Source organism: Mustela nivalis (assembly GCF_964662115.1).
Source record: "Mustela nivalis genome assembly, chromosome: 18".
NCBI classification, from domain to species: Eukaryota; Metazoa; Chordata; class Mammalia; order Carnivora; family Mustelidae; genus Mustela; species Mustela nivalis.
This window is the reverse complement of record NC_139037.1, coordinates 35,540,445-35,610,713: the sequence shown is the minus strand read 5'-3', so window position 1 is coordinate 35,610,713 and position 70,269 is coordinate 35,540,445. Positions and strand designations below refer to the sequence as shown.

The following is a 70,269-nucleotide window of genomic DNA, read 5'->3' as shown; positions in this document are numbered from 1 at the left end:
AACCCCATGAGTATGAATTTGAAATAATTCTGCCTTCATGTTCTAAGGAAATTAGCCTTAGAGACTCTTAAGCAAAAGTGCTGGATAGACATGAGATATTCAAACATTTCCACAATCTCTTAAATCTTCAAAAGTTGCATGTGAAAAGAGAACAATCTCTTTCCTCAAGTGACTAGGTGCCCTAACACATACTACAGAAAACTACCTGTAAACCAACACTTCTATCTTGGGGGAAATTATTTAGTTTTACTATTGTCAATATTTGCTTTAATATTCTCAGTTCTTTCCATAGGACATTATGCAGTTAATTTCATAGTGTAAGCACATGTCTTGCGTTACCAGTTCCTCCCTTCCAGAAAAACTTTCCTGTATAGTGTCCTACAGAGCAGAATTCCACCCTTCCCCCACCATAGAATAACACCATCAGCAAATTAGTCATTACATTCCACAGAGCCAGGAAGAACCCTCCCCTGTCAATTGCTGAATCGTCAATTACAGTCTGGACATACACACTTTACACTGATTAAAAAAAGAATTACAGCCGTTGATTCTGCTTTTGAAATTAAGGGACAACATCTATGTAATATGGAATTACAGAGACTTAGCTTAACAAAATGGTTATTTAAAAGAACAGAAAATTGGATTTAGAGGAAAACTCTGTGACCAAGACAATATGACTTTCCAAAAACAGAGAGTATCAAATCTGTTAGCCTTTCTAAACCCATAAGATTGAAAGACCCTAGGGAACCATAAACTCTAACCCAATATCAATACTATGTTGAAAGGCCAAAATGTTAATTTCCTCCAGCACCAGAGAGGATTTGTCTCACTAGCAAATTTTAGATATAAACACCGAGTCAAAATAATTCTCCAATGACTCTGAGCATTTTACCACAACAGATTTGAAATGCATTTTAGAAGCAATGACAGGGAATTAAATAGATTTCTAGTGCTATAAAGCTTAATATTACTTTAGAAAGTGTTAAACTGTCTGCTCATCTTCCTTGCAGCTCATTTGGTATCTTGTAAGCACTGAAGAAAAGCTAAGTGCTGGAGCACTTTATTAATGTACCAAAAGCCACATCACTATTAGTATGCCTAACACCTTCAGAAAGTTTTTTAGAGATCTAAAATAAAACAGTATGTGAGTTCCTAAAAGCCTTGCTGAAAAATATCACCAGCTATCATCTAGATAGCTGCCTTTAGCTCAAGGGCCAACTATAAATTAAGGATACTTGATTTTGCAGGAATATTCACAAGTAACTGCAAAGTATTATGCTTCCCATGAAAATAATGCATAGGATTTAATTAGTTTTTAATTGCTTGTTAAATTGGTCCTTTTATTCAAAATGTCCTTTAAAGAGCTACACATGATTATTTATAATATTTCAGTAAGAAAGTTGTCGGCCCACTTGGCCTGAAAGTAGTAAAAGCTAAACTCCAGAAGTATGTACACCTGGTGAGCTCACACAGGCTTCTTAGTAAGGTAAGAGTTTGTTTGCCAACCATCCATGACCTCATCTACATAAATAAGCCTGAATGCAGAAAACTCTTAATTTTGGCAGGAAGCCCACCAAATTAGGGTTAGCTGAGATTCTGGAACATGTATGTGCTCAGCTGAAAGACTTAATGCCGTGTTATACCACCCTACCCACATTCCGCATTTATTAAACATTCCAAAAATGTTATTTTGGTCAAATACTAATTAGTCTAATAAATATTTAAACAGAAATAAGCTAGAGAAACTCAGAAATTTGAGCTGGTTAACAACTGGTTTTTAATAGAGTCCCTCACTCCCTTTGGCAATGGTTCCAACCAGGAAGATTCAAAAAGACTTCCAGCTTTAGTCAAGATTGAGTAACAAATATCAGATTTACCCCCCTGCCTTAGATAACTAGAAAACTGGACAAAATAAGTGAGACAATGGTTTTCCAGACATCAACCAACATAGGACAGTGTGTGATACCTGAGAAGGGAAAAAAAGGGAAGTTCTATAATTACTCTACTTTTGTGCCTAGCGGCAGTTTCCAGGCCTCAATACAGGGAAGGGAAACAGACCCCAGTTGATTCATGAAGGTAAGGAAACAGAAATCAGAGTGTAGGAGACAAACAAAATTTTCCAGGGTGGAATACTGGAAGAGGGAGAGGCACAGAGAGCTCTGGAAACCTGCAGTGGGTCCCCTTGAGTATTGGTTGAGTACCAATCCGTATACATGTGAGAACCACCCAAAGCTGGGGAAAGATCACCAGAAAGGAATAAATGAAAAAAAAAATTGATTCATACCAGCTAGAGTGAAAGAGTGAAAAGATCTTACAATACATGGGGCACCAGATAGAATTCTGAAAGGGATAGGGGATGGAGCCACTAGAATAAAAGTTGCTTTGGTCCTGTCAAAACAAACTTTAAAAACAAGCACTAAAAAGATCCAACTGATTCTAAATAATGACATTCCAGAAAAATATCCCACACTACTTAGAGGAATAAAACGAATCACAGCAATAGCATAAAATTCATAATGTCCAGCACCCAATTAGAAATAATGAGACAGCAAAGAAACCGGAAAATATGATCCATAACCAAGAGAAAAATCAATCAATAGAAACAGACCCAGAAGCAGTAGAGATGATAAAGCTAATAAAAAAGGATATTAAAATAGCTTATAAATATGCTCTACATATTCAATAAAGTAAAATATGATTGTGATGAAAAGAGAAAGGGAATACATTAAAAAGAGTCCCCCCAGGGGCACCTGGGTGGCTCATTCAGTTAAGCATTTGCCTTTGGTTTGGATCATGATCTCAAGGCTCTGGGATCAAGCCCCACGTGGGGTTCAACACTCAGTGGGGAGTCTATTTCCCCTTCTCCCTTTGTCCCTCCCCCAACTTGTCCACGTGCCCTCTGTCTCTCAAATAAATAAATAAAATCTTTAAAAAATGTCCTCCTAAAATACCATCTTGGTATAAAAGATATAATACCCAGGGTTCTTAGGTGGCTCAGTCTAAGTGACTGACTGTTGATATCAGCTCAGGTCATGATTTCAAGGTAGATGAAGTCCCACATGGGGCTCAGCACTCAGCAAGGAGTCTGCTTTAGATTCTCTCTCCCCCTCCCCTCTGCCCCTCCCACCCACTCAAATAAATAAATAATTTTTTAATTGCATAAAATTAGTAAACTTGAAGACACAGCAATAAAAAATTAAACACCAAAAAAGGATTGAAAAATAAATAAAGCATGGGACAAAATAAAACATGGGTGACCCATGGGACAAAATAAAACAGAGTAGCATACATGTATTAAGAGTCAAGGAAAGAAATGAGAGACAGAAACCAAAGAACAACAACAACAACAAAACAAAAAACCTCACACAATGAAGTACAATGAACTCCACACCGAATAAACATAAAGAAATACACACAAAATACAGGATAATGAATTGCTGACAACCACTGATAAAAACTAAAACAGCCAGAAGAAAAAATACAGGACAGTAATCTACTTGTCAGAAACTATGTAAGCCAAATGGCAATGGAACAACATCTTCAAATACTGAAATAAACTATCAATTTTAAATTCTCTAAGCTGCAAAATTTATCTTTCAAAACTGAAGAGAAAATAATGACATTTTCACAAATGCTAGAAGAATTCACTGTCAGCAGACCTGTACTGAAAGAAATGACAAGTATTGAAGTATAATATGATACCAAATGAAAATTTGGATCTACAAATACCAGAAAAAATACCAGAAATGGCATATAACTTAACAAATATGAGACATTTTAAAAATCTTTTTGAAGAATAATATTTTAAAGCAAAAATAACAGCAAAATATTGAGGAGCTTGTAACATACATAAAATATTTGACAGCAATAACACAAAAGATGGAAGGGGGAATGGACCTTACATATAAGGTGACAAAATATTATTTGAAGGGGGCTGTGAGAGATGAGTGATGGACATTAAGGTGGGCAAATGATATAACAAGCACTGGGTATTATATAAGACTGATGAATCACTGAACTCTACCTCTGAAAATAATGATACACTATATATTAATTAATTGAATTTAAACTTTTTAAAAAGAAAAAAATAAAAATAAATATGTTTTAAATATTATTTGAAAGTAGTACATGTATATTTTAAAAACTAGGGCAGGGGTCAGCAAACTGAAGCCACAGGCCAAATCCAGGCTGCTACCTATTTTTGTACAGTTCACAACTAAGAATGGCTTTCACAATTCAGAGGGAGTAGAGGGTGGAAAAGAGATGCAAGACCATATATGTCATACAGAGCCTAAAATATTTACTATCTGTTTCTTTAGAGAGAAAGTTGCTGAGCCCAGTCCTGAAGCAGGATTTCTCAGCCTTGACACATTTGACATTGGGCCAAAATGCCATTCCACGATGTGAAGACAGTCTTGTGCATTGTAAGATGTTTAGTAGCATCCCTGGCCTTACCTAATAAATGACATTAACACCACTCCCAGCTGTGACAATAAAAATGTCTTCAGACAATGTTCTTCTGAGACTGGGGTAGGAGCCCAAACTTGTCTGTGGTTGATAACCATTGCCCTAGGGCACAACTTAAAAAAAAAAAAAAAAGTATAGCTAATAAGCCAATGGTAAAGATAAAAAGGATCCGTTTAAAAAATATCAATCCAAAAGAAGGCAGGAAAAAAGAAAATAGATTTTTCAGAGAAAACATAAAAAACTGGGGTGCCCGGGTGGCTCAGTGGTTAAGCATGCCTTCTACTCAAGTCATGAGCCCAGGGTCCTGGGATGAAGTTCCGCATTGCACTCCTCTGCTCAGCAGGGAGTCTGCTTCTCCTTCTCCCTCATCCCCCGCCCTTGCCCATGCTTGCTCTCTCTCACACTCTGTCAAATAAATAAATATTTAAAAATATAATATATATAATATAAATATTTTTTTTAAAAGACATGAAAACTGAAGAGAGAGTCTCTCATGTCAAGCAGGAGCCCATGTCAAGCAATGACACAAGCAGTTAAGGTAGTGTAGCTAAGAGATACCTCTGGGACCAATGTCAGCTGACACCCCAGAACTCATAATGAACAGAACCAGAGGACTTCTGCAGAGAACCAAAACCAATTAAATCCCTTTAAAAAGCAGAGGGTTTTGGCAGCAAACTCAGACTCTTCAGACCTGACCCCACTATGTCTGACCACTTATAAAAGGCAACTGCCAGATGGGTCTCTGAACAGAACCGAAGCCTTCCCTGCTTGAACATCAGAAGCAGTAAGTGCCAAGAGCTGACCCAGACCAGACCAAGGCCTCATCTTAGCAGCAGGCCCGCAGACCAACTTTGCGTTTGATTCGTTCACTTCCTGCGCCATTCTGTTTTCTTGTTTGTTGTGTGGCTTGTTTTCTGTACTGCTTGGTGTGCCATGTAAGAAGCCAAGTTTATCACATGGTGAATTATCATAGAGATTGGAATCCTGAACCTGCTTTATAGTTGTGAGCTAACTTTGCTTTAGTATTGAAGAAAACTGATGTAGTGGAAAGACACAATTCATGTGTCGTCATCATAGTGTGCTCATAACAAAAACACAAACCATAAAAGAAAATCTGAATAAACTGGACTTGATCAAAATTTAAATTTCTGCTACTCAAGTTTTACTGTTAAGAAAATGAAAATCCAAGCCAAGATAGAAAGAAAATATTTGCAAAACATATATTTGATTAAAAACTTGTATCCAGAATTAAAAACAAACAAAACTTACTACTCAATAGGACAAATAATCTGATTGGGGTGGGGGAGGGAATAGGCAAAAGAGTTGAATACACACTTCACCACAGATAAAGAAGTGGCCAATAAGCACGTTAAAAAGATGCTGAACATCATTAAAGTAAATGCAAATTGAAAACACGATGAGCTATCACAGCATACTCATTAGAATACTTAAATTTTTTTGTTTGTTTTGTTTTGTTTTGTTTTTTAGAATACTTAAAATGTTAAAGGTTATATCAAATATCAAATATTGGAAAGGATGTAAAACAACTAGAACTCTCATATACTGGTGGTAGAGAAACAAATGAGATAGCCACTTTAGAAATCAATTCGGGATTTTCTAACAAAGTAAAATGTGCACTTACTATACAATCTAGCAATCCCACTTGTAGGTGTTTACCCCTAGAAAAACCTTTGTTCAGACAAAAACTCTTACTCTGATAGTCTTAGCAACTCATCCATAATAACCAAATACTACAAACACTCATCAACTGGTGAATAAACAGACAATATCCACACAATGGAAAACTACTCAACAGTAAAAAGAAACAAACTAGTGACACATTAAAGAATACAGATGTATTTAAAGCACATTATGCTAAACTTGAGAAGATGGACACAAAAGATTACATATGAGTCATTCTTTTTATTATGTGACTCTATAAAAGGCAACAATGGGAACAAGAACAGAAAGCAGGTCAGTAATTTCTAAGGTGTAAGCACTGGGTGGGGATTGACTGCAAAGGAAAATGAGGGAAATTTTAGAAATAATAGAAACATTAACATCGTGGTTTTGGTAGTGATTACACAAATACATACATTTGTCAAGACCCAGAGAATTATTCACTTAAAATTGATGATTTTTTGGCATCCAAAAAACTAATAAGAGCAGATTTAAAAACAAAAGAAAACAAACAAACAAACAAACAAAAAACTCAATAGCCAAGGTTTTGAAAAAATAAGAACGGAGTGGGAGTAAGACTACATTATCCCCAAGTCACCTTAGTAGGAAACACCTTGCTATATAGAGGGTAACCAGGAAAGAGTTTTTCCAGCCACATTTGATTGAGTACACTTGAATCTAGGTAAGAGAATCTACATTTAGCTGGAGATAATTAGTCAGTAGTACTGAAGCCAGAGAGTCAGAAGTAGACAACAGGGGAACCTGGCAAGATTCTAGTAAGTGGGAAAAGGATGAACTATTCAATAGATAGTATGGAGAGAACTCATTAACCATTTAGCAAAAAAGAGTTCTGTATCATACCATACACAAAACCATATTATAGATACAGAAATGTAAATTTAAACAAGATTATAAAGTACTAAAATATGAAATATTTTTATAATCTGGCGATAGGTAAGCTTTATGTAAACAAGTCACAAGACCCAGGTACCCCTGGGTGGCTCAGTCGTTAAGCGTCTAACCTCAGCTCAGGTCACAGTCCCACGTCGGCCTCCCTGCTCAGTGGGAAGCCTGCTTCTCCCTCTCCCAACCTCCATCTTGTGTTCCCTTTCTTGCTGTCTCTCTCCATGATTTGTTTCAATTCTTCTTTAATTTCCCAGTTGACCCATTCATTCTTTAGAAGGATGCTGTTTAGTCTCCATGTATTTGGGTTCTTGTCAAACTTCCTTTTGTGGTTGGGTTCTAGCTTTAGAGCATTGTGGTCTGAAAATATGCAGGGAATGATGCCAATCTTTTGATATCGGTTGAGTCCTGATTTAGGACCGAGGATGTGATCTATTCTGGAAATGTTCCATGTGCACTAGAGAAGAATGTGTATTCTGTTGCTTTGGGATGAAATGTTCTGAATATATCTGTGATGTCCATCTGGTCCAGTGTGTCGTTTAAGGCCTTTATTTCCTTGCTGATCTTTTGCTTGGATGATCTGTCCATTTCAGTGAGGGGAGTGTTAAAGTCCCCTACTATTGTTGTATTATTGTTTATGTGTTTCTTTGATTTTGTTATTAATTGGTTTATATAGTTGGCTGCTCCCACGTTGGGGGCATAGATATTTAAAATTGTTAAATCTTCTTGTTGGACAGACCCTTTGAGTATGATATAGTGTCCTTCCTCATCTCTTATTATAGTCTTTGGCTTAAAATCTAATTGATCTGATATAAGGGTTGCCACTCCTGCTTTCTTCTGATGTCCATTAGCATGGTAAATTCTTTTCCACCCCCTCACTTTAAATCTGGAGGTGTCTTCGGGCTTAAAATGAGTTTCTTGGAGGCAACATATAGATGGGTTTTGTTTTTTTATCCATTCTGATACCCTGCGTCTTTTGACAGGGGCATTTAGCCCATTCACATTCAGGGTAACTATTGAGAGATATGAATTTAGTGCCATTGTATTGCCTGTAAGGTGACTGTTACTGTATATGGTCTCTGTTCCTTTCTGATCTACCACTTGCAGGCTCTCTCTTTGCTTAGAGGACCCCTTTCAATATTTCCTGTAGAGCTGGTTTGGTGTTTGCAAATTCTTTCAGTTGTTGTTTGTCCTGGAAGCTTTTAATCTCTCCTTCTATTTTCAATGATAGCCTAGCTGGATATAGTATTCTTGGCTGCATGTTTTTCTCGTTTAGTGCTCTGAAAATATCATGCCAGCTCTTTCTGGCCTGCCAGGTCTCTGTGGATAAGTCAGCTGCCAATCTAATATTTTTACCATTGTATGTTACAGACTTCTTTTCCCGGGCTGCTTTCAGGATTTTCTCTTTGTCACTGAGACTTGTAAATTTTACTATTAGGTGACGGGGTGTGCGCCTATTCTTATCGATTTTGAGGGGCGTTCTCTGAACCTCCTGAATTTTGATGCTTGTTCCCTTTGCCATATTGGGGAAATTCTCCCCAATAATTCTCTCCAGTATACCTTCTGCCCCCCTCTCTCTTTCTTCTTCTTCTGGAATTCCAATTATTCTAATGTTGTTTCGTCTTATGGTGTCACTTATCTCTCAAATTCTCCCCTCGTGGTCCAGTAGCTGTTTGTCCCTCTTTTGCTCAGCTTCTTTATTCTCTGTCATTTGGTCTTCTATATCACTAATTCTTTCTTCTGCCTCATTTATCCTAGCAGTGAGAGCCTCCATTTTTGATTGCACCTCATTAATAGCTTTTTTTGATTTCAACTTGGTTAGATTTTAGGGCTTTTATATATCCCAAGAGGGTTTCTCTAATATCTTTCATGCCTTTTTCGAGCCCAGCTAGAACCTTGAGAATTGTCATTCTAAACTCTAGATCTGACATATTACCAATGTCTGTATTGATTAGGTCCCTAGCCTTCGGTACTGCCTCTTGTTCTTTTTTTTTTGTGTTGAATTTTTCCGTCTTGTCATTTTGTCCAGATAAGATTATATGAAGGAGCAAGTAAAATACTAAAAGGGTGGCAACAACCCCAGGAAAATATGCTTTAACCAAATTAAAAGAGATCCCAAATCATGAGGGGAGAGAAAGGGGATAAAAAGAGGTTCAAAAAGGAAGAAAGAAAAAAAAAGAAAAAAGAAAAGAAAAGAATTTTAAAAAAAGAAAACAAATAAAGAAAAATATAAAAAAGAAAATATATATATATTAGATAAACTAGTTAAAAAACGTTAAAAAAAGAAAAAGGTAAAAGTTAAAAAAAAATTTTACCAGAAGGCAAGAAAAAAAACAAAAAATGAAAAAGAAAAAATTAAATTAACTGCAAGACTAAAAAAAATCACAGGAAAAAAGCCATGAGTTCCGTGCTTGGCTTTCTCCTCCTCTGGAATTCTGCTGCTCTCCTTGGTATTGAAACCGCACTCCTTGGTAGGTGAACTTGGTCTCGGCTGGATTTCTTGTTGATCTTCTGGGGGAGGGGCCTGTTGTAGTGATTCTCAAGTGTCTTTGCCCCAGGCGGAATTACACCTCCCTTACCCGGGGCCGGGGTGAGTAATCCGCTCGGGTTTGCTTTCAGAAGCTTTTGTTCCCTGAGTGCTTTCCGTAGAGTTCCGGAGGACGGGAATACAAATGGCGGCCTCCTGGTCTCCAGCCCGGAGGAGCCGAGAGCCCAGGGCCCCACTCCTCAGTGCGCCCTCAGAGAACAGCGCCCAGTTACTCCCGTCTGCCTGACCTCCGGCCGCGCTCCGAGCTCACCGAGCCTGCGACTGGTGCAAGGTCACCCTGAGCTGCAAGCTTACTGTCGGCTCTGTCTCTGTAGCCGGCTTTCCCGTTCCAATACCCGCAAGCTCTGCAACACTCAGACACCCCCTATCCTTCTGTGACCCTGCGGGACCTGAGGCCATGCTGACCCCGCGTGGGCTTCACCCTGGTTTAGCCTCTGGAACGATGTCCCTCAGCGGAACAGACTTTTAAAAGTCCTGATTTTGTGCTCTGTTGCTCCGCTGCTTGCCGGGAGCCGGCCCCTCCCCCCGGGGTCTATCTTCCCGTCGCTTTGGATTTACTTCTCCGCCAGTCCTACCTTTCAGAAAGTGGTTGTCTTTCTGTTTCCAGAATTGCTGTTCTTCTTCTCTTCGATCTGCCGATGGATTTTCAGGTGTTTGCAATCTTTAGATAAGCTATCTAGCTGATCTCCGGCTAGCTGATGTAGTCTCAGCCTGCTACTTCTCCGCCATCTTGACTCCTCCACCTATAAAACTCCTTTTAATCAATAACAAAGTCAAGCCACCCAATAGGACAACAGACAAAAGATAACAATAGGCAACTTTCTGAAAAACAGATATATGAAAATATAGTTAACGATAAAATAGTCATCAAATAAACACAAGTCTAAATGACTTTTTCAATCATGAGATAAGCAATATTTTTTAAGATTTTTTTAAAAGATTTTATTTATTTATTTGACAGAGAGAGATCACAAGTAGGCAGAGAGGCAGGCAGAGAGAGAGGGGAGGAAGCAGGCTCCTTGCTGAGCAGAGAGCCCAATGCAGGGCTCTATCCCAGGACCCTGGAATCATGACCCAAGCTGAAGGCAGAGGCTTTAACCCACTGAGCCACCCAGGTGCCCCAAGATTTTTGTTTTTAAGTAATCTCTACACCCAAATGGGGCTTGAATTTACAGCCCCAAGATCAAGAGTTAAATACTCTACTAACTGAGCCAGCCCAGTGTCCCAAGCTATTTTTTTAATTGACAATATTAGCAGAATATGGCAAACTGTCACTCCCATATACTGTGGACCAGAGTATAAGACAGTGCTCGTTTTCTTAGAGAACAGTCTGGCAATACCTACCAAAATTTAAATCCACAACCCACGACCCAAAAAGTCTTCATCCAATAATTTTTTTTTTAAGTTTCTATTCATTTGTCAGAGAGAGAGAGCACAAGCAGAGGGAGAAGCAGGCTTTCCGCTGAGCAAGGAGCCTTATGTGGGACTTAATCCCAGGACCCTGGGATCATGACCCAAGCTGAAGGCAGATGTTCCACTGACTGAGCCACCCAGGCCTTCCTTCATCCAATAATTTAACCACAGAAAATCTTAGAGATGTCACATGTTTTTGTGGAACAAGAACTAAGTTTATAAATAAAATAAATAAACTAAGTTTATAAAATAAAAATAAACTAAGTTTATTTTTTCATTTCTTGCATTTTTAGTATTCCTCAATGACATCCTTTGCCTAGGTGTGTCTTTTTGTAATAAAGAAAAACTAAAAACCTGAAAGCCCACAGGGGACAACATTAAATTATGCCTCATTCATCTCTGGTGAAACATCTGTTTTTGCCTCCAAAGCAGCCCTTCCATCTGCTTCTAGAAACAGAACCCTTTCCCTCTAGAAACTGCTCTTTCACCACCTAGAGAATGCATCAATCACAAAGCTCCACCCCTCTTAGAATGTGACTCGTTGAGAGCAGATGGCACCATCCATCAGGTTTCTAGTGTCTGGTCAAAGGACAAGCAATAATGGTAGAACCAACCATACCCTAGAAGGTCTCTCTCCCTTCTGGGACCATAAAAACGGGCTATAGGGCACCATTTTTCCACCATATGAAAAAAGCCAACCTGAGAATGAAGCCAACACCAGGAATGGCAGAATTAAAGATGTAACCCCCCAACCATGCCCAAAATCAGACCTCTTACTTCCAGCAAGCAACCATCATCAGCCTGTCTGAATTGGATTTCTATCACTTATAAATGAAAGAATTCTGACAATGGAGTTTAACATAGTCAACAGAAAGACTGAGATGGATCTGTACATACATAGATTTCTATAATATGTTGAGAGAAAAACAGCAGAAGTTTTTCAAAGCATTGTATACTATGCCTTTTTTTATTGTTTTTAGAGGATATATATTTTTCTATTAATAGTGAGAACTGGGAAAAGAGAATGTTCACTTTAACACATATAAGACTTTAAAAATAGGGGCACCTAGGTGGCTTAGTAGGTTAAACATCTGCTTGTTTATAACACTTTAAAAAAAAAAATTCCTGCTCAGCTGGGAGCCTGCCTCTCCCTCTCCCACTGCAGCTACCGCTTCTTGGCTCTCTTGCCCTCTCTCTCTGTGAAATAAGTAAATAAAATCATTTTTTTAAAAAAGACTTTAAAAATTTTGTACATTGGGGTGCCTGGGTGGCTCAGTAGGTTAAAGCCTCTCTTCCACTCAGGTCATAATCCCAGGATCCTGGGATGGAGCCCCACATCAGGCTCTCTGCTCAGCAGGGAGCCTGCTTCCTCCTCTCTCTCTCTGCCTGCCTCTCTGCCTACTTGTGATCGCTGTCTGTCAAATAAAATCTTTAAAAAAAAAAATTTGCATTAAGGCCTTATCATCAATTTCCATAAAGCCTATGGAATTTTTTCCCCAGAAAGTAATAGAAATAAAAACATCAAATTACAAAGCAACATAAGTGGGATTACTTCTAGGTCCTCGTGAAAGTTCTATTACATTTCTTCAACCTCCCTTTGAAGAGCCAAGTCTGATAACTGGGTATTTCTCCAATCTCCTGCAACTAAAATTTGCAGAAGTTCTAAAAAATTGGGATGGACACACTGGAGAATAAATGATCTTAGGCTGAATGAATGAAAACCTATTCATGGACATATCTGTGGCATAATAACAGAATAAGAAACCAAAGGAGATACTTCTAGAAAATTCCAAATACTCAAATCAAGGTACAGAACTTTGCTACCTGCCATAAATCCAAGGTTACACTAAGAGCAGACCACAAGGAGAGGACATATGGTAATTTAATCAACATTGAAGACAGTTCTTCCATGTCAGTATTTTCACCTCAAAAGTCAAATCCACATCCCTTCAGAGCTTGAGGGAAAAGGTACTCTATATAACTTAAATAAGAATGCATTAGGCCTACTCACTAATAACTTATCATGTGAATAAAAATGTAAGTTTAGGGACGCCTGGGTAGCTCAGTTGGTTAAGCAGCTGCCTTCGGCTCAGGTCATGATCCCAGGGTCCTGGGATCGAGTCCCACATCGGGCTCCTTGCTCGGCAGGGAGCCTGCTTCTCCCTCTGCCTCTGCCTGCCTCTTTGTCTGCCTGTGCTAGCTCGCTCTCTCTCCCTCTGTCTCTGGCAAATAAATAAATAAAATCTTAAAAAAAAATAAATGTAAGTTTAGGTTTAACTAAAATAGAAATGAAATCTAAAAACTATCATGTTATAAAAAGGAATAAAGAAAGTATTAACTTCCCTTATCTTGCTACTTGTCATTCTCTTGACATTCCAGCAAGTTACAATATATGAAATCTAAACTCCAAGATAACGTGGAAATTTGAATGGAAAACCAATCTGATTCTTTTTTAAAGTTGAATAAGTGGTTTTTAAATCAGTATTTGACTCAAGTTGATGCAGAAATAATTAGCATTACCTCTGCAACAGGATTTAAAAAGAGTAAAAGAAAAATGCCTTTCAATGATCAAACAAAATACCCAACATAAATTCTTCCACATTTAGTAGCATCTGAAAAATAAAAATAATGTATATAAATATAAGAAATAACCATACTGAAGAAAAATTTAATACTCCTGAAACACTAAAAAGATTAAAAAAAAAATTTGTGTGCATTCCAAAGGACCACATATGCTACATAGCACTATGGACCAAAAAGCTTCTGAAAAAATACAACAACATTCAACTTATTATTTCATCATTTTAATTTTAATAAGTAATCATATTAATGTCCCATATACTTTTTAAAAATATAAATATTTTTCGAAAGCTGTGTTTTACAATACAACATTCAAGAACACAGAGCTGATATAGATTGTAAAAGTAATCACTGTGTGTAAGACATTAGAAATTTGATCAGAATACTGTTATGGCAAAAGAAAAACACCTTCTTTTTAATCATTCATATTCAGCAACAGTGAAAATGCTCTACATACGCATTGGCTCTGAATAACACATCTCCTATGTTTCAGACCTGCCATGCTATCTATTACTGTTTTGATGATTACACAGTTCAACATAAAAATGCATCCCACTCAGATTCTCAATAATAAGTCTGATTATGCAGATAACATCCCAATCATAAAAGCTTTTATTTTAAGACAAGTATTATGCAAATGCGGCATGGAAATCAGACTTGCTATAATTTGGAAAAAAAGACAAGTGTAAGAACACTGCACATTTGACACTTACTGCATTTCTGGGCACTCATCTTGCATCCCCTGACTTTCTTCCTCATCTTTGAAGTGCTAGGTTAAAAAGTATATTTACACTAGAAAGTTACTGATAGGCTTAATAATATGACAGAATGATGTGTTTGAAAGCAAGACTTTCTAGATAATAAATCTTTAAGTATTTTCTATATTATATGTTTTCATGACCCTCCTTATATAGAGGGAATATTTCATGTGCAACACCTGCAGATAGAAATAGATGTACATTTCATTCAAACCCAATCAAATTTATCAAATATAAAATATAGACATGAAGCAAACTATGATAGCAGCAGTGATTTTCGGGGCAGCATGTACAAAATCCAATATTTTGCTATCTATTTACATCATGGTGGTCAGAAAAGAAATGTGCCAAAACTCCCTTTCCCATTCCACTTGAACTGGTTCCCCACAATTGAAACAAACATCTCCTGTGACATTAAGTTGTCATCAGCTTGCGTGATCCCCAGTTCACTCAACCTCTTCTTCTTCATCTGGCCCTTCTGTGTGGAGGCAGCAACTAGTTCATTTACAATTTCACAGTTGCCTTCGACTTGCTCAGAAAGGCTGGATCTTGCATAAAGCTCCATTTTGCCAGTTGCACACTGAATCAGCTCTTCTAGATCCACCCTTTCCGCTGTGCCTGCCTCCTCACTTGTCGGAATTTTAAGTGCTCTATCTTCTGAAGAAACAAACAGATTGTAACAAATAAAGTTAAATGTACAAAAGAACACAATAAAAAAAATATATATATATATATATATATATATATATATTTCTGCATTCTATTAGAACTTTCAAGTTTTTTTCTGCCAAGGATTCCTGCTATCATCCAACTGGATTCTATAAGCTCTTTGCCATAAGTATCTCAATGAACAGCTGTCTTACCCTTTGTACCAAGGCTTTCTGACTCTCATATAGGACTACCAATTTTGAATTCTTTTCTCTTTATATCCTAGACTCTCATTCACTCAACAGACCTTGTCTGGGTATTTACCACCCACAATGCATGGTGTTAGGAGCCAAATGCAAAGATTAGTAAGACAGTGCCACTCTTCCTAAAGGAACTCCCACTCCAGCAGCTAACGCCAGCATCTTCAGCGTTTATTGAGAAGCAGAATTCTAGATGTCCTGATGTCCAAACCCCAGTGTTACTCTCATGATTGTTAAATGGCAAAATGGTTTTGCAAATGTAATTAAGGTTACTAATCAGCTGATTTTAAGACGGTAATTCAGGTGTCCCTAACCTAACCATATGGACTCTAAAAGGAGGGTTTTCTCCGGCTAGATGAAGAAGAGGAAAGCAGGAAGAAATTCAAAACCTGAGGGAGATTTGAAGCACGAGCAAAATTTGCTTTGAGGGAGGGTCTCTTTAGGAAGGTTGCTGAGACAGAGAGTTTATTGGGCAACCATCTGAGAGCAGCCTCCATAGAAGCTGAGAACAATCCCCGGCCAGTAGAAAAAAATGGAGACCTCACTCCTACAACCTCGAGGAAATGGATTCTGCCAACGATATGAATGAGCTCAGAAGCAGATCTTCCCCCCAGAGCTCTCAAATAAAAGCCCATTCACCTCAATTTCACCCTTGTGAGACCCTAAGTACCTAATGCACCCAAGCCCACCTGGACTTCTGACCCGCAGAACTGTGGGAAGAAAAAGAACTCACAGAGAACTGGAGTGGGTCCTAAAGGCTGACAAGGACTACTTTCCTCCCCCCATGCCAGTGCTTAATCCCTCTGACTGAGATTTCATAGTAATCTGGGTCATGGCTTGAAAGTCATGAATTTCCTACTGAATTAGCTCAGCTTTGTTGCCAAGAAAAACAGTTGACAGGGAGGCATTATTCTGCCAATAAAAAAATAGAGATAAACTCCATGATCCCCTCCAGGAAATGCAGGCTTCAAGCTGGCACACGCGCCTCTCTACCTCCATCATTAACAAATGCCGGCGGGAGCTACTGCTGCTGTCATGTGCCCAGCTTTATTCTAGAAATGTACAGAAAGCCAAGCATGATAAGGGACCTGGGCAACCAAAGAAACCACACACCAGGGTTTTGAATGAATAGGTGAACTAGTTGACCTTGAAAGTTTCTTCACCCTGAAAGTCTATAATGTAACGGCTCCCCTAAGCTTCTCTATCTCCATGTCCAAGCATATGCAAGTTATCTTTGTTAAGGAGGAGAAGAAGACTAAGATCCTCAATCAAAGTTTAGTGCTGAAATAAAATAAACTAGATCTGGTTTTATTTTAAAAAATCACTAAGTATAGCATACCTTCAGTTTCATCTTGGATATTTTCCTGCAGGTCAGAGAAGATTGTAGGTTTCACCAAGACAACACCATAACCTTCATTATTATGTATGACATTATTCACCATGGATATTTTGGGAATGTCATAATGCTCATCTAAGAAGTCCTGTGATATTGAAAACAAATGTTTTAAGGAACTGTCATATTCAACACACCTGATTTTAAAAATCTTCTCACTTTTTTTGGGCTATTCTAAAAATAAAGGCGAAAGCTACACTTATTAATAAGTGGTAACACAGCCTGTGAGGTCTGAGTGACACAGCATTCTTCTGTCATTTCTACAGATCTATAGACATCAAAGTATTCTCACAAAAGACTCTCAGTCACCACCTAGCCACATCAAGATAATTATTAAGATATATATACTGTTTGTGCTTTTCAAAAACGGAAAACAATAGAACTCAACATGGGAATTTAATGAAACTTAATTATTTCTTAAATGAAACCATTCCAGCTCTTTAGAAAGAGGGTGTTTTAGCAGGTACACTCACCTTAATGAGTATCCCTTCCTTGCAGTGATGGATTTCATTGTCACTCAAGGTGCACTTACTTCCAGGATATATTTCTATACCAGCACCCTACAAGTTACATTTTAAGGTATCACAATCAGTTTTTTAAAGGCAGGACTACAAGAGAAGGTTTATCACAATCACTTCTTAAAACTGAACATGGTGTAAATATAAAGTGTTTTACAGAAAGCTTATTAGATATTTCTAATCAACATTTCCATTTGTTCCATTTCCAGAAAGTTGTCTATCATTTATCACTTTCAAAAACCATACACAGAAACACACACAAAACACTGGCTAAGATTATCAACACCTGATTACTGTCCCACTCCCTTTCATTCTGGACAAGTCAGTTTTCTGATTCTGCCAAAGAAAAAGAACAAATTATTTAACAATTTTGCACTTATTTAACGTGAACATCCTCTCTGAGATAGTCAATTAGTTGGAGAACAGTATGAGTCTAGTAAAATATTGTAATGTAAGGTTAGAAAAAAGACCCGATATTTTTAAAAACACATCAGTTTTAAAATATCCCAATGTAACTTAAAAATCACTTCTATGAGCTAAACAATTAATGGACTCCACTACTACACACATTAAAATTAGCAGCTAATTCAAGAGTCTCATTTATACAAAGTAACCAGAAAGATCCATGCATGGCCCAGTTCTTTCACACTGTCCCTTGGGACCACATGGTACCAATTAAGAAGTTAATAGTAACAGGAAGAATTTATTTCCTGAAGTTATACTAAGCACTTTGGGAAGTAAAAATCATTTATTCAAACCTCTTCTATAGTTATTTAAGAAATAATTTTTTGGAATAATTTCATACACAATATCAGACATGAAGAAGTGTTGCTATTAACCATTTATAATGCTTCTATTGCATGTATATTGAGTTATTTTTCTAAGAGTAATATATGCCAAGAGAAAACATTTATTATTAATTCCTCCTTTGGAGATACAAGAACATATATGCCCACATGGCCCACTTCACACCAGTCTAATTCTCTAGTAGGTAAAAGATCTGCAAATTGGGCTTTCTTCCCCAAACTTGAGGATGAAGAAGTTGGCAATCCATTAACACCAGACTCAGACCAGAAAAGCCCCCTGAAAAGCTTGCTCTCTCCAGCCAAAGGACCAGGCAGCCTAGACAGACAGAAAACTTTCAGACAGTTAAAGCAATATGCCAGCCAAACAGCACAGGTAAAAACAGTGGCCCAGCCTCATGCATGCTGGCAAATGCCAAGAGGAGAGAATAGACTTCCACCTTCTCAAAGCTGGTGCCTGCTGGCATCCCAACTCTCCCAATGTTTGGTGTCAGAGAAGGCCAAGCAAGAAGCCAGGATTTGCATCCCACCAGCCAGTAACAAGGCCCTACCAGCATCAGTGGAGACTACACACTGCCATCCAACAGTAACAAAGTGCCGCTCCCCCTCCCCACTAGAGTGATATCAGAGCACACCATGTAGAAAGTCTGGACTTCCACCATTGCCCAGTGATAACAAGGTTACTGCTGTGGGGCACAGTGTCAGCGGACACCATGTGAGAAACCAGAATTTCCACCCCCTCCCAGCAGTATCAGCTCCCGCATTCAAACTGGGTATCAGTGAGGCTAAATGGAGAACCTGAACTTACACGTTCCTCCACCTGGCAGTAACAAGGCACTAACCTCCACTCCACCCCTTCCTATAGTGTCCAAAGCTAAAACAGAAGATCCAGGTTCTCATAATACAGTATAAGATGTCCAGGTTTCAACTAAAAATCACTCGCCAGGGGCGCCTGGGTGGCTCAGTGGGTTAAGCCACTGCCTTTGGCTCAGGTCATGATCTCAGGGTCCTGGGATCGAGTCCCGCATCGGGCTCTCTGCTCAGCAGGGTCCTGCTTCCTTCCCTTCCCCTCTCTCTGCCTGCTTCTCTGCCTGCTGTGATCTCTCTCTGTCAAATAAATAAATAAAATCTTTAAAAAAAATAAAAATAAATAAAAATAAAAATCACTCGCCATACCAAAAGTTAAGAAGATGTCAAACTGAGTAAGATGGTCAATAGATGCCAAAACCAAGATGTCCAGAGATGTTAGAATCAGCTGACAATGATTTTAAAGCAGCCATGCTAAAAAATGCTTAATGAGCAATTATGAACATACTTAAAACAAATGAAAAATGAAAGGCACATACAGAAATAGAAAGCCTCAGGGATGCCTGGGTGGCTCAGTTGGTTAAGCAGCTGCCTTCGGCTCAGGTCATGATCCCAGCATCTTGGGATCGAGTCCCACATCGGGCTCCTTGCTCGGCAGGGAGCCTACTTCTCCCTCTACCTCTTCCTGCCATTCTGTCTGCCTGTGCTTGCTCTCTCCCCGCCTCTCTCTCTGATAAATAAATAAAATCTTAAAAAAAAACAAACAAACAAACAAAAAAATACTAACCTTTAAAAAAAAAAAAAAGAAAAGAAATAGAAAGCCTCAGCAAATAAACAGAAGATATAAAGGACCAAATGGAAATTTCCAGAACTCAAAAATAACTGAAATTAAAAGCTCCACGGATGGGAGCTTCACTGGCAGAAAGGAAAAGACAGAGCAAAGAATCAGTGAACTGGGAAGATAGAACAACAGAAATTACCCAATCTGAACAACAGAGAGAAAATGCACTGAAAAGGAAAAGTGAATAGAGCCTTAGGGACCTGTGGGACCATAACAAACTACCAATATCAAGAATGAATTGAGATAGCAGCACTGACCCTGCAGAAATCAAAAGATTAAAGGAATACTACAAACAACTCGAAATATGTTAATTTGACAACTTAACGGAAGAGCTGTCACCTGCCTCCCCAGGCTGGTGTGAGGCCTAATGGGCTGGGTGGGAGGTGGTACATATAATACCTGTTACACCAGCAGCCACTGCCGCCACTGCCACCAAACAGGAAAGCCCTTCACCCACTGACCTGATGCCCACTCATAGGAGCCCTGTAACCCATGAACATATCTGTTACTTTGCCTCATACAAAATAGGTCATTTTAACAGCCCTCTAACTACTAAGGAAACTGAATTCATAATTTTAAAACTGCAATAAAGAAATCTTCAGGTTCAGATGGTTTCACTGGAAAAATCTACCAAACATTTAAAGAATTAATGCAAGCTAGTGCCAAATTTGTTTTATGAAGCTAATATCCTGATACCAAAACTTGACAAAGTGCAAATAAAGAAAACTTCAATATCCCTCATGAATACAGATGTAAAAACTCCTCACAAAATATTAGCAAATATAATACACCAATATATAAAAAAAATACACACTATGACTAAGTTGTGTTTATCCTAGGGATGCAAAACTGGCTCAAAATTTGAAAAATCAATGTAATCCACCGTTTTCTTTCATCCAAAAAGAAATATCATGTAATCATATGAAATAATGCAGAAAAAGCATCTGACAAATGTCAATATACATTCATTATATAAATTCTTACAAAACAGAAACAGAGAACTTCTTCAACTTAATAAAGAATATCTACAGAGCACCTGGGTGGCTCAGTCAGTTAAGCGTCTGCCTTTGGCTTGGGTCAGTATCTCAGGGTTCTGTGATCAAGTCCCATGTTGGCTCCCAGCTCAGCAAGGAGTCTGCTTCTCCCTCTCCTTCTACCTCTCCCAGTGCTTGTGTTGTCTATCTCTCTCTCTAATGAAAAAAATCTTAAAAAAAAAAAAAAAAAAAAAAGAATATCTACAAAAAGCCTACTGTTACCCTTATACTTATTGGTGTAATATTGAATACATTCTCCCTAATATCAAGAACAAGGTAAGGATATCCACCCTGACCACTCTTATTCAACATAGTGCTAGAAGTTCTAGTCAGTGCCATAAAGCAAAAAAAGGAAACAAAACCATACATATCAGAAAGGAAGAAATAAAACTGTCTCTATTTGCAGATGTCTACGTTGAAAATCCCAAGGAATCTACAAAAACAAACCTAGGACTAAGAAAAGTCAGGAAGGTCACAGGATATAAGACAAGTCAATTATATTTCTATATAGAAATGAACACGTGGAATTGAAACTAAAAACATGAGATGATTCACAATCACCAAAAAACATATAACTATTTACATATAAATCTAACAGAACACATACAAGACTTGTATACTGAAAATTATGGAAATGCTGGTGGAAATTTTAAACATAAAAAAAGATGTCCATCCTACCCAAATTGATACAGAGGTTTATTAGAATTCATATCACAATCGCAGCTAGATTTTTTTTTAAAGATTTTATTTATTTATTTGACAGAGAGAGATCACAAGAAGGCAGAGAGGCAGAGAGAGAGAGGAGGAAGCAGGCTCCCTGCTGAGCAGAGAGCCTGATGCGGGACTCGATCCCAGGATCCTGAGATCATGACCTGAGCCGAAGGCAGCGGCTTAACCCACTGAGCCACCCAGGCGCCCTAGATTTTTTTTTTAGATAGAGACAATATTTTTCTAAAACTTTCAGGGCACCTGGCTGGCTCAGTGAGTTAAAGGTTAAAGCCTCTGCCTTCAGCTCAGGTCATGATTCCAGGATCCTGGGATTGAGCCCTGCGTTGGGATCTCTGCTCAGTGGGGAGCCTGCTTCCTCCTCTCTCTCTGCCTACTTGTGACCTCTGTCTGTCAAATAAATAAATAAAGTCTTTTTTAAAAAAATCTTTTTTTCTAAAACTTTCACTGAAATACAAAGCAACTAAAATACCTGAAACAATTTTGGAAAAGACAAATAAAGTGGGAGGAATGACTCAATCAGATTTTAAGACTTTACAATAGCAGGTATTGGTGGAGGGACAACTACACAGATTAGCAGAACAGAACAGGGACCACAAAAATGAGCCCACACAAATTTCCCAGATGATTTTTGACAAAGGTGCAAACCGATTTATTGGAGGAAGGACAACCTTTTCAAGAAATGATGTGGTTACAATTGGACATCTATGGGCAAATAAATAAATCTTAACCTAAAACTCACATTTATACCAAAATTTACTCAAAAATGGATCATGACCTTAAGTGTAAAATATAAACTATAAAATTTTTAGGAAAAAAAATAAGAGAAAATCTTTGAGATCTAAGGCTGGGCAAAGAGTTCTTACACTTAACACCAAAAGCACTAGCCATAAATGGAAAAAGTGATATCTTATACTTCATCAAAATTTAAGACTTTGCTCTATAAAAGCCCATGTGAAGAAAATGAAAAGACAAGCTATAGACTAGCATAAACATCTGCAGGGATATCTACCTGGGTGGCTTAGTTGGATAAGCATTCAACCCTTGATTTTGGCTTAGGTCATGATCTGAGGGCCATGGCATCAAGCCCCAAGTAGGGTTCTGAGCTGGACATGGTGCCATGGCTGGACTTGAGATTCTCTCCCTCTCCCTCTGCCCCTCCCGCCCTGCCTATTCACAGATGTGTGTGCATGTTCTTTCTCTCTCTCTCAAAAAAAAAAAATCTGCAATCCAAATACCCATTAGAGTACTAGTATCTAATATAAAAAGAACTCTCTGGGCACCTGGGTGGCTCAGTGGGTTAAAGCCTCTGCTTTTGGCTCAGGTTGTGATCCCAGGGTCCAGGGATCGAGCCCTGCGTTGGCCTCTCTACTCATCGGGGAGCCTGCTTCCCCCTCTCCTCTCTGCCTGCCTCTTTGCCTACTTGTGATTTCTCTCTGTCAAATAAATAACTAAAATCTTTAAAATAAAAAAAAAAAAAAGACCTCTCAAAACTCCAGTTAAAAAGAACAAACAATCCAGTTAGAAAGTGGGAAGAAGTCACAAACAGACATTTCACTGAAGAGAAGGATGGCAAGTAAGCATATGAAAAAATGTTTCACATAACTAACCACTAGGTAAATGCAAATTAAAACCGTACACCTATAAGGGCGCCTGGGTGGCTCAGTAGGTTAAGCAGCTGCCTTCAGCTCAGGTCACAATCCCAAGGTGCTGGGATTGAGCCCCACATTGGGCTCCCTGCTCAGCAGAGAGCCTGCTTCTCCTTCTCCCTCTGCCTGCTGCTCTGCCCACTTGTGCTCATTCATTCTCTCTGTCAACTAAATTAAATCTTTAAAAAATAAATAAAATTAAATAAAATTTAAAAACCATACACTTATCAGAATGGCTAAAAATACCAAATGATGGTGAGGATATGGAGCAACTGTATCACCCAAACATCACTGATGGGAATGTAAAATGATATAAGTACTCAGGAAAAGTCTGGCCATGTCTTTAAAAAAAAAAAAGTAAACATGCAGCTACCATGTGTCCTACAACTGCCCTCCTGGGCATTTACTCCAGAGAAATAAAGTATTCACATAGTAACCTGTATGCAAATGTTTACTGCAGCTTTATTTACAATAGCCAAAACCTGGAAACAACCCAGATACCCTTCAACAGGTAAACAGTTAAATAAACTGCAAGAACCATATGCTGGGGAGTCCCTGGGTGGCTCAGTGGGTTAAGCCTCTGCCTTCAGCTCAGGTCATGATCTCGAGGTCCTGGGATCGAGCCCCGCATCAGGCTCTCTGCTCAGCGGGGAGCCTGCTTCCCCTTCTCTCTCTCTCTGCCTGTCTCTCTGCCTAGTTGTGATCTTTGTCGTCAAGGGATAAAATCTTTAAAAAAAAAAAAAAAAAGAACCATATGCTGGAATACTACTCAGCAATAAAAAAAAAAGAATAAACAATTGGTACCTACAACTTGGATCAAGTTCCAGAGAATTGTACTGAGTGAAAAAAGCCAATCCCAGAAGGTCATGATTTACAGTTACATAACATTCTTGAAATGGTGAAATAATAGAAATGGAGAAGAGAATGATTAAAGAAGTCTAAAGGAGAAGCAAGTGGATGCCAGTCCCAAAAGGTAATATGCAGGATCCTTAGAGTGATGGGAATACTCCACTTGACTGAATAGACGTTATCCTGCTGTGCGATTGTACTACAGTTTTGCAAGATGTTAAAATAACAGAATATACCTGATCATAGTCAAAAGGCCAAGAAGCAATAGTAGTAACAGAATACAATGCAGGGATTTCTCTGTATTACTTCTTACAACATTTTATCTCAGCAATTCTCTCAAAATAAAAAGTCTGATTAAAAAAGCAAAAGCAGGGCACCTGGGTGGCTCAGTGGGTTAAGCCACTGCCTTCAGCTCAGGTCATGATCTCAGGGTCCTGGGATCGAGTGCTGCATCGGGCTCTCTGCTCTACAGGGAGCCTGCTTCCTCCTCTCCCTCCCTCTGCCTGCCTGTCTGCCTACTTGTGATCTCTGTCTGTCAAATAAATAAATAAAATCTTTAAAAAAATAAAAAATAAATAAAATAAAAAGCAAAAGCAACTAAACTTCAATTGCTATAAAATCATTTATAAAGTTAACAAATGTGAAGGGTCTAAAATTCTGTTAGCACAGAATAACTGAGATTTCCTATTTTTCTTCCTTATACAACTGAACCTGGCTGACTTAATACCTAAAACTGTCTGAACCTCTTTGAAGAAAGAGAACGGGAGTATGCATTTACATCTTTACATCTTGGTCCCACATTTTGTTTACATATTTAGAACTTAAACCTAAACTGCTTCCTCAATCCTACCTTGGCACCATATAAATCCGAGTTCTTCATTAAAAATTCTGCTGATGTTCGCACTGTGACTCCTGTGGTTTCACACTGCAGCACACAATTTTCCAACGTGGTCTTACCACGGTGAATGACTAGGATGAAAACATGCAGTCAAATGCTTTAAGTAATGTGTGTTTTCCAATATTAGAAATGGTCTAGAGGTGACATTAGGTGGTCTAAATATTTCTCTAGCTACCACTTAAACTTTGATACTAGAATTACGAACTCATATTTTATAAAATAATGACTAAAATTTAAAAGCAACATTCTTAAAAATGATTGATCTCAGAAATGCAAAATCAAGTTAAAAATCACTTTTCATTACCAAAAAAAGTATCAGAAAGTAACTTTCATGAGTAACTTGGAAGGGAAAAGAAAAGGAGACCCAACTTAAGATTCTAGAAAACCAGTACCAGCACAATGTGAATAGAACTGCACTGAGTCTAGGGCTAAATCGAATACAAAGAACACAGACCACAATATTGGAATGTTTAAAAGGGGGGAAAAAAAAAGAGCACAAGGAAATCAATATTAAACTAACAAATTTTTAAGAATAGGCTGAACTATTTTTTACTTGAGAGTAACTTCCTAAGTCATCATGTTATGTACATAAATAATTAATCAGCCTTTTACATACTCAAAAGTGGTTTGTTAAACTGCATCTTCTAGAAAAAGTAAAGTTTTCTTTTAAAACCTGGAACAAAATAATACAGGAAATATTCAGATACTTACTCAAGATTCCTTCTACAGCATCATGCTGGATAAATTTTATCCCTGAGATTTTAATATCTACACCTGTACAATCCACAAAAGTATCTCCTTTGCCCCTCTTTTCTATCACAATATCATCTGGTAGACCATACCCTAAGGAAGAGAACAAGAGCATTTAAGATGAGTGAGGGGAAATGTCTACACTAAAATTGCTACAATAGATTTCTCTATTTCAAATGGCTCCAAATAATATGAGACCAGTCAACCAAGTTGCATTAAATAAAATCTAATCATCTCCCTACATTTCTTGTTTAATTTAAACTAGGGTATATAATTTTTAATAATAACAATTCCTCAATTTGCCCCCATATCAGGAAGACTACCCTATCAACCATCTCAGACCAGCTCAGCACTAAATTCACCTACAAAACTGCTATATAAAAATAAATAATCCTAAATATAGCTGGTTCAAAAGCTTTAAAGCACTTAACCCTTATAAATTTTTTCCCAACTCTGAAATTCTATTATTTCTAATATAAATTAGGTTTAAAAAAAACCTAAGCATTTCTCAAGATTTTCTAATTTTAGTGTTCTTTTTTCCTTTATTTTTTCTTATTTTTAAATTGTATATGGTGACTAACAGAACACAATAATTTTAGTATTCTCTTAAACAGAACAACTTCCAATCTAATAAACTTAAAACCATTTTAATTATTGAAGAAATAGGTCTACCTTGTGAACCAATAAAAAACACTGGATCTCTACAAATCCCAAACTAATAATACAGGCCAGACCTCTGAAAGGGCTTACAAAAAACTGAAGTATCAGAAAACCAGAGAAGTTGCCTGACTTTTATCATAAAACAAAAGCACATAAACAAAGCTGTAAGAAATAACTCTCATTGTCTAAGATGAGCCTTTACTTGAGTAAATGAAAGCAGTCACCACATCAAAAGACACAGACAAGATTTCAGGGACACTGGAGAAGAATCCTAGAGTACTCCATACTTGGGAATGCTGCCAATGGTAGACTGGATGATTGGATTTTGAGTATCTTTTTTTCCTGATTCTTTTTGTCTGTAGTTGGAACATTTTCTATAATAACCATTGTTTTTATTTTTATCACAACAAAATAAAAAATAGTAAAATAATTGTCATATTGAGAAAAAACAGACTATTGCATAAACATACTACATATTCTGAGTAGGGTTTTTAAGATTTTATTTATTTATTTAACTGACAGCGAGAGAGAGAGAGAGAGAGAGAGAGAGAGAATGGTAACACAAGTGGGGGAGTGGGAGAGGAAGAAGTAGGCTTCCTGCTTCGATGCTTTGCTGGGTCCCAGGACCCTAGGATCATGACCCCAGCCAAAGGCAGATGCTTAATGACTGAGCCACCCAGGCGCCCTATTCTTAGTAGTTTTAAAACATAAAACCATCACTTAAGTGAAGGTATGTTCTAAACAAGAAAGAAAAACACTATATATAAGCCTATATATAAACCCTACTATAAGTACTAGTAACATTTTTAATGTTAGGTATTCAATTATATATCTCCTGTGGTAAGTGTTAGCTATAGATAAGAAAAGATATCAGATAACCTTTAATCTTACTCATGAACAAGTACTCCATAAATTCACACAAGAGATATCATAGGATTTCCCAAATTCTCAGAAATGCCCTCTGTCAGTAAATCTACTAAACTTTACACTCAACTATCAGAATTCTATTTGATTATTTATTACACTTTGACAATTTCATTATTAATACCCTCACCAATCTCGGAAGAACTCTTATCCACCATAAAATCTATAATATCAATGTTATTTTCACTATGCCAAAAAATAAAGTGTTTTTATTGCAGTGATTTATCCTGCAGATGTGTTATTTATACACACACATCTATTATATATCAAATATTGGAGAGGAGAAAGAACAAAAATTACATACATAAAACAAAAAAGGGGGTGAGGTGATGTACTAGTGAACAGCAGGAAATTAAACTCCTAGCCTTGTTTCCATTAAGAAGTTTTGACAAGATAAAGATAAAGAACATAGCTTAAGTAGTTTGTGAACAGCTGCACAAGTCCCAAAATGATAAACGATTTTTTGCATTACAAGCTTTATTGCTAACTTGAAGCTCTTTTGGTAAATAGTTGAACAGGTGCATCTAAATTTGACACGTTATGGAAATACACAGGACCAAGATGAACAATTGTAAAGTAACCTAAATTTAGGAATCTCTCTAAATGTACAATACGATGATGCCTGCTAAAAAGTTATTTTTAATAGAATCCTTCAACATAAATGTCCTCAAAAGTACACTTTGGTCAAGATACGTAGAATTTGACATTCAGCAAACTTTTAATTTTCTTTCCCCCTGGAGAGAGAGCACAAGAGCACAAGTTGGAGAAGGGCAGAGGGAGAGGAGAGAAGCAGACTCCCCGCAGAACGTGAAGCCCATAGCTGGGTTTGATCCCAAGACCTGAGATCATGACCTGAGCCAAAACCAAGATTCAAATGCTCAACTGACTGAACCACCTTTAAAAGTCCCTCAGCAAGCTTTTAAAGATTTAATAAGGGCACCTGGGTGGCTCAGTTGGGCATCTGCCTTCAGTTCAGGTCATTGTCCCGGAGTCCCAGGATGGAATCCCAGAATGGAGTTCCTGCTGGGCAGGGATTCTTTTTCCCTATCTGCCCCTCCTCCTGATGGTGCTCACTCTCTCTCACAGTCTCTCTCAAATAAATAAATCTTGGAAAAATAAAATTAAAAGTAATTTAAAATAAAAATAAAGAGTAAGATAAAAGATTTTTGGTCCACTTTCAAGTTGGACCTATACCTATGCAAAAATATGTTAAATTTAAAAACAAAAAACCGGGGCGCCTGGGTGGCTCGGTGGGTAAGCCGCTGCCTTCGGCTCAGGTCATGATCTCAGGGTCCTGGGATCGAGTCCCGCATCGGGCTCTCTGCTCAGCAGGAGCCTGCTTCCTCCTCTCTCTCTCTCTGCCTGCCTCTCTGCCTACTTGTGATCTCTCTCTGTCAAATAAATAAATAAAATCTTTAAAAAAAAAAATAAAAAAATAAAAAAAATAAAAATAAAAATAAAAACAAAAAACCATGCATCAACATATCCATAACATATAAGAAATAAGAGTAAGCAGTTAATAAAAATACTAAACTTTAAAAAAATATTGCTAGGAAAAATTTTTATTCTAGAAATGATATTTCCTCTCCATGAACCACCTACAATCTGGAAAATATGTTTCTTCCTAATGGTCTTTTTTTCTCTATATGCTTATTTTCCCAACACATACAAATAATCATACCTCAAGTTGCTCAAACATTGAGTCAATCCCCCATATACTTTGAAAACTCTTAATATTTTAGGGAAACTCATTTGAAATCAAATGGATTAAATCATATTCTCGGAGCTTCAGCAAGCTCCAAGTGACTTACTGTTTTCTTAAGCATATCATGCAAAAGAGTTTGGTTGCATGATATTCCAGACTCACCTTCCAGCTCAATGGAATCAGCAATGGAGAATGTACCATGTACTGTGTAATGGCCAGGACAAACAATCACAGTATCACCTTCATAGCAGGCATTTATAGCAGACAACGGATCACTATGGAACTAGAAAACAAAAACAGATTGCAAATATACACCCCCCAAAATGGCAACCTACATATCACTCTAGGTACCCTCATGCTTCACTTTATAAAGGGAGCCAAAACTACATACTTAAGTATCTCCTCATGATCAACACATGCTTGGTAAGTTCCTAATGCTGATGACAGATAGGGCTCTCACTACTACCCATTTCACCAAAGAATAGTTCTGGTAAGCTCCTGTAAATGCTTTGTAGAATTCAGGAAAACCTTGGAGTGAATTCAAGGAAAAAAAAGCTACCTCAGGCAAAAAAACTCCTTTTACCTGAATTTCTGTTTCCTCCTTACAAGGCTCCTGACAAAGCCTGTCCCTGAGCAGAGACTGCAGCAGACCAGTCATCATGGTGGAGGAGACCACATGCATCACCTTCTGACCATTTGGACGAATGCCCTTTGCTTGGATATTCGAATTCTTCTGATAACCGAACACATATCTTAGAGAAACCAACAGACCTGTCAGTTCTTAGTAAGACAGCTGGTTAGAAAAGATGCCAACTAACTAGGAATAACAAAGACACACATACCTCAACAAAGGATTCTCAATGAGTTTTAGCTTTTGTTTCAGCTGTTCAATCTCTGAATATAATTTTAACCCTTCAACCATGGAGATGTTTTCCTGCTCGGAATCAGAGTTACAATTTGACAAACTGCTTCTCAGATTTAAAAATGTCCGGTAACTCTCCTCACATTGGGACAACAGATTGCGGTAATCAACAACAAGTCCTGAAGGAACTCGGTCTTCGAGGATATCATAATGCCTGAAAGTTTAAAAGCAAATTAAAATCCACTGTCTTTCTGACACATTTTCCTATCATTAAAACAGCCCATTTAGTCCTCAAAGACCAGGAAGAAATAAAGCATTTTATCATACATAACTCAGGTACATGTAAAGTCTTTCTGAATAGCACTCTATTATAAGTGGAAGCTATTTAAAGTTTTAAGGACCACTTTGTTAAAGTCACTAATGTTTCTTGCTTTGGGGAGTTGCTGGGTTTTGTCCTTAGATTTGTGCTTTAGAAACACTGAGAGTTCATGTTTTATCATTTGTATCATTATTTAATAAAAAATTATGTTCTCATATATTAGACTCAAAATCTTAATAAGCAGATGTCAGGCAACAATCTGGGAGTATGGGGCAGGGTGGGGAGGGAAGTATCCTAATAGTATTCATAATAATTTTGAAGATTACCATATTTATAGGATCAAAAATTAAAAATGATTTAAGCATTGGCTTTAGTCCTTCCTCACATTTAAAGCACTACAACACAAAATTATGCTGAATATTCCCTCAGGAAGATTATTACAGTATGTTTCAAAATTGTAAGGCTTTGAGAGTTGCAGAAAAAAATATATAAAGCTGCCATTACTAAACTAGAAAGTGATTAAAACAAAATAACCTTGTATTGGACAACCTTATTGGCACTTAAAATTTATTATTAGTTTATATACCTTCTCAAACATATAGATAGAACAAAAAGTATTTCTAGATGGAATATAATAATTTATTAACGTAGTACAATCACGTTAACAGATGTGAAATTAATGGATTTGAAAATAAACTGCAATATTCTTGTCATTACCTATAGTTTTAAATAATTGCTTCATTTCTCGTTAAAAGTTTATTGACTAGCTATGCCTGAGGCCAGAGTTTTTCAACCTTGACTGCATATTAGAATCACTGGAGAGCTTTTAAAAATACAAATGCTTAGGTCCCCATTCAGACCAATTAAATTGATCTCTAGAAGTAGAGAGGTTTTTTTTTTAAGTTCCTTGGGGATTCTAATGCGCAGTCAAGGCTGAAAACTATTGCCTTAGATGATGTTTTTTCAACTTAGTCATGCTCTAAATAAGATGGGGGGAAAAAACAGAACTACATCCTAAACAAATTTACATGAAATTACAGTTAACATTCAAACAGTATTTAAAATGAATAAAAAATAATTTTTTTCCACTTTTCAACTAAATGAATTAGGTGAAGCTTGAAAAGCATGGATTTTGTCTGCTTTGGTTAATCCATACTCATTTAAAGATATTCTAGAAATCCACTCTGCAAACAAAAAATTGGGAACCAAACCACTGACTGCTTGATCAAGTCTATTAAGTTATGAAGATTAAGACTCAAATTTTAAAATAAGTTTCTTAGCATTTCCAATATCCATGCCAATCAGCTTATTTCTCTTCATTAAAGTGATACTTTGTGGTCTAAAAGCAATGAACCAACACCTGTGTCTCAGACACAGCTTTGAAGCACAGCGTTTTGAATTAAAAAGGGAAAAACATATACCTCACAGTGCAAAATCAAGACAATATGGTTTGATTCCCTTTAAATCCTGCCTGTTGATAACAGTACACCTATCTTTGCCCAGGGACCTTTTATAAAGAGTCTGCCTACATTTGATAACATTCCAGTTTCCCTACCAAGTACCATAGTTTCTTCTCCAAAACTGAAAACAATTCCTCCCTTATGCTTTCCCATCTGCCAGTGATGTACAAAGTATATATATAAATCATTTCTTGTTGTTTAAACATGTAAAGCTGTCAAATCAGAATACATTCCTTTCCAAGATCAATTTGCTAGATACACAATACTCACCTACGATTACATTTCACTTCAGTCAAAACCAATCATTGCTTTCTAAGGCCAAGTATACCAAAACTAGAAAATATGCAAGCTTATTGAAATCCTGGCATTTTATTGAATACACTATGGGAAAATAGGAAATGCACAATGGAAAAATTGGAAAGGCTAAATAAAAATTATACATAATTCTAATGGTAGAACCATTAACCAGACTTTTCACATTTCTTGTTTTTTTTTTTTTTAACTTCTTATTTACTATATAAACCAAGAGAAACTTACTAAATCTAACTGGGTTCCACAAAAATGTAATGGGTTACTGCCTTATCTTATGTAACCAAATCATCTTTCACACAGGAAAAAAAAAATTACCTTCTACAAAATCTTTTTGAGTGCCAGTTCTAATTTTATTCTTATAGCAGCACTGCCCTTAAATTACCACTTATGAATACAAGAAAAATTACCTAGTCTTAGAGTACCATCTAGTGGAAATGTGAATGCCACATTTAACAAAATCAGTGTAAAACAATTACTTGGGTTGCACCATTAAACTAGGGTTTTTTGTAACGTAAGCATTTTTCCCTATTAAAATATGACAATTAGAAAAAGAATGTGTTTCACTATTTAGGATATTTTTATGCACCACCAATATTAACTGTTTCATATTTTCATCCATTTGTCAAATAGGATTCAAGGACAAGAACTTGACAAAACACCCTGAAATAATTCTGTTAGTTTAACCTAGTATGTTTTACTATAGGAATTTAGAATAAGGCCAAATATTTTTTAAAGTTCTCTTTTAAAAAATTAAAACAAAAGAAGTCTTCTATAATTCAACTAATTTCACTATTTTTCAAACAACTGTCTTTGAATTTAACACAGAGAGGTTTTTTTTTTAACACCTCAGCTCAACTGAGTTTTATTTTATAAAAGTTAGCCCTTTAACTTCAGTGTCCCTGAACTCTGCTGTTACTCACTTTATAAACTAAAAGTAGGTTTCTCTGCACTTGCACAAGTTTCATTTAATAACTTTTTAATGGGTTATACTATTTGTATGGTGGCCTGTTCTGTGTGTGGGCCCCTGAAGTATATATACACCAGATGGGTAAAATTAAACCAGGGCAGCTATTTTTCCAACACGTACAGGTCACTAACTTACAATCTCAATCGAGGTTCAACACATCGGACAAAATAATCATACTCATCCTCCTCTTCTTCATCCCAGCTCCTCCAAATGTTTTGATAGAAAAACCTGAAATACAAATTCAAATCATTCAAATTTAATCACTGGCTCGGTGTTAGGGTTCTGGAGGTGTGCAAGCTAGACTAAATCGAAACAAATGTATCAGCTACAATGGAGAAAGCTGCATAAATGCTAGATTTCAGTCATGAGTCATAGAACTTCTATGGATTGGCCAAAGAAATTTTTCTGTAATACTGGTTCCATTATGATCTTTAATTAGAACTATTTATTGGGGTGCCTGGGTGGCTCAGTTTGTGGAATATCTGCCTTCAGCTCAGATCATGATCCTGGAGTCCTGGGATAGAGCCCCAGGTCGACTGAGTGGGGCATCTGCTTCTCCCTCTCTCTCTATCCCTCCCCCCACCAGCTCATGTTCTAAATAAATAAAATCAAAAAAAGAGAAAAGTTTTATTGACCATCTATAATTGGGTGGATGGTAGTGCCATTTGTTAAGACAGAAAAGACTTGGAGAGAAACAGGTTTAGGTTAAAAACAGAGTTGTTTTCTCCATGTTTGAATTGAGATGCCTATCTGACCTCCAAGTGGATGATGTCAAGAGTAAAGATGAATATAACAAACCCAGAGCCCGAGGGAAAGGTCAGGGCTAAAGATATAAATCTGGGAGTTGTCAGCTTACTGATGGCATTAAAGCAACAGATGAGATCATCTAGGGAAATAATATAAGGCAGCAGTTCTCAAAGCCAGCTACCTGTTAGAGCCGTCTTGGAAGCTTTTAAAAATTGGTTCTCAAACCTATTCTAGACCAATAAATCAGAATCTTTGGGGGAGTGTGGGAGGTAGATATAGAATCTAATTTTTTTAAACCTATCCAAGTAATCAACAAATTTTTATTATGGAAAATTTCAAACATATACAAGAGCAAACAGTACCATGAATACCATGATACTATGATGAAGCTGCATCACCCAGCTTCAACAATGATCCACGCATAGGCAATCTTATTTCATCTCTACCTTACCTACTCACTTCTTTGCTCCCCACACCCACCATGCCGACACTGGATTACTTTAAAGCAAATGTCAAACATGTAATATCATTCACAAATTTTAGTATGTAGCTCTAAAATAAATCTTTATATCAAGAAAAAAGTTAAAATTCTTTAATATCCAAACATCCAGTTAGTGTTGAATTTTCCCTGTTTGTCTCTTCTGCTATTGTTGCTATTGTTTTATCATTGGCTTGTTCAAATAAGGATCCAAACAAGGGTCAGCCACTGCGCTTAACTAAATCACTTTTATTCTATAAATTATCCTTTCCTCCTTTTCTCCTTGCAATTTATTTAAGTTTTCCACACTCTAAATTTTATTGATTCCATCTTCATGGGGTCATCTAACATGTTCTTCTGTTTCTTTCACTTCTGGTAAACAGTAAGATCTAAAGACTTGATCAGCTTTAGGAAAGTTTGTTTGTTTGTTTGTTTGTTTGTTTTTTGTGGCAAGGATACTTAAAAGGAGACACAATGTACTTCCATTAGGAAGTATATGACACCTGGTCATCTCTTCTGATAATGAGGTTAAGAAACCAGTGGATTCAGTTTTGTCAGCCTGATCCATCCACTATAAAGTTCCCTATGAGTTTTCAACCAATGGTTGTAGCAGCCAATCATGATTATTGCCTAGAAACTTTATTTATTACAGGTTGTAAATATTGATATTCTGATCCTATCATTCTTTCCTCATGTATTAGTTGGAATACTCTTATAAAAAACAATTCCCAGGTGATTCTAATGTGCTTCCAAGGCTGATTAAATAGAGGGAAGGGTAGCTAGCCTAGGATGGATCCCTGGGTAACTCCAACATTTTAAAGTTTTGAGCAAGAGCCAAGATGACTAAGAAGATGGGAGGAGAGTGTGTTAAGAAGATGGGAGTGACCAAGTAACTAGAATGTGACCAAGAGGGAAAGCAAGAGGAGATCAGAGAAGAGATGATGGGGAAGGAGAACAAGGAGGACTTTGATGACCTCAAGCACAGCTTCAGTGATGCTGTGGGGCAGAAGCATTACTGAAATGCCACGAAGTGCAGACTGAGACTACACAAAACTCTGCCAGGAAGTTCTGCTGTGAAAAGGAGCAGTGAAAATGAAGCCATCTCTTAATCTTTATAGATTAGACTGCTAGTCTCTTCAGCCTCTAGAGTCATCTTTTTATGTTGTTGTTTGGCTTTTTTTTTTCTTTCTTTCTTTTTTAAGAAGGAGAGAGAGTGAACAAGAGCAGGGGAAAGAAGGAGGAGACTGCCAGCCAATCAGAGGGCCCGATGCAGGGGTCCATATCAGGACCCTGGCCATGGACCGAAGGCAGAGGCTTAAAAGACTGTGCCCCCTCTAGAGTCATCTTAAAGAAAAAAAAAAAAAAAAAAGGAACCTGAGCATGCCTTTACTCAGTAAAAAAAAAAAACCTGCTGGTTCCTACCCCCAGAATGAAGTTCAAAATCCTGAGTGTGGAGGTATTCCATGGGTTCACAATCTGGCTCTAGAGCACCTCTCTTAACTTCAGACCTCTTTTATGCAAACTCCCATTTCAGAAGCTCTTTCAAGCCTCCATGCGACATGCTGGCAGGCTGTCCACCTTCTCCACCTGGTGATCTTATACTTACATTTTAAGACCCCCTCAAGTAGTAAGCTCACCAGTACTGTACTGGACATTCATACATCATTCACATCTGCACCTCCTCTGGTGTTTATTCTCTCAAGAGAGAAACCTTGACTTCTGCCATATCCACTCATCATCTCCGCATCCCCCAGCTCTACTCTACCACCAGGTCCCAGCCATCCAACCTTCTCAGGAAGCCTCCATGTGTCCTCTCCATACCCCATTCTAGTCCACTCTCTTGTCCCTAACCTGGGCTTCCTAGTCCATCTCCCTGCATTTGTTTTCCAAAATACAAAGTTGATCTTATTCACCTTTGTATAAAAACATTTTGATGCTTCCCCAGTGCTCTTAAAGACAAAAATGACTAACCTGCTGGCAAAGCCCTACATCTTCTAACTCTTAACAACCTCTAAGCTGGTTTCCTAAGCCTCCTCCATTACTGTCTGTTCCAGCCACACTGGCCTTTCAGCACCTTAAATTCATTCAGCTCACGAACCTGTTCCCTCCCTACCTCTGCCACAGCCCCTTTCACCTAGCCAATATTTCAGATCCAAGTCCAAATGCCATCTCCTCAAGAGACAACCATGTAATTGCCACCTAACCTAGCCTTAGGACCTACCTCTTCACTGCACTCGTTGCAGTTTCCAATCACATATGCACTTCTGTGTGATTAGGATTCATCTCCCACCTCTAGATTGACAGTCCCTGGTGATGGTGATTGTATCAGCTTCATGCTCCAGTCACATCTACCCCTCAACTCAGGACCCAGCACTTGAATATTCATTGAGTAAACAAATGAGAACCTGCATAATTTGAACTTTTCTGGGCATTAACCAGAATCTGAGCCCTCAAAATGAAGAATAAATTTGCCAGGCTCACCTTCAAATAATACCATTACTAATTCTAAATACTAGTCTTTCTACCAACTTCAATACCCCTAGAGATTAGCTCCCTGATTCTTAATTTCCTAAACTCATCAATTATCCCTTTACCTTCAAATGCTTCAATTGAAAGATTTTTTTCAAGTGAGATAAACATAAGAGAATTAATTATATTGGTTCTGGACAGAGGCCAGTTCTTTAGATTTATACTGCTAGGCCTAATGCTGAACATATAGGGTTAAAATTTCTTGGGTACAATTAGAAATTTTCCAGAACATCTTGGAAGCAGGGCCTGAGATACCCTGCTTCTTTGTAAAGCATTCAAATTAAGCTCAGCAAAACCAGGTTAACTCACTAATGGTACAAAAACTGAAAACTACAAGACACTAAGCCACACTAGTTCATAGAGAGTTCTCTAGGAAATCTCCCAGTTCCCAGAGAAATAGAAGTCCATTTTTAAATAGATAAAAGTCAGCCTTCCTTAGTGAATATACTTATAACACAGAAGATCCAAAAGAAGTACCTGTACCAGGAAATACATGACAAAAGATCTATCTGATGATCGTTATCAAAGGGGAGGTGATGGGGGGATGGGTGAAATAGATGATGAGAGCTAAGGAGTGCTCCCTTGATGGACACAGGGTAATGTATGGAACTGCTGAATCACTATATTGTATACCTGGAACTAATATAACACTGTATATTACCTATACTGTAATTAAAATTAAAAAAAAAAAAAGAGTATACTGTTTAATCCAGGTAGGAGCTTTCCTCCTCACTGAAAGGACAAGATGAGCACATGTTCAAGTGGAAATCAAGTATGCCAAAAAAGGTTGAAAGGCATGAACATATCCCCTAAGGATACTGGAAATGACCTGAGAAGAAACCTTCTTTGGCCAGATACATTCTCGAGAAACAGGGGCGCCTTGGTGGCTTTGTGGGTTAAAGCTTCTGTCTTCAGCTCAGGCCCTGATCTCAGGATCCTGGGATTGAGCCCCCCATCTGGCTCTCTGCTCAGTGGGGAGTCTGCTTCCTCCTCTCTCTCTGCCTACTTGTGATCTCTACCTGGCAAATAAATTTTTTTTTAAATCTTGAAAAAATATATATATGTCTTGTCAGTGCATAAGACATGGTGTACCACCTCCTTCACTTTCTCTTCTTTCCTCATATTCAAGTACATCAACCATAAGCCTTAGCATCCAGAACTTTTAAGGGTTTCTAAACATATGCAAATCAAACAAAGAATCTCCTATCTTTTGTTAACATTTGGGGATACTGAATGAAAGCCACACAGGAATTCTTTGTATTTTTTTTTTCAACTTTTCTGTAAGTCTGAAATTATCTCAAATGAAAATTTAAAATGCTTTTTAAATCTTTTTAATTTAAAAAAGATCCCCCTATCTTTGAATATTTTAAAATACTGCCATGACCAAATTTACAGTATGAGTTTTAAATCTGGGTATATAACACAAACTAGAATTACTGCATTTCATCCATAGTTTCTGGCGACAAGATTATTTTTATCAACTCTCCTCTCTTCCTACCTGACATGCTCAATTGCAAGGGCTGTCTGGTCAAATATTCCAGAATCATCAAACACCACCCACAGCTCCTGCAGGGGCAACCGATGTTCCTTCAGATCGAGGAGCTCATTCATACATTCCAAGGTAAAAGAGCTCACTTGAGATTCACAGAGGTATGGGTCTGCAAGCCTCACCACTGCCTTCAAGGCTGCAAAGTCCACATCTGTGACCTGAAATTTAAAATAATGTGACTTACATGGAAATCAAAATTAAGATACATACAAAACACTACTAATAGCCTGATTTTATTATGCAGGTAATGGGAACAGGGAGCCTTCCTCCATAATATAGAAAATAAACAAGAAAGGCCTGGCTCTTACCCAAATGGAGCTTACACTGTAATTGAGACAAACAAACAAGATGGTGATGAGCATGTGACAAAGTATAACAAACAGGGGTAGTGGTCTGGTTTTGCTGGGATGGTCAGAGTCACTTCTTAGCTGTGATGTACAGGATGAAAGGGAAGCAGCCATCTGAAGAGCAGGAAGGTAAAGAGGCCCTGTGGCAGAGAAAAACTTGGCTGCTGGAGCAGCAGAGAGGCAGTATTTTTTGCTGGAACGGAAGGAAAGAAATGGGCGGGGGAGGGCACCAGGCGATGAGGGGAGAGAAAAGGGCAAAGAGAGGAAGACAGAAATGGCATTAAAAGGAGCTTGGATTTCGTATTCTCTAGACAATGAAAAACCACAAAGCCAACACCATGGCTTTGGTAAATGCAACGCATTAGAGATTTTAAGCAGAAGAATGATACATTTCTCTCTCTCTCTCTCTTTTTTTTTTTTTTTTGACACATTTCTCTTTTAAAACAATGACTTTGGGGTTGCCTGGGTGGCTCAGTGGGTTAAGCCTCTGCCTTTGGCTCAGGTCAGGATCTCAGAGTCCTGGGATCGAGTCCCACATGGGGCTCTCTGCTCAGTGGAGAGCTTGCTTCCCCCTCTCTCTCTCCCTGCCTCTCTGCCTGCTTGTGATCTCTCTCTCTGTGTCAAATAAATAAATAAAATCTTAAGAAAAAAAAAATGACTTTGACAACTTTGGGAGAGTGGATCAGGGTGGAGGTTGAGGGTTGAACATGTATGGAGGACACGACCAATGACAACACTATTATAACCAAATTAATAGGCCTTTCCTGCCACCAAACATATTAACATAATACAAAACTTAAGTCACCAGAAACAGCTGCAACCCACTGCCTCATCCATAATCACTGCAGTAAATGATGTCATTTTCTCAAAGCGCTGCAGCAACAACTTGTATTCTCACTCCCTGGTTTAACATTTTAGGTTAACAGGGTTTTCTGTGGTCCAGTTAACAAACACTGAGAAAAATTCACAGCTGTAATTAGAGTGCAAATTTAGTGTAAAAGGCCCAGTCAGTTGAAAAATAAGATCATTTTTACTTTTGACAATGGGACACATTATCAAGAGATTAACCACATATCTACAAATTTGTTAGGCAAAAAATAGGCCAGTTTTAAAAAGCCTGTTTGGTTTGAGCTACTTAATGGGCTACAACTAAGAAGGTAAAAAATTAATTGAAACTCCGTTGACTTCATAATGAGGTCTCTTTATTTTTTAAATGGTCTCAAATACCTCCTCCACTTCATAGGTTTATAATCCATTCTCCTTGTCAAAGGACACTGGAACTTTAACCACCTCAATTCCCCGAGTAGCTCCTCCTTGGCTGCCTTTAAAATTTGCGGAACACTTCATACACCGTGACAATTAGATGTGAAAAACATGCTATTTTCAATCAGCTCATAAACTTTAATTAAAAATAAGCACTTTGGCTCTAACAGTCTGAAGGAAAGTGCTTTAAGCTAGAGACAAATGTCTTAACAACAGAATTAAATTTACCTCAACCAGCACCTCAAACACATTAGTGTGCCAGACTGCCCGCCATCCAGATGGTTCAAGGACCTTCTCCAAGAACTCAGCTGTGAATTCTCTTACTTCAGAGGCCTTGCAGTCAGCTACAAACAAATTAAACACAATAAGAATTGAGACTGCATAAAGCAGAGAAAAGTTAGTAAATCCATTTTCTCAGAACTAACTGGCAATCTGGAGACTGAAATCTACCTGTAAACTGAAAACATTAAAAGCAGCAAAACAAAAAACAAACAAACAGCAACAACAAACCTACTCACCTAAAATGTAATCTTGATAAGCTCTGAATCGCTCATAGAACAAAAGTTGACTTGTCTGGAATATTTCTGGAAAATGAGTCTTTCCTTCAAGCACAAAACTTGGTAAACTAGAACCTGGCTTATCATGATTGCTGCAATCACTGCATGAATCTTCATCTGGGAACAGAGCTAAAAGAACAAAAATAAGCAGGTTTAACCATCCTAGACACTTCCAGTGCTTACAGACTTCTCAGAAATTCTAAACAAAATACAAATAAGGATTTGGATGTGATGTTTTATTTACCTTTATCACCATCAAAAGAAATCAGTTTTCCAAACTTGAAAATATCTCAAAATCCAAGTTCTACTTTGAAACAATAAGAACTTAAAATCTTTCATAGGTTAAGTCTTTGTTGTTCTGTGAAGTTTTTCAGGAAGGCAGAGAAAAAAAGGTTTTTTGATTCACTGGCTATCACTAAAAATCTCCTTCAAAGGATAAAGTTATGATTCTTACTATAGCTACCAACTTCCAATGGTCAAATAGCTTACAGTTATTTTTTTCCCCAAAACAATTCCATAAAGTCGCATTAAAGTTAGGAGCTGGTTTCCTATATTCCTTCACAAATGAGCTGAAGCAGCCCTTCATTTTCTGCAATATCAGTCTGTCAATGGTCCCTCAATAAACAGGGATGAGAGATGCTTAATAATGCATAAGGTTTACTTCGCTAAAGGTACTTTACTAAAGGTTCCTCCTCACCAATTTCAGTGACTGTGTCTAAAGAAAGGATTAGAAAATGCTAATCACATTAGGTTTGGGCTGTATGTAATTATGTTTCATAAGGCATGATTTGATCAGTGGCATATCTAATTCTGTATAATATAATGTTTCTAATAGACAAAACAACTACTAAATAAACAATGCTGAGGGTAACATTTAAGCTGGCAAAATAGTTTCCACAGGTTGTTTCAGGGAGAATATCTGAGACTGTTATTAACAGCAATCTTTCTCTCAACCACACCCCAGCCCACTGCCCGCTGCTCCTCATATTTTCTCCTTCCTTCGAATCTTTGCCTCTACTCAGGCTACCAGAACTACTTGATCCCACAAATGACCCATAGTGTACTCAAGTCTACTGCTCACTTGCCAAAGCACATGAGCCTCAGAAAACATCAATACCTCACTGCTGTGTGGCAATCTCTCTGTGCCTCAGCTTCCTCTCCTATAAAGTGAAGATGAAGATAGCATGCCTGTTTCAATTCATTAATTCAATAAATTATCTGTCAATCACTTACCCATCAAATAGTATATATAAATGTTTATTAGAGGAATAATGCCTTCCCTTCCCACCCATTGGGATAGTTTTTATCAAAAACAATAAGAAGGGGTGCCTGGGTGGCTCAGTGGATTAAAACCTCTGCCTTCGGCTCCGGTCATGATCTCAGGGTCCTGGGATGGAGCCCCACATCGGGCTCTCTGCTCAGCAGGGAGCCTGCTTCCTCCTCTCTCTCTGCCTGCCTCTCTGCCTACTTGTGATCTCTGTCAAATAAATAAATAAAATCTTAAAAAAAAAATAAGAAAAGCTATCAAGGAAACAAGTGTTGGTGAGGATGTGGATAAATAGGAACTCTTATACACTGCTGTAGGCAACAAAAATGGTACAGGGCTATGGAGAACAAACAGTATAGTGGTCCCTCAAAAATTTAAAAATAGAATTACCAGAAGACCCAGCAATTCCACTTCTGAGTATATATCCAGAAGAACTGAAAGCGGGATCTCCAAAACATATTTCTACGCCCATGTTCATAAAAGCATTATTCGCAATGGCTAAAAGGTGGGAGCCACCCAAGCGTCCATCAATGGTTGAATGGATAAGCAAAAGGTGATATCTCTATACAAAGGAATATTTTTCAACCTTACAAAAGAAGGAAATGCTGACACCTGCTACACAATGGATGAACCCTGAGGACATGATGCTAAATGAAATAAGCCAGTCACGGGAAGACAAATACTGTATGAATTCACTGACATGAGGTACTCACCGTACTCAAAGTCATAGAGACAGAAAGTACAATGCTGGCAGCCAGGAGCTGAGAGAGGGGAGGATGGGGAGTTATTGTCTAATGGGTACAGAGTTTCAATTTACAAGAAGACGAGTTATGTGGATGGAAGGTGGTGATAGCTGCACAACAGTGTGAATATATTAAACATCACTGAAGGGGCACCTGGGTGGCTCCGTGGGGTAAAGCCTCTGCCTTCTGCTCAGGTCATGATCCCAGGGTCCTGGGATTGAGCCCCACATCGGGCTCTCTGCTCAGCAGGGAGCCTGCTGCCTCCTCTCTCTCTGCCTGCCTCTCTGCCTACTTGTGATCTCTGTCAAATAAATAAATATTTTTTTTTAAAAAAATCACTGAACTATACAGTTAAAAATGATTAAGATGGTATAAGATGGTAAACTTTATATGTATTTCTACACAATATAAAAAAGCAAAGACTACCTGACTTCGCCACAATTCTTTACAGCCACTTTGCAAGTACCACTTTTCACACATTATTTCCATTCATCTTCCCCATTCTGTAGGACCACTGGCTCTGTTTTCCACATAGGAAAACTGAGGCCAAGTGATTTTTGCCGGTTCACAAGAGGGATCAGCAGTGGAATTAAATCACAGGTATGTTTTCTCCCTTTGCCAGGACTCTCTCCACTACATAACCCAACTGAAAATGTTAAAGGAAAAGTCTGAAGAGCTTAAAACATCAGGAAAGAAAATCCTAACGTTCTCTCCATAAAGAGGTACACAGCACTGAAAATTGCACTTGGGCTCTATTTTTAGACTCTGCCGCCCCCTGGCTCCCTTCACTTTGGGCGTGTCAGCTGCCGTCAGTGCTCGGGGCCGCTACCGAGGCCAAGAGTTTACTATCTTCTCTTTGGGGAAAGGATTCATGAGCTCCTCCGAGATTGAGATGAAAAAGAGGAGACGTCTCTCCACAGATGAACGCAAAAAATAATAATAATAATAATAATAATAAAATAAATAAAAACAATCCGGAAGCCCACCCAGACATCCCTGCTGGGAATTCCTGAGCGGGCCCAACCCCTTTCAGTGTCAAGGAAGCTGAAGCCCGATGGGGCGAGGAGAAGGGGAGAGGCCCAGGGTACCTCCCGACCTTGACGTTCTGAGGAGGGGTCGGTGCCTCTCACAGTCACCGCCGCCACCCTGGCCAGCCGCTCCGGAAGGCCTGTGAGACCCAGGCGCCCTCGGAGGGTCCCGACTGCCCCAAGCCACCGCGGACACGGTCGGCTGCTAGGAGGCGGCTCCTCCGGCCTGACAAGACGGGTGCTCACCTTTCTCCAGAGGCGCCGGCTCCTCCTCGACCGCCCAGTCCTGACAAGACGGGTGCTCACCTTTCTCCAGAGGCGCCGGCTCCTCCTCGACCGCCCAGCCCGTGCGCTCCTGCTGCGCTGTCATGGCCTGCGACCCTAGCCCGTCACTCGCCAGCGATCCGTCCGCCATTTCAAATTTCCGCGGGCAGCCGCCTACCTCGGGAACAAAGTGACGCAGACGCTCCTGACTGGATGGTGGGCCGAGGCGCTCAGGCCAATTAAAGGAAAGCGTACGTTGCCCCATTTCCGAACGAGCTCCGCCCTCTCCCGCCGCCTCTCATCGGGTAACAGCGCCTTTGCGCCACCTACTGGCCGGACGAACCGCTGCTGTTCTCGCCCAAGCTCTTGGTTTTTTTGTTTGCTGTGTTTAACATGGACAAAATTGAACTTGGAACAGAATCTGGGATGACTTCTGAAACACTACCAAGCCATGCCTGGAAATGGGTGTTAGCATTAGAGGCACTGAACTGGGGATCAAAAAAACAGTATTAAGGCTTGTTTCTGGGCGCCTGGGTGGCTCAGTGGGTTAAGCCGCTGCCTTCAGCTCAGGTCATGATCTCAGGGTCCTGGGATCGAGTCCCGCATAGGGCTCTCTGCTCAGCAGGGAGCCGGCTTCCTCTTCTCTCTCTCTGCCTGCCTCTCTGCCTACTTGTGATCTCTCTCTGTCAAACAAATAAATAAAATCTTAAAAAAAAAATTTAAAAAAGACTTGTTTCCACCATTACTAGTGGTATTACCTTGAGCAAGTCCTTCACCTGTCAGAAACTCATCTTCCGTTGTAATAGTGTATTTACCTCAGGGGCTGTGAATTTTTCATCACTACAAGTAAGACTCAGTCTTTCTCAACACCCCCCCCACCTCTCCCTCATTTGCTGTGAATGCACACACAATATTTTCAAAGAATGTCAAATCAAATTTATAAGTAAAAGTATGGTTTATTCATAATTATTAAAGGCAACTGTAATCCCCAATGATAACTGATAACATGTATTGAGTATTGTGTGCAAGACACCCTCCCGCATGCTTTACTTATACTATCTTTTTTTTTCTAGTTTTACTGAGAAATAACTGACCTACATCATCCTTTAAATTTAAGGCATTCAGTGTGACAATTTGATTTACATATATTGTGAAATGATTACCACAGTAGGTCCAGCTCATATCCATCTTCAAAGATAGATACAATAAAAATGAAAGAAGAAAGGAAAAAAATTTTTTTCTCCTTGTGATGAGAGGATTTAGTCTCTTAACCTCTATAGATAAAATAGCACTGTTAGCTATAATCATCATGTTGTATATTGCATACCTGCATTATTTTATTCAATCTTCAAAAAAAATCCAATGAGAGAGGAAATATTATTATTCTCATTTTACGTTTGAGGAAACTGAGTTACCAAGAAGTGAACTAACTTGCCCAATCTAACCCAGCACAGCCAAGATTATAAACCAGCCGACCTCCAGAAACCACCCCTTTATGCTTCAGCAAGACCATGACCCATCAGAGCTGAGATGGGCGGGTGATGGCAAGAGGTTACCAGAACACTCTATGGGCTGAGTCCCACAAAAGGACAAGAGCCTGGTTGTGACAGTTGGGCTGCACCATGTTGTCATAGGGAATATGTATCCACTTACTGGCTAGGAGGAAGACCTCGGGCTAATGTCCCTCAGATCCCTTGTGACTGAAATGAAATGGAGCCAGGGGAGGCATCTGTGGAAACCTGCACTTAATTCCACTAGCTTTTCCAGGAAATACGATTTCTTTGACTCTTGTGTACAGTGTCTGACCTTAAACTTATTCATTCACTGAGCAAATATTTATTGAATTCCAGAAGGTGAAAACACACAAAACAATAAAATCGAGACAAGCAACAGGCCTTGAAGATGAAGCTAGCTTTCTCATTATTGTCCCTTTAACCTTCCCGCCCACAAACACCACAGGTAGCAGGATTTCTCCTCACCTTTCTCCCTCAGCCCTGGAGCCAACATAGCTCTCTTCTTGTTCAATTACCAAATATTTCATCAGCTGTCAATATATTACCCAAGCCAGTGCTTCTGGAAATAGGACAGGAGGCCACAAGAGTTGGAGACAAAATACCTATGCTGCTACAAATTCCATTAAGAACAAATTGTTCATTAAACTGGATGCATTTCTAAAACTTCATCAATGTTTATTCATTACTTGCTTAATTATATCAAATGTTTTTAGACTTTTCCCCTAAATGGAGACTGTGAGTTGCACCTATTTCATGGGAGTTTGCCTTCCCTGCCCCCTCTCCCTTATACTAAGGAGTGGATTTTTTTTCTGTCTTTCTTTCTTCCTTTCCACTTCAGGCCTATCTCAATCTTCCACCTATCCTAAGTTGGGATGGCACCCATTATACCCACTCTTTTTTATATATTTTTAATTCTTTTTAATTTATATGAGAGATTGAGAGCGAGAGAGATCACAGAGGGAGTGGGAGAAGCAGACCCACTGCTGTGCAGGGAGCCCAAGATAGGGCTCGATCCCAGGACCCCAAGATCATGACCTGAGGGGAAGCCAGATGCTCAACGGACTGAGCCACCCTTTTGTATATCTTTGCTCTCTTTCCCACCCCTAGGTCCTTGTACTATGTCTATACAAGGACTCAAAACTAACTGCCTTCCCCAAAAAACTCACCAAAGCCCAGTAGCAATCTTAAGATATAGCCTACATGCTTTCCTTCTCTATAGTGCCTTCCTCTCCTGCTTTCTTGAAGGCCAGTGACTCCCTCCATCACCCTCCATCTCATAGGAGCACTGGCTGCCCAGCACCCCTCTTCTGTAGTCTTTCCTCCCTTGGTCTCTGGGTGCTCATTCTCCTGGTCTTCTTTCCTGCCCTGGTTCCTCTTCCCCTCAGGTTCCCTAAACCTAGGGGTTTCCCAAGGTCATGTCCTGACTCCACCTTTCTCAGGAGGTAACATAAGTGAGTGAAGAGGGCCAAGTACGAACTGTGGTAATCACTGTGAGCGCACAGGAAAGTGGATTTGCTGATTCACTTGACAAATAATAAACAAATAGAGTGTAGACTGTGTGCCAGACTAGATTCAAGGGAAATGGGCAAACAAGACAGCGTGGAATTCACAGCCTTGTGAGGATACACAATGAACAAATGAAAAAGGCAATTAACAGGAGTCTATTATGAAAAACAATAAAAATAAAATCTAGTGATATGACAGAGAATGATAAGTAAAGAGGAAAAATTCAGATTTTTATGTGAAAAATGCCTGGTTTACAAGTATCTACTGTTTTTTTAAAAAACTTAAACACTATGGGGGCGCCTGGTGGCTCAGTGGGTTAAGCCTCTGCCTTCGGCTCAGGTCATGATCTCAGGGTCCTGGGATAGAGCCCGGCGTCAGGCTCTCTGCTCAGCAGGGAGCCTGCTTCCCTTCCTCTCTTTCTGTCTCTGCCTGCCTCTCTGCCTACTTGTGATCTCTGTCTATCAAATAAATAAATAAAATCTTTAAAAAAGAAAAAAAAACTTAAACACCCTGTAACCCAGAAAAACTTGTTTCCTAGGCCACATCTGACCCATGGCCCACTAGATTGCAGCCTGTGTTCTAAGCCCCAACAACTCAAAGTATAGCACAGGGACCAGGAGCTTGTTAGAAATGCAGAGTCTCTACCCCACCTCCAGATCTTCTGGATGGGAGTCTGCATTTCAACAAGATCCCTAGTCCCCAAACAACATCATTCACATTTGACACAAAGCCCTTCACACATAACATCTCTCCTGAGGCCAATTCAGTTTTCATCTTCCTGCTGGAACATTTGACCTGGAATTCTCGCCCAAGATTCACGTTCGCTGTGCCGTAAAGCCAAACCCAAGCGCAGTTTACCTTCCAGCATACGTGACACTCCTCTTACCCCACCTTCCTGGCCACAGTCCCATAGGGCCACCACCATCTCCCATTCAGGCTCTCAAGATGGCATCTGGGAAGTCACCCTGTCTGAGAAGACTTCACCCACCCTCTCACTTGCTTCCAAAATTAATTGCTCCCCTTTTGTTGCTCCTACTATAGGGCCTCAAGCAGAGAGGCCCAGAATGGCCAGGAAAGTGACATAAGAAAAGAAGTGGATTCTTGTGTAAGTCCTATGGGAAGTAATGAGGGACTCAGTGTTGCCATGTTGGTTTTCCAAGAGAAGTCAGAAACCCAATTTTTATAAGAAATCTCCCATATTAAAAGGTTGGCAACTAATTTTAAAAACTTAAACACTGGACCAGCCAAATAAACATATCTGTTGAACATCAGTTTGCAACCTCAGAGATTTAATCGACTTGTGACATTGCATCAGAGACAATGCTCTAGGTTCTCTGAAGACAAGGACTTCGTCTCATTCATCTTGGCATAGCTAGCACTGAGCACGAAACTTCACTTAGTAGAGGAACAAACTAAATTAAGGCTGTTCTTTTTATATATAATGTGTTAAGAGAGATAAATAGACAACAGGCCCAAACTGGAGTCATTTGAGCTAAATCCACATCACCAAACCTAGAATTAATACCTAATCAAACGACTATAATCGTAAGCCATTAAATCTGGAACTTCCTGGTTAGCACTAGGGAGGTAATCCTCTTGATAGACCCCTTCTGCCCCCAAAGAAAGATGAGGTCACACTTTTTCCTTGCCCCTGTCCCCTTCTGCTTATAAAATCCCCCATTTTGTTCAGCTTTTTGGAGCTCCTTTCTACCTGCTAGACAGGATGCTGTGGATTCATGCATCATTGAATAATGCCCCTAAGAATAGACAGTGCAAATTCTAACCGTCACAGAGGGTAGGGAGAGGCTCCAGAGCCAAGGAGGGGTCCCACTGGGGGAAAATTGTCCCTCCACTGCTGTTGTAGGGAACTCCATGTGGGCCCAGGCTAGGCAGGCATTCCACAATGTCCACTCTGCTGGAGGGACAGACAAGACACTAGGTCTTTGCTGCTCTGATTGGAAAGTCTGGGGACCCCATTAGCAAGAACAAAAACAAAGCAAGCAAGCCAGGCCTGAATTTTTGGATTGTATTTTCCACTAGAGGGCAGCTTAAACTTTCAAAAGAAAAGAACTCTTTAGCACTTGATAAAAAGGTTGAGTTCTTTCAGCAAGTTTCCTCTTGAGCCTCCAGGCCCAGTGCGAGGCTGTGGGATGAGAAGGGAACAAATAAACATAGCTCTTCCTTCGTGGAGCTCTTGTCCAGCGGCAGAGAGACATAGTGAACAAGAGAACACAAGGTGAATGCAAATTTGGAACCTGGTGTAATTACCGTTAAGGAAAGAGAATCCCAGAGCAGGAACCTCTTTGCATGGGGAGCCATGGGAATGATGAGGAAACAGAAGGCTGGCTGAGGACAAAGCAAAAGCTGACTCCCTCCAAACTTCCCCCACCCCCACTCCTGGGTGGGACATATTGTGACATTCTTTAGGAATTTCCCAAATATCTTAATGTTAGTATCTTGCTAAAGGGCAAGATGACCTTGGCAATGGCAAGGCCTCTGATATCCCTTATCTTTTGGGTCCTCTTTAGCATATGAAAGTTCTGTTGAAACCTCCCTTTTCCTTACTTCCCCCACCTCCATGGTACATAACCTGTGACCCCTCAAAACTCCAGGCAGCAGCTCTTTCTGCCCACGGGTCCTGTCCCTGTGCTTTAATAAACCACCATTTTGCACCAAAGATGTCTCAAGAACTCTTTCTTGGTCGTTTCTAGACCTCACCCCACCAAACCTCACTTATATTCTAAAACTTCATCAGGAAGACCTCACTGAAGGGAGGATATTGGTCTGAAACCCTCAGGATTAGGCAGAAACAGCCATGGTAGGAGATGGCATGGGATTCAGAAAGATGAGGGGAATCCAGGAGGGAGAGTCAGATGATGCAAGAAGGCAGTCCCAGCTCTAGAGGCAGGAGAGAGTTCTGTGTGCTGCAGAAATAGAACATAATGCTTCAGCACACCGTGTGAGGGAGGAAGTGGCTAGCAAGAAGACTGCTGCGGTAACAAAGCCTTAAAAGCCATCTTTCACAGAAAGTTTAAGATTTATGTAATACGATGCCATTGATGAACTTTAAGGAAAAAGAGCTGATCTGATGGATACTCTGGTAAGAGTTCTGACTGCTCTATGGAGAATGCATTGCAGAGGGATTTGGGCATCTGGGTACATCCGCTCCCTGCCCACATAGATTGTGTAAAATTAACGGAACACCCCATCTTTGCATCGTGCTCTCCAGTTTACAAAAGTGATTTCACTTGATCCTCAGCCGCCTGCCCAATTTCTTTCCCCCTCTCTAACTTTGCCATGATGTGTTTACCTAGAGGGTATTTGTTTGGTGAATTCTCATAAGTCATCCAAAGTCAGAGAGATCCATAAATGAAAGAGTGTGAACTCTAAACCAAGGTCTTTGAACTTCCAATTCAGGGCTCTTCTAATTTTGACTTTAACCATATGGTCCAAATATACATTACTTTATATACTTGTGTAAATAGATATAAATATATTTATACATCTGTATTTTTATTTTATTTATTATTTCTTTATATTTGTCTAACATATCAAGGAAAAAGGATGCCTATATCTTGAGCTTCAAAAATCCTGCAGAGAATAGGTCAGGCATTTAGCTCTCCATATGTCTGGACATATGCAGTCTAGGGAAATGGTACAGGACAGAGTTGGAAAATAGCTAAGAAAATTCAGAAGCAGTAAAAGAGCTAGTCCCGCTCATCTAACCCACCCACTCCAACCAACTCTTGGACATCACCCTTCCTGCACAGCCCAGCATCTATGCTTACATTAACCAAATATAAGGACACACAGATTAATACTTCTGCTTCCAGGTGTGAGAGTAACTGGGACTAAACTTATGTTCTCACTGTAAACAACCAGAAAAGTGGACAAAATATATGAAACAACATTTTTCAAACAACAGATGTTGCAGGATCATGGTCCCTGAGAGAAGAGAAGTGAATGACGTGAATCCTGTAGCTGTCCTACCTTGTGGCAAAGGCAGGTTCCAGGCTATGGTATATGAAAGGGGGATTTAAGCAGAGCCTGGCGTCTCACTAAGCTGAGGACACAGAGATAGGAGTTTGGACGGACAGGCTGGGATTTTTAAGGAATGAGGACCAGGAAGAAGAGCTAGTCACCAAAAAAGCTCCAGAAGTCAGCAGGCGGTTCCCCTCTGGTCTATACATGAATACTGAGTCACAGATGCACAAGGGCGGGACTTCAGGAGGCAGGGCCAAGAAGCTCTAAGTTAAATAAGCACCACAACTCACACAGACCTCAGAGACATCTGACTTCAGACCACAGAAAGGAGACTCCTTAAAGGACTAGTATCCACAATACATAAAAAAAACTCTCAAACTCCACAGTTTAAAAAAAAAAAAAAAAAAAAACTAACTAGCAAATTGGCAAAAGACATGACCAGACATCTCACCAAAGGGGATTTAAGGATGGCAAATAAGTACATGAGAAAAACATTCAGTATCATTAACCACTAAGGAAACGACAATTAAAACCACATGCCACTACTATGTGACCTACAACTCCACTTCTGGGCTTTATCTCTGAGAAATGAAAACTGTGTTTCTACAATAACCTGTACATGAACTTTGGCAACAGCTTTATTCATAATAACCAAAGACTAGAAACAACCCAGATGTCCTTCAAAAGATGAATGGTTAAACAAACTGGTACCACCATACCATGTGTATCAACCAGAGTTCTTCAGAGAAACAGAATCAACAGATGAACAGAGAGGTAGAGGGAGAGACAGAAATGTAGTGGGGGGGGAGAGGGGAATGGAGATTTATACTAAGGAGTTAGCTTATGCAAATGTGGGGGGTGTAAGTCCAAAAATGTGTAGGGGAGGAGGCAGGCTGGAAACTCAGGTAAGTGTTGATGCTGCAGTCTTGATGCAGAATTTCCTCTTCTCTGGAAAACCTCAGTGTTTGCTCTAAAGGATTTTAATGGATTGGATGAGGCCTACCCACAACTATCAAAGATAACCTCTTTTACATAAACTCAATTGATTGTAGATGCTAACCACATCTTCAAAATGTCTTCATAGCAACACTTAGATTAGTGTTTGATTGAATGACTGGGCACCATAGCTGAGCCATACTGATGCATAAAACTAATCATCACAAAGGGGAACCCTCTTACACTGTTGGTGGGAATGCAAGTTGGTGCCGCCACTTTGGAAAACAGTGTGAAGATTCCTTAAGAAATTAAAAATAGAGCTTCCCTATGACCCTGCAATTGCACTGCTGGGTATTTGCCCCAAAGATACAGATACAGTGAAAAGAAGGGCCATCTGTACCCCAATGTTCATAGCAGCAATGGCCACAGTCGCCAAACTGTGGAAAGAACCAAGATGCCCTTCAACAGACAAATGGGTAAGGAAGATGGGGTCCATATACACTATGGAGTATTATGCCTCCATCAGAAAGGATGAATACCCAACTTTTGTATCAACATGGATGGGACTGGAAGAAATTATGCTGAGTGAAATAAATCAAGCAGAGAGAGTCAATTATCATGTGGTTCCACTTATTTGTGAAGCATAATGAATAACACAGAGGACATGGGGAGATGGAGAGGAGAAGTGAGTTGGGGGAAATTGGAGGGGGAGACGAGCCACAGAGACTTTGGACTCTGAGAAACAAACTGGGAGTTTTGGAGGGGAGGTGGGGCGAGAGATTGGGTGAGCCTGGTGGTGGGTATTGTGGAGGGCACATATTGCATGGTGCACTGGGTGTGGTGCATAAACAATGAATTCTGGAACACTGAAAAGAAATTTTAAAAAATAAATAAAGTCTACCTGAGAGGGAAAAAAAATGTCTCTTTACTACTTTAGATGCTTGCAACTAAAAGACATTGATAGTAAAATAAAGAAAGTAATTAAAATATTATAATTAACCCATGGCCCAAGTTAAAGGGACCCACACACCCCAATTTCTGTGACCCATTCACCAGAGTTCAGGGTCACCTTCTCTCAGACACTGGCCTTGTTTCTTCCATTCAGTATTTATGATCCATTCTCTATATCTTTGCAAATCTTACCATCTTTAAGGCACAGGGCTAGCCCACATCCTCCAGGGAGCCTTGTTTCCCTTCCTTGTTTGATCTCCTCTGAACTTTTTCTAGTCGTTAATCCAACCTCTAGATCTCATTATTTGATGAGTTGAGAAAACAGCACATATATTACTATATCGTGAATGTTTTTATAATACTTTGATAACTGCATTTCATTGTAACTGGTTTCCTTTGTAATCCTATGTATTTTATTCATGCACCTAAAAATATTATTCTGTAAAGAGATCCAGAGGCTTCCCCCAGTGGGATCATGGCACAGAAGAGGTTAAGAATTTCTGTTGATGGATTATACTTCTGATTCCTGAGGGAGGTCTGGGGCCTGCGGCAGCTGGAGGAGCAGCCATCAGGTGGCTCAGAAAATACCATCCCCTCTCACATGCCCACTGGAGAGCACTTCCAAGAAGGCCCTGTGGTCATCAGACCAGCAGAGAACCCTCTTTGTGGCAGATAGAGGCTTTAGGACTTGCCAGGTGATGTTATGGATAATGGGAGTTGTCAGGTGAAAAGAAGACTTTGGGCTTAGCCCTGGGGCACCCCCATGGGGAATAAATAGCGCTATCTGTACTTAACAGTGACAGCAGGGCCACAGGGCCAGCTCTGCTGCTTGTCAGACTACAAGACGGGCCAAGAGAGGCTGCCACAGGCTGAATTTCTGTGTCCCCCCCAAAATTCAAATGTTGAAACCTAACCCCCAATATGATGGTGTTAGAAGGTGGGGTCTTTGGGAGGTAATTTGGTCACAAGGGTGGAGCCCCCATGAATGAAGAGAACCCAGAGACATCCCTTCTATCCACCATCATGTGAGGCCACAGCAAGACAGCCCACCCATGAACCAGGAAGCAGGCCTTCCCCAGGCATGCCTTGATCTTAGGCTTGATCTACTAGTCTCTTGCTCTTGAACGTCTAGCCTGTGAGAACTACAGTTCTGCTGTCTCTAAGCTACCAGTCTATGGCATTCTATTATAGCAGCCTGAATAGTCTTAAGACGGAAGCAGAACTTTCTTCAGTCCTCCCTGGCCTTCAGACTGTGCCTAGTTTCAAATCCTGTATCTGCCCCTGACTAAGTTATATGTGGCTTTGGGCCAGGTGCTTGATCCTGTAAAGAATAATAGAACATATTTCTCATGGAATTGTCAGGAGATAGCATGAATTCGCACACCAGGTCCTTTATTAAGAGAGTCTGGCATGTAGTGAGTGTTATGCCTGAGTTTTTGTGTCCGAGAGACCACCAAGGAGCCAAGCACTGATGTAATCACACGAGGGTTTATTTGACAAGCTTAAGCCTGGGCCCAAGTATACCTGACACAGCGGAGTAGGGACTTGGGCTCAGCCTCCACAGTGCGTAGTGTGTGAGTGCTGGCTTTATTGTTCTGTTGCTATGTATTACTTCCTTCTCGGCCACCCACTCTTTGAGTGACATGGGCACATTAGTACCTACCCTAGAGGGTTCTGGCACACAGTAAGCATTCAATAGTTATCCACTATTGTCGTTTTCACTGTGATTTCCAGATCCAAAGGACTGACTTTAGAAAAGGAAGATTCCAGACACAGTGCCTTTGGCTCAGCATTGTGGTCTGGTGTCCTAAAGGAGCCATTGCAAAGAATGATAATCCTGGATTCAGGGGCCACATTTTGACCTGTGACATAGTCAAGCTCACATGACAATGAGGATGGAGATGAGTCTGACCAAACGGACTGGTTCATGAGCGGCCATCATATTCAGAATACCAAATACTCTACTTTCCTGCCTGTCCCTGCCTCACACATCCTTCCACACTGTCCAGAAACCCCAGTCTGGCTACTCCAGCCCTCAGGATGGAACCCCTGTTGTGAGGTTCTCAGCCCTGCAAGTCCACACCTCAGCACTGGGTCTTCTGCTCCCCCTGAACCAGTCCCCAAGCACCTCAAGGGCAAAACAATAGCTCCCCTGACCCTTTGTCTCATTAATACCTTCTGGAAGAGGGCATCTATAATGCACTGCTTACATAATTCATTTATGATAGATTGATTAGTTGATCAGTTGCTGGACTGGCGGCCAAGAATAAGAATGTAATCAGTGATACTGAGCCTCAGGGATGTTGGAAACATACAGTATCTATTCTGCATCTGGCTTATTGACTTATCTTTATGAATGAGATCTATGTTGTATCAACATGGATAGACCCTAGAAACACTGTTGAATAAAATTAACGAATTGCAGATGATATGCTTAACTTACCAGAGTGGTCATTAATGCTGTTCACCAAATATTTCCCATTCTCCCAGGCATAAGATTCTCACTCCTTGGAATTAGGTGAGGCCATGTGACTTGCTTCGACCAAGACATGACTTGCTTCTGGGTGGAAGCTTTAAGAGACAGTGCAAAATTCCTCACTTTTTCCTTCTTCCTCTCTTGGGTTCCATCAGCCTGAGTCCCTCAGTGATGCCAGTAAATAAATCCCCATTAGAGATACTTACTAGCATGTGTCAGAGAAGAAATAAATGTGTGTTCAGCTACCAAAATGTTTTAATTATCTGTTATCGGAGCAGAGCCTAGCACATGGACATGTGCTCCCACATACAAACACATACACAGCAGTTGATACAGCGTTTTAGTAAACAAATAAATGAATTTTTTAAGTGTTATTCAATAGGTCAAAGTTCTAAAACTGGTGACAGGTGTGAGTCATGGGATTCGGGGTGGTAGTCAAAAGAGATTTTAGCTTGTATAGAAAACGATCTACTTTTAAAAGTAAGATAGAGGGGCGTCTGGGTGGCTCAGTGAGTTAAAAGTAAGATAGATCTTATTTGATTTTATAATTTTTTAAAGATATTTATTTATTTATTTATTTATTTATTTGACAGAGAGAGAAAATACAAGCAGGGGGAGCTGCTGCAGAAAGAGAAGCGGAAGCAGGCAGGGAGCCTGATGTGGGGCTTGAACTCAGGGCCCTGAGATCATAACCTAAGCCAAAGACATATACTTAACTGCCCTATCGTGTCTTCAACATGTCCTTTCTTTGACTGGTAGCCACATAACTGCTGTCATAGGGTCAAGACCATATCCTTGTCTGTTCAGTTTGCTCAGCATGAGGTCTCCGTGTTCACTTGGGGCTACTAGTATTTCCAGCCCACTGCAACAGACAGACCCTGCTAATCACGGTAACAAGGAGAGGTGTCTAGCCAGCACTGGAGACAAGAATACTCCCTTGGGTCCCCAGGCGAGGAGCCTCTTTCAGGTTCAGGATCAACTGGGGGGCAGGGAGGGGCAGCGGGCAGGAGTTCTTTCTGGGCATTTCAGCCATATAGTGGTTGTACGTTCTCTCTCTGCACAGCATCTTTTTGGGGCACCACCTCTCACCTTGGTCAGTCCGTCCACTTTAGGGATAGGCATATGAACCAGGCCAAGCCAATCAGGGAACCCCATTCCCCTGGGTCTAGTGAATGGCTCAGGCACATGACCAAGGCTGACCTGTCAGAATTCTCTCTGGGACTTTGGCTTGAACCAGAAAGAGGAGTTTTGCCTTTCACTGGAACTCCAGCTATGAGGATAACATAGCTTAACACTGCCAGGGATGTATTTGCCTGCCCGTGGAAGAGTCTGCCTGAATAAGATGACACAGAAGAAGTCAGCCAAGAACTACAGAAACAGGGAAGATTCCTGGGACCAAGGATTCATTCCCTGGGTCCACCTGTGCCTAAGCCAGATTCACACAAATACATGCACAAACACACACGCAATGATCTTTCTGACGTCACGAATCAGTAAGTTCTGTTTTTCTAGATTGTTTAAATTAACTGAATTGGTTTTCTGCAAACAGAGAGGTCTGTCCTGATTCATACCATGCTTCATCTTTTTTGAAGCTCCTTTGCAGTTCATGTGGTCCTCACATCATCACTATAGAGTGAATGCAGCATAGATTCTTCCACTATTTTACCAAAAGGAGAAGCTGAGGGTCAGAAAGAAGCAACTTGCCCCAGCCCTACAACACTTAATGTCACTGCCAAGGCTGATGTCAGCATCTTGACTCCCTTGTGCAACCACTACCCTTGAGTCCCTATTTATATTCTCTGCCAAGAGTCTCTTGGCTGCAGGTTGGTGAGGACAGGCAAGAGAACCACACTCTTCCTAGCTGGAGTGGGACAGGAACAGCTTCCTCACATTAATCTCTCCAGTCCAGGGATTTTGGATCCACAGCTACAATTAGCACAATCCTTCTTCCGCAAGTAAGCCTCTGCTGTTAATCATTAGGTCATTAACCTTCACTCTGATAACAAGCTCATGTTTAATCCAAAGAGGTCTGTTACTAAGGCAATCAGAATCTCCATCACCTTCTGGGAAGGCACTGAGGGTGGGAGTGGTGTGGTAGACGGTGGGAGGGAAGATTCTGGACCTTTCTCTGACTTTTAGTGAGTTTTGTCTGATCTCAAGAAAACAACACTGCAAGCCTCAGACAAATCATTCTGGTGAACTCCTGGGCCTCGGTTTCTCCAAATGAAAAATGAAGAGTTTAGACCAAACTCAGCTCCAAGATATCAGAGAAGTTTCCAGAGTGGGCCATGGGCACACAGCCCTGCACCCTCCCTGTTCCTCCTCAACAGGGCAGTTATATTTTTATATGCCTTTTAAATTTTATTTTTACTGTAATATCATCAGAAACATAACCAATACATTCCTATTGTAAATTTTCAACCAACAAGGGTAAATTTCCTTGGCTACCTCTCTTAATTCCATTTCCTGTCTCCCTACTCCCAGAGGTAACCTATTAGTTTAGAAGAGTTTTACCCTTCCAGAGAGGTCTGTCCTGATTCATACCATGCTTCATCTTTTTCGAAGCTCCTTTGCAGTTTATGTGGTCCTCACATCATCACTATAGAGTGAATGCAGCATAGATTCTTCCACTATTTTACCAAAAGGGAAGCTGAGGCTCAGAAAGAAGCAACTTGCCCCAGCCCTACAACACTTAGTGTCATTGCCAGGGCCGATGCCAGCATTTTGACTCCCTATGAGTTGAAACCTATTAGTTTAGAAGAGTTTTACCCTTCCAGGCCTATTACTACATATATGCATACTCTGAGAAAATGGACAGTACTCCTTGATGTGGAAGTTTTTTAAAATAAATATAATTTTTTTAAGAGTTTATCATTTATTTGACGGAGAGAGAGGTCACAAGTAGGCAGAGAAGCAGGTAGAGAGAGAGGGGGAAGAAGGCTCTCCGCCGAGCAGAGAGCCAGATGCGGACCTCGATCCCAGGACCCTGAGATCATGACCTGAGCCGAAGGCAGAGGCTTAACCCACTGAGCCACCCAGGCGCTCCATTGAGCCACCCAGGTGCCCAAATAAATATAATTTTGAAAATTTATCTTTTAATAAAATGTATTGTTATTTGAACAATATATGTCGAATATAGCCCATTTTAATATCTAGAATTCTACATTATTCTTTTCACAAGTTACTTCATTGTCAAGGCTCTGAAATAAATTCGTAAAACATTTCCGACTTTCCTGTAGTTGGTCTGTTTTCTTTCATGGTTTTCCAAACCAGAAAACCACAGAGAATCACATTAATGGGTTTAACAGATAATGAAAGCAGTCATTTGTTCAAGGTGAAGGTCATTATTGCATATATTAGTTAGAATCAAAATTGTATCTGACTTTTATGTGTGTGTCTCAAAAATAACAGAAAGAAAAAGTGGAGAGTGTTTTAACGATCCCCAGAGGGCAATGTCATCCTCAGCGGAGCAGACTCATTAGCTTCTCACCAGCTCTGTAAGGTCGCTCCTAGAGAGACCTAAACTCATCGGCCCTTCATCTCCTTGGTGATGATGTAACTCCCCTCCAGACTGGCAGCTGCCTTGCAGGCTTACCTCTCAATCTGGCCCTGGCTCAGTGTTTCAGATAAAAAGACAAGAAGATGGACTACAGAGCAAGGCCACTCACTGATTGGGCAACGCTATGAGCCAAACTGCTACTTTTCCAAAATCTGGAACCAAGGCCCATACCTTCAGGCTATAGGACCTGGAATGATTCAATGAGGGAAGCAGGAGATGAACACCTCTTCTTTGTTTGTCTGAACCAGGTTACAGAGCCACTGAGGCAATCTCTGCTGCTATTTGGTGATAAACAACAAAAGCAGACTGGTCAGCTGAAGCAAAACTCAGCAACCACAGAAATAAACCATGGGAGCATAAAGAATAGCTCAAAGGGGCGCCTGGGTGGCTCAGTGGGTTGGGGCCTCTGCCTTCGGCTCGGGTCGTGGTCCCAGGGTCCTGGGATCGAGCCCCGCATCGGGCTCTCTGCTCAGCAGGGAGCCTGCTTCCCTTCCTCTCTCACTGCCTGCCTCTCTGCCTACTTGTGATCTCTGTCTGTCAAATAAATAAATTAAATCTTTTAAAAAAAAAAAAAAGAATAGCTCAAAGAACTGAAGAAACATAAAAGGACGGGCATTCGGAAAGACAGTTTCCAAGGAAGCTCTGGGTTTGGGAGTCAGCAGTCTTTGAAGGTAAAGCCTCATCCTCCCTCAGGGTGATCCTCTTCCCCAATTTTCTGTCCTCACGCCATTGCTCAAGATTCAGATTCCTAGTAGGTTTCAACTAGCCATACTTATCCTCTGTCTGGGTGAAGACAGGCACCCAGAGCAGCCCCCTTAGCTCCCATGGGTAGAAATAGTTTGCAAAGAGAACTCAAGATTATACTGTTACCAGAAAGGGGGAAGATGTACGCCGGGGAAGGTGGGGGGGGGAACCCTATGCCCACCCTGTTAAACAATCATTTTGCAAATACTGAATTGACCCCAGTGCCCAATGGAGAGAAGAGGAGAAAAAGGAGGTTAGGGGAAGAGAAGAAGGAGAGGACAAGGTGAGAAGGAGGAGGAGGAGGAGGGAGAATGAGAAAGTTGCTCTGAGAGCCCCAGGGGCCACCTCAGGCTATAAAGGCCCCCCATGCTAGTCCTGGGCTCAGTGACCATCCTTACAGCTGGAAATGGTGCCAACGGTGATCTGCCATCCCTCTGACCCACCCCCTTTGGAAGATCTCTTTGCTACTGGACATTTTTCCAACTTGCTGTGGGTTTTGTCTGGTCTTGAGAAAATAGCACTGCAGTAGAATATTCTGATTACCCATAACCACAGACTCAGATCTGCACAAAGTTGATAATCTTTAAGTACAAAAAAGCAGACAGTAGAATATTTTAAAAGCATCAATTTTCTTCCAGTCTTTTTTGTTTGCAAAGATATAAAAAAAACCACATCATGTAATTGGAATTATGTAATACACACATGTTGTGACCTGCATTTCGCACATTTTCCTGTCACTAAAATTCTTCATAAACATAATTGCAATGTCTGTAGAATACTCCACTTTATAATGACATTATAATTCATTTAATGTGAATTGTTAAGAGCTTAGAGTATCTATTCAGAAGAACCTGAGATGAAATCCCAGGTCTGCCATTTACTTATTGACCCTAGGCATATTGCTTATCTTACACGGGTCTCAGTTTCATCTGTAACTTGGAGATAATAAAGAGTACCTCCCCCTAGTTTGACCAGAGGATTAGGTAAGAGGACACGTGTAAAGCTCTTGGCACAGGGAGACGCAGGGTAAGCATTTTCACTGACTACCATTAGTTTTTTTCTAAATTTTCATTGGTACTATTAGGGGATTTTTTTTCCTTCAAATTTTTGCAAATGTAAATGGTTCTGTAATGAAAATCCCAGCACAGATTCCCGGAATTAGAATTCCTGAGTATGCACTTTTTCAAGGTTCTCAGTACAGTTTACCAGACTGCCCTCCTGAAGGTCAGCCAACACCCTGCTGACTTTCGATTATTGGCAATGATGAGGGAGCAAAAGGCAAGCTGAGGACAAAAGCACAAGCTGACACTCTACAAACCCTGCCCCCCCACCCCCGCCACCTCAAGGTGGGATCTGTGTGACATTCGTCAAGCACTCCTGGTTGCCCTAAAACTAAGGGAAAGAAAAAACAAATGGTTAACTAATAGAGATCACAGTCCTGCAGAACCCGAGTCAGTTTACAAATGTCTTAGTGATTTACAAGGAAAAAGCATTCTTATCACGAGCCTAACTCTCAGAAACCCATGGACTCAGTTTCTTAGAGCCCTAACATCAATCCCCTCCACCGTGATGTGGGAAACAAAGGAAGAAGGGAATGTAAATAAAATTAAATTTCCTTATAACCTGCCGCCCAATGGACAAATGCTTGTGCTAGGTAGAGTATAACATTCCTCCAGGAAAATTTCAACTACCCTAATGTTAATGCTTTGTTGTAGGGGGAAAAAACAACCTTAACTTCACAATAGCCACACCTCCAGTATCCCAAGGGTCTTCTTTACTATATGAAATTCCTTTGGGACACCTTCCTTTTTCCTTACCCACCCCCCCCAACTCCCAAGTATATAATCAGCCATTCCTCACAACCGCAGAGTAGCAGCTCTTTCTGCCCACAGGTCGTCTCCCCGTGCTTTAGTAAAATCACCTTTTTTACACCAAAGACGTTTCAAGAATTCTCTCTTGGCTGTCAGCTCTGGACCGCAATAACCAGCTCCAAAAACTATATTAGCAACAAGGTCTGATTTTGTCTCTCTTTGTCTCTTTCTGTGTCCCTGTCTCCCTCTTTCTCTCTCTCTCCCACCATGTTATCCAGAATCCTACTGAGATGGTGCCCGGACCCCAGCCCACTAGATGGTGGCTTGCTGATCCCAAGTGCCAGAGGAAACCAGCACCTGGTGCCTAGTCACAGAGAAAGAGCCAAGATTCACATACAATTTTTCCTCTGCGATTTGAAATCTCTTTCAATCAGCCGCAGGAAGTGTCTACATTGTACCCCGCTTGTTACCTTCATGCTTTCCTCATTTATCCATCATCCAGATGGAGCAATTTCAGGAACATTCCTTACCTTCTGTGAATCATGTTAATTTAGTCTTCCTTTTTTTTTTTTTTTTTTTTTTTAAAGATATATGCCTGCCTGGCCCCATTGGTACCTTTTTCAAAGATGTGGTTTTGTTTCTATGGCAACTGAGGAGTCTATTGTAATCAAATATTGAGCCCCATTCAATCACAATCTTCTCAACGCCCTGCCGTTTGCTCTGGTCATTGTGCTGTATTTTCTTCCGCATCCTCAGTCAGGCTGTGGCAGTAATTTCCCTGTATTGGGCAGGCGCCGCTCAGAGCGCTACAGATGGCTTAAGAGTAGGCACTAAAAACTTTATGTCCACCTCAAATGCCAAAGGTTTTTGCATGTGCCTAATTGCCTTTTTAAAAGAGCAAAAACCTCCAAGAACTTTTCCCTCAACAACATTCTCCTGCCTAATTGCCTTTGATTTACATATCTGACTCCAAATTGTACTAGGTCTTTCCGAGCCGCCACCAACAACAATAATAATATGCTACCATTTATTGTGCGGAACACTGTGCTAAGTGAATAATAAGTCTTCACCTACTATTAGTTATAATTTAATTTTTGAATAAACAATGAACTTGAAGTTTCCAAAAATGTTTTTAAGATTTTATTTATTTATTTGGCACAGAGAGAGAGAAATAGTCCACACAAGGAGAGGGAACAGCAGGCAGAGGGAGAAGCAGGGCCCTTGCTGAGCAGGGAGCCTAACGTGGCGCCTGATTCCAGTCCCCTGGCATCATGACCTGAGCTGAAGGCAGATGCTAAACAGACTGAGCCACCCAGGCACCCCGAAGTTTCCAAATTTTAAAAGTGTGGTGCATTTTCCGTAAAAATATCCCTACCCCCACTGTCCCTCCGCATGAACAACTGATTTTACATGCTCCCAGAGATACGCTATACGTGTACTAGCAAATATACATTTGTGTAACCTGCACCTGACATCTCTCAGAAATCAGTCCATATCAGTTCATAGAGAGCTTCCTAATTCTTTCCATGGCTAGATAGCATTTCATTACATGGAAGTACTATAATTTATTTAAACAAGGATATACTGATGAGGGAGCAAAAGGCAAGTTGAGGACAAGCTGGCACCTGGCAACAGCTTCCCCCTTGTTGGGATCTGCCTGACATTCCTCAGGCACTCCTGGCTCCTGGCTGCCCTAAAACTAAGGGAAGGAAAAACAAATGGCTATCTAATGGAGATCACAGTCCAACAAGACATGAGTCTCCATCAGCTGACCAATATCTTAGTGATTTACAAGGAAAAAGCATTCTTATCAATAGCCTAACTTCCAAAGACCCATAATTCAATTTCCTAGAGCCCTAACACCACCCTCCCTTCCATGAGTGATGTGGGAAACAAAGGTAGAAGGGAAAGTAAATAAAATTAAATTTCTTTTATGACCTCCAGCCCACTGACAAGGACCTAAGATAGGCAGCGTATACCATTTCTCCAGGAAGCTCCCAACCTCCTTAAAGTTAATGCCTTATAGAAAGGAAAACAACCTTAGCTCAACAGTAGCCAGGCCTCAGTATCCTAAAGGTCTTCTTTAGCAAAGGAAAGTCCTTGTGGACACCTCCCTTTTTCCTTACCTCCCCCAACTTCCAAGGATATAATCAGCCATTCTTCACAACCCCATTGCAACAGCTCTTTCTGCCCACAGGTCCCGCCCCTTGCTTTAATAAAATCACCTTTTTTGCACCAAAGACATCCCAAGAATTCTTTCTTGGCTGTTGGCTCCAGATCTCACCAACATTCCAAAACTACATCATATACTAATGAACATTTGGGTTGTTTTTTAATCTTTTGAATATTTCACATGTGTGCAAGTATGTATGGAAGAAAATTCTTTTTTTTTAAAAGATTTTATTTATTTATTTGACAGAGAGAGATCGCAAGTAGGCAGAGAGGCAGAGAGAGAGAAGGAAGCAGGCTCCCTGCTGAGCAGAGAGCCCGATGTGGGACTCGATCCCATGACCCTGAGATCATGACCTGAGCTTAACCCACTGAGCCACTGAGGCGCCCCGAAAGAAAATTCTTAATAGTGGAATTTCTGGGCCAAAGAGTAAGTGCATTTTATCTTATTTATTTTTTATTTTCTTTTTAATTTTTTTGAAGTTCAACTTAATTGATATATAGTATATTATTAGTTTCATAGGTAGAATTTAGTGATTCATCAGTTGCATATAGCACCCAGGGGTAAGTGCGTTTTAAATTTAAATAGATACTGCAAAGGTCCCTGGGTGGCTCAGTCAGTTAAGCATCTGCCTTGTGCTCAGGTCATGATCCCAGGGTCCTGGGATTGAGCTCTGAGTTGGGCTCCCTGCTTATGGGGATCTGGCTTCTCCCTCTCCCGCCTGTTCATGTTCTCTCTCACTATCTTTGTCTCTCTCTCTCTAATATAAAAATAAGTAAACAGATACTGCAAACTAGCACCAAGAATATAGAAGAATGTGTATTTCCCTATTTTTTAAATAGGAGAGTAAGAGAGGAATTTGTTTTTCTGAGGTGCAGATTGTATGGCAGAGGAAAGGACCGAGGAAGGTGGAAGATGTCAAAGGAATAAAAGTTCATTCTATCTGGTAAAGAATAAATTATTCAATGATGCCTGCTCAAGCACAATAAAGAAGACTTCATTCAAGGCAAGGTCGGGCTATCAGGATGAGTATAGGGACCACTGAGGTGGGAGTTTGCAGCGGGAGGAGAGGTTGGGCTCAACTCTGATTTCAGCACATACAGTGGAAATTTATAGCCAAGGAGCAGGTGGAGATCCATGAACAGAAAAAGGAAACATCAGGTATTGGAGGGGATTCTGGCTAAACCTGTTACAGGACTCAAACTTGTCCATGCACCTGATGTACAGTAAGCCAGCATCTGGGACATCAGTTTTGAAGCAAAAAAAATATTTATTATTAGAAGGGCAACCCAGGGAGAAGGCAGGGGATCGTTCCCAAAACTGCCTTGCTTTGTTCAATCTAGGGCCAGTTTATACATAATTAGGTAGGCATGTGAACAACATGAAGGGAGGTTTTGGGCTTCTTGGAACTTTAGGGGAAGTCTTGAAACCATCCATCTGAAGGTATGCATTCTTCTGGACAGTGAGGCATCATTTGGGACCCGAGGACCTCCGACAGTTTTAAGACAAATGTTACTGCATTGCTGGGTGGCTGTTGGTTAAGCATCTGACTTGAGCTCAGAGGTCATGATCCTTGCATCCTAGGACAGAGCCCTCTATCGGGCTCCCTGCTCAGCCGGGAGTCTACCTGTCCCTCTCCCACTGCCCCTCCCTCCTTCTTGTGTGCTCTCTTTCTCTTTCTCAAATAAACAAATAAAATCTTAAAAAAAAAAAAAGACAAATGTTACCATCTGTTTTCCATCAGATTCTTATAATCAGTGTGCAAACAAGGAAGAGAGTGACAAGGGCAAGGTTAATAATTAACCATGCACAGAACTTAAGGAAACATAATTAAGCAAAGAACATGAGGCTAGGTTAATAATACAACTATAGCACACCTTATACTTTCTAAACGGGTCCAAGAACCAAGTGTCTGGCTTCAAACGCCCCATCATGGTTCTTGCTGAGGGCAGGGCGGGGGAATCATACCTGATCAGTGATGGTGGGGGAGAGGAACCAGATTTGGAAGGTCATTAGATATCCGGGATGGGGGGGAGGCAGGGTTCTGGTTAAACTGACTTAGCAAGATTCTTGCTAAAGTTGGACAATGCAGAGATGAATATGAAGTCCAAAATTCAGGCCTAGTTAAGAGTTGAGGGGAGTCTGAGTGCGTTCGGTCAATGAAAGAATCTTTTTCATAGGCTCCATGACGTGCCCCTACCTTGTGATCCTCAAATCTTCAATAAAATGTAGTAAGCTCATAAAGGGTCTGGTGGAAATGAGTTTATCTTGGAAGTCAATGGAAAAGTTCATTTTGCATCCAGCTGATGTGAAGCAGAAGCAGCCCTAGAGATCCAGGCATGAAGGCAGAGGACAAAAGGACCCCACACAGAACATGGAGAGAGCGTTCTGGGCTTCTAGGGACTGTTATTTATGGAGTCCTAGAAGAGCTGAGTTGCTCTCCAGGGGCAGGGGGGATATTTAGGACATAACACACACAGCTGGTAGTTCATTTGGAAATAAATCTGATGCTGTATGGAAAACATATTTGTGAATGACAAGACAGAAGTCTGTCCACCCTCCCCAAGTCCTCTCTAAAAAGATGGCTCCATCTTCTTCCTTGGAAATGCTCCGGCCAGTGGCCTGATTGAGGATGCAGAAGAAAAGCAGTATGGAGCGGGGCAAAAGTCAGGGTGTGGGACAGGGTTGGTCACTCCCTTTGGGAGTCTTGAGGTCAAACATGACTTCATCTCTTTATTCCTAACAGCTGCCTTTGCTGGTGCTGCCGTGCCACATGGGCAGCTTTGCATGTGTTGCTGAATGTAATCCCCACAGCCAAACTCTATTACACTAGTTCCCGAATTTGCTTCATGCCAGAACCTCCTGGGGAACTTTACAAACTCCCAGTGTCCAGCCATACCTCATGCCAATTAAATCAGAATGTCTGGGGAAGAAAATCAGGGTCAGTATTTTTTTTTAAGACCCCTAGATGATGCACTGAGCAGCCACATATGGTAAGCATGGCTCTAGTACTATCCTTCCTTAGAGATGAGCAGACTAAGACTCAACGTGATTAAGAGCCCACAGCTGAGGGGCGCCTGGGTGGCTCAGTGGATTAAGCCGCTGCCTTTGGCTCAGGTCATGATCTCGGGGTCCTGGGATCGAGTCCTGCATCGGGCTCTCTGCTCAGCAGGGAGCTTGCTTCCCTCTCTCTCTCTCTGGCTGCCTCTCTGTCTACTTGTGATTTCTCTCTGTCAAATAAATAAATCTTTAAAAAAAAAAAAAAAGAGCCCACAGCTGATAGCAGTTCTAGAGCTATACCTTCTAAACCCATGCATTAGCCAACAAGTGGAACTGTCTCAGAGCTTCCACAGGGTAGGATTGGAAATTCTGGAGATAGAGGAGGCCTCCGAGTTCATTTTGGCATTTTGACTGTGACATTGTATTAAGGTTCTCCAGAGAAACAGAATCAATAGGACATTTATTTATATTTGTTTATTTTCAGGAACTGGCTTGCATTGTTATGGAGTCTGAGAAGTCCCAAAATCTTTACTCAATAAGCAGGAGGCCTGAGAACCAGGAAAGCAGATGGTGTGAGATATAGGGCGAGTCCAAGTCTCAAGGTCGGAAAAGACCCACATGCCAGATCAAAGACTCACCCAGGGAGAGAGAAATCTCCCTTCTTTGGCATTTTGTTCTGTTTGGGCCTCCCACCGATTGGATGAGGCCCACAGAGGACGGCAATCTGCTTTAAGCCGACTACTAGTTCAACTGTTAATCTACTCCAGATACACCTGCACAGACACACCCAGGAAAATGTTTGTTTTAATTTTTATTTAAATTTTAATTAGTTAACAAATGTGCAATATCGCTTTCAAGGGTAGAATTCAGTGACTCACCACTTACATACAACACCCAGTGCTCATCATTAACAAGTGTCCTCCTAATACCATCACGCATCCAACCCATCCTCCACCCACCTCCCTCCAGTAACCCTCTATTTGTTCTTTATCCTTAAGAGTCTCTTACAGTTTATGTGTTTGGGTGGCTCAGTGGGTTAAAGCCTCTGCCTTCAGCTCAGGTCATGATCCCAGTGGTCCTGGGATCGAGCCCCGCATTGGGCTTTCTGCTTTGCGGGGGGCCTGCCTTTCCCCCTCTCTACCTGCCTCTCTGCAAACTTGTGATCTCTGTCTGTCAAATGGTTGAATAAAATCTTTAAAAAAAAAAAAAAGAGTCTCTTACGGTTTGGGTGCCTGGGTGGCTCAGTCGGTTAAGTGCCTGCCTTTGGCTCAGGTCATGGTCCCAGGCCCCTGCATCAGGCTCCCTGCTCAGCGGGGAACCTACTTCTCCATCTGCCTGACACTCCCCCGTTTGTATTCTCTCTCTCTCTCTGACAAATAAATAAATAAATAAAATCTTAAAAAAAAAAAAAAAGGAGCCTCTTATGGTTTGTTTCCCTCAATCTTTTTTTTCCCTTCCCATATTTTTTTTGTTTTGCTTTGTTTCTTAAATTCATATATGAGTGAAATCATATGATATTTTTCTTTCTCTGACTGACTTGTTATGCTTAGCATAATACACTCTAGCTCCATCTAGGATATTGCAAATGGTAGAGTTCATTCTTTTTGATGGCCAAGCAATACTCAAATATATATATGTACACACATACTGCAACTTCTTTATCTGTTCAACAGTCAATGAACATTTGGGCTCTCTCCATAGTTTGGCTACTGTTGATAATGTGCTGTCAACATCAGGGTGTATGTACCTCTTTGATTTGTATTTTTGTATCCTTTGGGTAAATATCAAGTAGTGCAAATGCTGGTTTGTAGGGTAGTTCTATTTTTAACATTTTGAGGAACCTCTAAACTGTTTGCATTCTCACCAATAGTGTAAGAGGGTTTCCCTTTCTCCACATCCTCACCAGCACCTGTTGTTTCTTGTATTGGTGACTTCAGCCATTCTGGCATTTGGCATCTCATTGTAGTTTTGATTTGTATTTCCCTGAAGATGAGTGATCTTGAGCATCGTTTCATATGTCTGCTAGCCCTCTGGATGTCTTCTCTGGAAAAATTTCTATCTGTGTCTTCTGCCCATTTCTTAACTGTATTTGTTTTTTTGGGTGCTGAGTTTGATAAGTGCTCTATAGATTTGGGTACTAACTCTTTATCCAATATGTCATTTGCAAATATCTTCTCCCATTCCATAGTCTGGCTTTCAGTTTTGTTGATTGTTTCCTTTGCTGTACAGAAGCTTTTTATCCTGATGAGTAGTTCATTTTTACTTTTGTTTCCCTTGCCTCTAGTGATGTGCCTAGTAAGAAGCTGCTATGGCCGAGGTCAAAGAGGTTGCTGTCTCTGTTCTCCTCTAGGATTTCGATAGATTTCTATCTCATATTTTGGTCTTTCACCCATTTTGAAGCTATTTTTTGTATGGTGTAAGAGAGTGGTCCAGTTTCGTTCTTCTGCATGTCGCTGTCCAGGTTTTCCAGCACCATTTGTTGAAGAGACTGTCTTTCTTCCATTGGCTATTTTTTTCCTGCTTTGTCAAAGATTAGTCAACCATAGAGTTGTGGGTCCATTTCTAGGTTTTCTATTCTGTTCCATTGATCTAGGTGTCAGTACCTTACTGTCCTGAGGATGACTACTTTGTAAGTGACTGTGTTAGCCTACCACCCAGAACCACACACCCACCTGGCTCTGCTCTACCCTTTCTCCTTGCTGCAGCCAAACTACAGGTCCAGTCATGTCCTCTCTCCTTCAGGCTTTCAGAACTTCCCCACTGGTCTCACAGGTAGGTTCTGCATCCGATCATGGCCAGCTGGACCGTATACATGCTACTTTTTGCCTCCTCCAACCCAATTCCACATCTCCTTCACTCACTTCGTTCAGGTGCTCAAACATCACACTCTCCACCACCACAGGGGCATCATACATTCTATTCCCTCTGCCTGGTGTGCTCCCTTCTCTGCCCTTTCCCTTCAGCCCCAGTAAATGCCTGCTCCATGTATAGATCTGGATTAGAATGAAACTTTGAGGAGGCAAATTTTTACCACAAGCATTCCTAGCACAAACAGTGGTCGTGTCCTTGATTTCACTGTAGAGAGGGAGCCACCTGCCCACACACTTCCCTCCCCACCACCTCTCGGGCCCCCCATCTAGAAGCAAATCTCCTCAGTGCAAACACCCACTTTCAGAGAGCTCCTGGCAGGCCCTGGCTCTGCCTACTGGCATGGCAGATGAAGGCAGAGCCTAAATCCATGCATCAGCTTAGGGAGGTGACATATGGACCATGTTCCCAGCTGGCACACACTGCAGACCTGAGCTCTGAGGATAGGAGTTTGGGATCCCAGCCTCACTGCTAAGACATTACCTGAAAGATGATATCATCATCTACCTACCTCTCATCATGGTTCAGATAGTGCTTGGAACCTAGCAGGGGGAAGGGGTTCATCCAAGGACACTTTGTCAACAACAGAGTCCAAATGGGAAACAAGTCTCTTTAATCCCATTTCAGTGTTCTTCTTCATCAACAAGGAGAGAATGACAATGAGAAGATATACCATCAAGAGGCTTCACAAGAAGCAGATACAACAAAGGAGGTAAAGCAGAAAAACATGGAACTGTTCTTGAACTCACCGGAGACGGCCCCACGGTATAAGAAATAGCTGGACGAGACTTTGTGGTGGATGAAAGGCAGACTGTGACTACAGGAGGTGCTGCTCCATGCTGGTGAGGACCAGAACTGGTGAAAAAGTACTGGTTATTACCATTCATAGGACCTCTTCCAGTCTACAGTTGGGTAAGGTCTAGGAAAACCCAGTTTCCATGTTAGTAACAGCAACTTGTATGCAGGACTCTCTGAAATTAAATTGGAAATGTCTTTTATTTTTTCTTTTCCAATTTTTTTAATTTAATTTTTAATTTTTTTAAATAAACACATAATGTATTTTTATCCCCAGGGGTACAGGTCTGTGAATCACCAAGTTTACACATTTCGCAGCACTCATCATAGCATATACCTTCCCAGAAATGTCTTTTAAGATATTTTATCAGTTTCAAGTTTGGCAGGGAACATCCAACCCCAAATACCTGAAACAAAAAGGACCTTTATTCTCCCATTTTCCAAGAAAT

At 40.3% G+C, this 70,269-nt stretch overlaps 1 protein-coding gene across 2 annotated transcripts; it reads right to left on the bottom strand.

Annotated features, from left to right (window-relative positions):
• Nucleotides 1-13,799: 13,799 nt before the first annotated feature.
• On the bottom strand, nucleotides 13,800-43,745 carry SHCBP1 (SHC binding and spindle associated 1). 2 transcript variants are annotated; one of them, XM_082711015.1, is made up of 13 exons: nucleotides 43,549-43,745; nucleotides 40,166-40,333; nucleotides 39,876-39,991; nucleotides 37,987-38,195; nucleotides 32,870-32,962; nucleotides 29,657-29,890; nucleotides 29,398-29,566; nucleotides 28,977-29,097; nucleotides 25,487-25,618; nucleotides 24,728-24,846; nucleotides 17,124-17,210; nucleotides 16,597-16,738; nucleotides 13,800-15,006 (listed from the first exon to the last, which is right to left on the bottom strand). In XM_082711015.1, the coding sequence occupies exons 1-13, from the start codon at nucleotides 43,655-43,657 to the stop codon at nucleotides 14,681-14,683; spliced, it is 2,025 nt and encodes a 674-aa protein (XP_082567141.1). In that variant the 5' UTR covers nucleotides 43,658-43,745; the 3' UTR covers nucleotides 13,800-14,680. The 2 variants fall into 2 exon arrangements, with proteins under 2 accessions (XP_082567141.1, XP_082567140.1); XM_082711014.1 differs by having other exon boundaries at nucleotides 43,489-43,744.
• Between the last annotated feature and the right edge of the window lie 26,524 nt (nucleotides 43,746-70,269).

Bases quoted from the DNA above. Each gene is read 5' to 3' on its own strand.
- SHCBP1 (XM_082711014.1), bottom strand. From the start codon at position 43,657: ATGGCGGACGGATCGCTGGCGAGTGACGGGCTAGGGTCGCAGGCCATG. The intron at 40,334-43,488 runs GTGAGCACCCGT...TTGTTCTTTTAG, and splicing joins GCCGGCGCCTCTGGAGAAAG to CTCTGTTCCCAGATGAAGAT. The intron at 16,739-17,123 runs GTGAGTGTACCT...TCAATATCACAG, and splicing joins AGGAAGGGATACTCATTAAG to GACTTCTTAGATGAGCATTA.